This window comes from Carcharodon carcharias, chromosome 2 (assembly GCF_017639515.1).
Source record: "Carcharodon carcharias isolate sCarCar2 chromosome 2, sCarCar2.pri, whole genome shotgun sequence".
Lineage (NCBI taxonomy): Eukaryota > Metazoa > Chordata > Chondrichthyes > Lamniformes > Lamnidae > Carcharodon > Carcharodon carcharias.
In genome coordinates this window covers 100,223,400-100,295,488 of record NC_054468.1, presented here as the reverse complement: position 1 = coordinate 100,295,488, position 72,089 = coordinate 100,223,400, and positions in this window count along the sequence as shown.

Sequence of the window (72,089 nt, the reverse complement as noted above, 5' to 3'; positions counted from 1 at the left end):
GTTTCAGATGCTCTACTCAAGGTCTTGCTGGAGGAGGGTAAAGGAGGAGAGATATTTTGTATCCACAGGGACAAGGAAGGCTTCCAGACATGTGCTCAGAAAACAGTGGGAGCAGATAGTTATGAAGGCCAATGCCAGGCAAGCGGCACCAAAGGAAGTACACTGATATCACGAGTGTCACGGTCAGTTAATGCAGCAATTGCCCATATTCCACTATCCTCACATATTGCTAAATGCACCATGCCATCATCACTCCCTAACCAACCAACTCTATCAGTAATGAGTCTTATCTAACACTGACGTGTTCTACCTCACTCTCATGCATTTACCACACTGCAAGCCTCACACTCACATCTCGCGGCTCACACACATGGCCAGCTATTCAATCATATCAGCCAAAAGGATTACACACCAATCACTGACACACTTCCTCTCTCTTGCACAACAAGGTAGTGCAAAACTGCAGGCAGCAACCGGAAGGACACAGCTGCGTCTACATGTCCTAACCCACATGGAGGAGGTGGTGCAGCTGTGGACAGTGGCAGGGTGGAAACCATTGAAGATGATGGTATCCTCATACCTAATCCTCTTTCTCACATCCCACCTTCCCCTCTTCTGACTTACAAGTTTTATATGGTGTAAACATGTAGCTACTTATACCCACTCCATGCATCTCAACCTCACCTTTATGCATTTTCCTTTCAGATTCCTAAGAAGTCCTGCCTTTCCTGGCAGTGGAAAAACAGCAAGAAGAATAAATGTTTTTAAAAAGTTTCAGCTTGGTGGGGAGGGGCAGCAGGAGTGAATGTGACTGCACCCAGGAGATGGTGAAATTATCCACTGAGGAACCTAGTGGACAACTGTCCCCCGAAAAGGGGGTCTTGGGAAAACCAGGTGAGGTTGAGGAACTGCGACTGTGGTGGTGAAGACACTCACTCAGTTTCACACACAACCGCCACCAGCTCAGATATCAACACTGTTTAAATTAGGAGATAACATTGACTGGTATCCGTGCTTGGTGAAACAACAGATATGAATGGACTGCAAACATTTCTCCACAGCTGCTGCCTGACCTGTTGAGTATTTCCAGCATCTTCCATTTTTATTTTTTGCCCTTTAACAACCCATGCTGGCTTTCCTTTAATAATCTACATTTAGTCAAGTGACTTTTAATTTTACATCAACATCCTCATGAGGCAGCTTTCCATGGGTTTTGTGTTACTTTTGACTCACATCTATGTCTGAGGTGATCTGAACCCTGCTGGGTAGTGCCTTTAACATTAACAACAACATTGAGAGTTAAAGACTAATAGTAAACCCTCTAAGCTAATGATGCTGTGCTAGTCACTGACATGGAAACTGTGCTACAGGGACTCATGGGATTGTCTCTCCCATGGCTCTAGCTTGTTCTTCCTGACTAGAAACATCTAGAAAACCATGGTTATGGGACATGGTTATCTGCCCTTGATCACACTAAATAACACTCCGGTGAAAGTGTTAACAAATTCTACTACCTGAGTCCACGGTGTTCGACAGCCTGTCTCTTGACACACTCATAGGGAAAGCAGTACCACCTTTAGCTAACTCATGAAAAGTACAGGAGGTAATATAAGGCTGGCTTTTAGGACCAAGATCTCTAACCTCATGGGGCCCAGTGTATCTCTCACTCTACCATTACCATCAAACCAGTGGATCAACCATCATTCAGCATGCCAGGAACAGAACCAGGCATCCCAAAAATGAGGTGCTAATGGTGAAGCAAGAGCATAGGAAGACATACACACTAAACAGCGGAAGCAGAATGTTATAAACAGAGGTAAGCAGTCACACAACCAACAGATCGATGCAAAGCTCTGCAGTCCTGCCACATCCAGCCATGAATGGTGGTAGACAATTAAACAGCTAGACAAAAGAGGAAGCACCACAAATGTTCCCATCCTCAATGATCAACGCAAAAGATAAGGCTGAAGGAACCATCTTCAGCCAGAAGTGCTTAGTGGATGATCCATCCTGCAGTCTCCAGCATCACAAATGCCAGTCTTCAGCCAATTTGATTCAAGAAACAGCTGAAGGCACTGGACCATGGCAACATCCCAGTTGTAGCACTAAAGACTTGTGGTCCAGAACTAAATGCACCAAGCTATTCCAGTCTATAAACAACACTGGAATTTACCTAGCATTGAGAAAAATCACTCAGGTGTGTCCTGTCAAAAATCAAAAACCAGGACTAAACAATCTGTCCAATTACCAATTAGTCTACTCTCAATCATCAGTAAAGTGGTGGGCAGTGTCATTGATAGTGCTGTCAGCTCACCTATGTTCAGTTTGGGTTCTGCCAGAGCCACTCAGGCCCACACCTCATTACAACATTGGTTCAAACATGGGCAAAAGAAATACATTTCAGAGTTGAGCTGAGAGTGGCTGCCCTTGACATCAAGGCAGCATTTGACTGAGTGTGGTGTCAAAGAGCCCTAGCAAAACTGGATTCAGTGGGAATCAGGGGGAAAACTCTCCACTGGCTGAGTCATACCTAGCACAAAATAAGATTTGTTGGAGGCCAATCATCTCATCCCAAGGACTTTGCTGGGGTTCCTCAGGGCAGTGTCCCTGGCCCAGTCATCTTCAATGTTCCATTAATGAGTTTCCCTCCATCATAACGTCTCCTTATTCTTCTGACTAAAATTATCACTACACTCCCCTGTATTAAATCTCATCTGCCATGTTTCTGCCCATTTCATCAGCTGATCTATGTCCCTTTGAAAAACAGTGGCCCTAATTCTAACCCTAGGGAAGTCCACTGTATACATTCCTCCAGCCTAAGAAACAACCATTCACTACTTCTTTCTGTTTCCTGTCATTCAGCCAACTCCATGCTGCCACTGTCCCTTTCATTGGATGGGCTTCTTTCAGATAAGACACTGAACTGAGGCCCTGTCTACTAGCTGAGATGGACGTAAGAGATTTCATATCATTATATCGAGCTGAACACAGAACTTCTCCTCAGTACCCTGGCCAATATTTATCCTTCAACCAAAATCACTAATAAAAAACAGATTCTGTTCATTATCATATGGTTTTCTCCACAGAGAACTGCACAGCTTCGAAGGGTTGATAATCTACTTTAAGGGTTACTTCTAACTGTGTAATATGCTAATCAGACACAGTGTACATCATCACAGGAAGTGATGCCACATCCCGTGATCTTGCTTTCTCTTGTACAACCTCGTGATAAGACCTAGTCACCGTAAGATGTGTTCCATTAAAAGGTAATGTTTTACTCAGCAAACTCTGCAAATAATCTGTATTAGCACAACAATGCCAATGACAGCAAGAGGAACGAACAAGTGTAGAAAAGTCTCTGCTGTTATTGGAAATCTTTGACCAGTTTGCAGGCCTAAACCAAGCAGAAGCATACCGAATTGGTGCTGAAGATTTACCGCATATCGCACCACATTGGACCTTGCTGAAAAGCTGAGCCGTGAGCAGGTCAGTACACTGTCATATGTGATATGCGACCGCGCAGGTGATATCTTAGTTAGGCAAGGGATTGATGAGGAAAAAGCTACGAAAATTGAGGTAACAAAAGCATTTGATGCCTACTTCGATCTGCGAAAGAATATCATTGTCGAGCGGGCTAAATTCAACAAATGTATCTAAAGACAAGGGGAAAGCACAGATGTAGTTATAAACAACCTGTATAGACTTGCAAAGAAATTTGGCAGCTTGAAAGATGAACTAATCAGAGGCAGTATTGTCATCGGAGTGTTCGATGAAGCAATGTCTGACCATTTGTAGTCAAGAGATGGTTTAACCTTAACAAAGGCAATTCAACTGAGTAGATAAGCTGAGGTCAGGAAGCAAAATTAATCGGTGATTCGAGGTGACAAGTGAAACGCTAATCACAAAAGCAACTGACTCAGTGGATTATGTTAAATTTAAAAGCAGAGAGGTGGCTGTACAAAAGCAGGGGAGGTAGGAAGAGCATCCGTCAATTGCCCCAACTAACTGTAATTGGAGTGGAGGGAAAAAAGCACAGGAATAAAAATTACCCCCCAAACAGGTTGAATGACATTTCTGCAGAAAGAAGGTTACTTCCTGTAAAATAAAAGCAAAATACTGCGGATGCTGAAGATCTGAAATACAAACAGAAATATGGAAACATAGAAAATAGAAGCAGAAGTAGATCTTTCAGCCCTTCAAACCTTCTCTGCCATTCAATATGATGTGGCTGATTCTCAATCCCAAAACCATACTCCCACTCTCTCCCCATACCTCTTGATGTCTTTAGAGTCTAGAAGCCTATTTATTTCCTTCTTAAATATACTCAGTGACTTGGCCTCTACAGCCTTCTGTGGTAGACAATTCAACAGGGTCATCACCCTCTAAGTGAAGAAATTTCTCCTCATATCGGTCCTAAATGGCCTACCCCCTATCCTGAAACTCTAACATCTTGTTCTAGACCCCGCCAGCCAGAGGAAACATCATCCCTGCATCCAATCTGTCCATCCCGGTCAGGATTTTATACGTTTCAATGAGATCTATTCTCATTCTTCTAAACTCCAGTGAAAACAGGTCTAGTCAGCCCAATCACTCCTCATACAACAATTCTGCCATCTCAGGAATCAGTTTGGTGACCCTTTGCTGCACTCCCTCTATGGCCAGTATATCCTTTCTTAGGTAAGGAGACCAAAACTACACACAATACTCCAGGTGTGATCTTACCAAGGCCCTGTACAGCTGCAGTAAGACACCCTTGCTCCTGTATTCAAGTCCTCTCTCAATGAAGGCCAACATACTATTTGCCTTTTTAACTGCTTGCTGCACCTGCATGCTTACTTTCAGTGACTGGTGCACATGGACACCCAGGTCCCTTTGTACATCAACATTTCCCAATCTATCACTGTTTAAATAATTCTCTGCCATTGTTTTCCTACCAAAGTGTATAACTTCACACTTATCCAGGTTATACTGCATCTGCCATGTATTTGCCCACTCACTCATCTTGTCTAAATCACCTTGAAGCCTCTTAACATCCTCCACTCACACTCCCACCTAGTTTTGTGTTGTCAGCAAGCTTGGAAATATTACATTTCAAAAACTCAGCAGTTCTGGGAGCATCTATGGAGCGAGGAATGGCTAACGTTGATTGGTGGCCCTTCATCAGAGCTGCAAATTATTGTAATTCAACTTGCGGCTTTGTTTAGACACTTAATCTATGAACAAAGAGGATAAAGTTTATGGTGAATTTTAATCTATTTCATCATGTTCCTCATAACCTGGATAATAAGAAACGAGGCAGGATTGATGGGCTGAGGTGACTTCACCACCTAACCAAGCTGGGAAACTAGTTGGCATTAACCTTAAGGAGATGTTCCTTTCCCACTGTTTGGACAGAATTTTATCTGCCAGTAGGATGTGATTTCGGGTGTGGACAGGGGGAAAACTGTGAAAGTAGCATCATGTTAAGAGTCTTACATGGTCTCCCCAATTCTGGGTTGAACCCACATGAGTTTGCAGGTGAGCCACCCAGCCCCACCCTCTAAGAGTTGTTGGATAAATCATTAAAATATTCAAATAAGCAACTAACTGAGGATTTAACCCAGCAGGATTCCCAAACTATCTGCAACCCACCAGGGTCAACAAGCTGAGAACAGAGAGGGAGTCATTGATTAATGGAACTGACAGGCTGGGAAGTATTGAAAGGGTGAAGCTTCCAAGCAGGCAGCTCAGTGAAAGGCTTGTGTTCACAGGACTGTTCTTAGAACCAGATTGCACTGCTTTGATGGTCACTTCAAGCTGCTTAGAAATAATTTCACCTACCTTGGAGCTTACTCATCTTCATCACAATTTCCCTGCTGTCAGCCTTCACTGCAGCATGGGAATAACCGATACAGAAAAAGCATGGGCCTCTGATACAAAACAACCTAAATTTATAGAGCACCTTTAATATATTAAAATCTATCAAGCCGATTTACAGGAAAACTATAATTCAAAATAAGAGACGGAACCACACAAGAAGATATTAGGGCAGGTGACCAAAAGCTTGGTCAAAGGGGTAGATAATAAAGAGTGTTTAAAGGTGGAAATGAGGTAGAGAGGCAGAGAGGCAATGAGAGAGTATTCCAGGACTGAGGTCTGAGGTAACTAAAGGCACAGCCACCAATGGTGAAACAATTAAAATCAGGGATGTTCAAGACGCCAGAATTAGATGAGCACAGAAATATTGGAGGGTTGTGGAGGTGAAGGGATGAAGAGGTAGGGAGGGGAAAAGACCACAGTGGGAATTAAAATCAAAAGTAAGAATGTCATAGGGAAATGGCTAGAATCCATTATTAAGGAAGTTATAGCAGAATATTTAGAAAATCATAATAAGCCAGAGTCAACATGGCTTAGTGAAATCATGTTTAACTGAGTTATTAGAGTTTTTTGAGTAAGTAACAAGCAAGGTGGAGAAAGGGGAACCAGCAGATGTGGTGTACTTGGATTTCCAAACGGTGCCACATCAAAGGTTACTACACAAGATAAAATTACATGGTATAGGCGATAAAGGATTATTTGACTAACAGGAAGCAGACAGTAGGAATATTAGGGATAAATGGGTCTTTTTCAGGCTGGTAAGCTGTAACTAGTGGAGTGCCACAGGCTTCAGTGCTGGGGCTTCAACTATTTACAATCTACATCAATGATTTGGGTGGATATCTTCTAGACTGACTCAACTTTTTGGTCAATTATCACCAGGCATTATAATGACAATGGATCACGAAAGGCTGGAGATATCTGTTTTGTGAATTGCAAATAACTACTGGAACAGTATATCCTCGGTAGCTAGGAGCAATTTGGATGTCAGCTCAACAGCAGTTGTGATTTCTCCGGTCTCCAGTCAACTATGTAATCTCAGGCTCAACAGCCAGCAACAGAATCAGTAGAGAATTGTGTTTATTCTAGAGTCCAGAGATGGACAACTGTGCATTTCAAAAGGCTTAGGAAATGATAGAGAAAGAGAAAGGGCAATTGGAGTCCTCCATCAACATTTTTAACCTTGTTCTGAGTTCTGAAATTACTGAGTGCCATATAGAACATGCAGTGGTGCTGCACTTAGGTCAACTCAGATTTCATGCAGGCAAGTTCATGGATGAGAGTAAACAAGGCTTTTAAATGGAGATTGGTCTGGCCATTGTATTTGGCACAGTAAAGTTACAGAGTAATAGGGAATCCTGGCTGGGATCTTGTTACAAATGAAACCTGGTTCAGTTGTTTTAAAGAAAATGAGGCAGTAATGTCATTGAAACAAGCCTGCTGTTATCAACAATTGGCTGTTTGTTGTCAACTCTGATTGAACATATTGTGAGAGATGTCATCTCACGACCCCCTACCTTCAACTGCCCCTCCCACACTCTCGCCACTGGTCACCAGCACTTCAAAATCATCACAAGGTCCCACCTTGCCAAGGCTTTTTCATGTGTCCCAGATTTGACACTTCAAAATTGGGTCATGCTACAGTTAACAAGTTTGAGATTTAACCCGCTTCATTGACTTCATTTAGCCATCTTCACCAGCCCGCATCCCCACTCCCTGACACAGTCCCTGCAACATACGCCACCTGAACCCCGACCCCTGGGTCAGGTGATCCTGTACATAGCAGAGAATTTATCACATAGTACCTAATATCTAAATACTGTATAGTATCTAATATCCAAAAACCGTATAGTATCTAATATCCAAGTACCACACAGTACCTAATATCCAAATACTGTATAGTATCTAATATCCAAGTACCATATAGTATCTAATATCCAAATACCATATAGTACCTAATATCCACATACTGTACAGTTTCTAATATCTGAGCACCGTGTAGTATCTAATATCTGAGTACCTCATAGTATCTAATATCCAAGTACTGCCCTGCATCTAATATCTGAGTACCCTATAGCATCTAATATCCAAGTATCATACAATATCTAATATCCAAGTGCCAAATGGTATCCAATATCTGAGTACCGTATAGCATCTAATATCCAAATATTGTACATTATCTAATATCCGAGTACCATATAGTACCTAATATCCAAGTAATATATAGTATCTAATATTTGGGTACCATTCAGTATCTAATATCCAAATACCATAGAATATCTAATATCCAAATACTGTATAGTATCTAACATTTGAATACTGTATAGAATCTAATATCTGAGTACCATATAGTATCTAATATGTGAATAATGGATGGTGCCGCACTTTAGGAAAGATATGAAGGCATTAGAGATAGTGCAGCCAAGATTCATGAGAATAGTTCCAGGGATGAGGAACTTTCAATTACTTCAATTACTATGGAGAAGCTGGAACTGTTTTCCTTGGAGAAGCGAAGATTGAGAGGAGATTTGATAAAGGTATTCAAAATCATGAGTAGATAGGGAGAAACTGTTCCCATTGATGGAAGAATCAAGAACCAGAGGGCACAGATTTAAGGCAATTGACAAAAGAAGCAATGGACACATGAGGAGAAACATTTTCACACAGCAAGTGGTTAAGATCTGGAATGCACTGTCTGAGAAAGGGGTGGATGTAGGTACAATCAAGGCATTCAAGAGGGAATTGGATTATCATCTAAAAAGGCAGAATGTACAGGGTTACAGGGGGAAGGTGGGAAATGGCACAAGGTGCATTACCCATTCAGAAAGCCGCACAGACACAGCGGGCTGAATGGCCTCCTTTTGTGCCGTAACAGTTCAGTGATTCTGTGACTCTATATCTGATATTGGAGTACTATACAGTATTTAACATCTGATTACTGTGCAGTATCTAATATCCGATTACCATATAGTAAATAATACCTGAGTACCGTACAGTATCTAATATCCAAATGCCATGCAGTATCTAATATCCAAATACTGTATAGTATCTAATATTGAAATACAGTACAGTATCTAATATCCAAATACCATATGGTATTTAATATCCAAGTACCATATAATATCTAATACCCGAATACCATAGAGTATCTAATATCCGCGTACTGTACAGTCACTAATATCAGAGTGCCGTACAGTTATAACGGCCAGGTACCATATAGTATCTAATATCCCAGTCCTGTTTAATATCTAATATCCAAGCACTGTACAGTATCTAATATGAGTATCATACAGTATCTAATATATAAATACCATATAGTATTCAATATTCGAGTGCCATATAGTATCTAATATCCAAGTACTGTGCAGTATCCAATATCCGATTACTGCATAATACCTAATATCTAAGTACCATAAAGTATCTAATATTAGAATGTCATACAGTATCTAATATCTAAATAACATACAGTATCTAATATCTGAGTACGATAAAGTATCTAATATTAGAATGTCATACAGTATCTAATATCTAAATACCATACAGTATCTAATATCTGAGTATCATAAAGTATCTAATATTAGAATGTCATACTGTATCTAATATCTGGATACCATACAGTAGTGGTGAGGAACCTATGGTCTGTGGGCTGCTTGCAGCCCATCAGAGTTCTGAGTACGGCCTGCGAGACATTTTGTTGACGGTTGCCCATGCATAGTGTTGCCAGACTCAGCTGGTTTCCATCCGTGTAGTTTTGTTCCTACCGGTATTACTAAAGTGATACGCATGTGAAGCAAGGGCACATGAAGTGAGATGCTTGCTGATTGCACACAACATTGACTGTGAGAGCCATGGGCTACCACTGCGTCCAATCAGGCTGCTGCATGCAAGCAGACTTTTTCTGCTATGAGAAACATCAAATGCAAGAAGCACAACACACTAATGGATGGAAACCTCAGTCCTGAATTGCAAAGCATCTGCTCATCCCTGAGTCCTAATCGAAGAAAGCTTGTGGAGGACAGATCCAGCCAGAAGTCACAATGAGTATGATGTAAGTAAGGTAAGCATAAATATTTCTTTTGTTCTTACCATTTGAAGTTGATGGCAGTTCTATGCACATATGAATGATTAATCATTTTCTATAACTCATTATGAAATATTTGGCATGTGTTAAATATATTTAGCCTTATTCAGGGGGTCATGGTTAGTGCACTTGCCCGATTTCAATTTTGTGGCCCACTGAGATGATAGAAGGCTATTCATACAGCCCACTCACCAGCCGAGGTTAACCATCACTGCTGTACTGTATCTAATATCTGAGTAACATAGAGTCTCTAGTAACAGAGTCGCATATAGTATCTAATGTTCCAGCACCATACAGTATCTAATATCCATGTAATGTATAATATTCAATATTCAAGTACCGTACAATACATAATAACCGAGTACCGTATAATATCGAATGTCTGAGTACCATACTGTATAAAATAACTGAGTACCGGACAGTATTTAATATCCGAGTACAGTATCTAATATCAGAGTGCCATACATTATCTAATATCCAAGTAACATTTGGTATTTAATATACAACTACTGTACAGTACATAATAACCGAGTACCATTTAGTATTTAATATCTGAGTGCCATACAGTATCTAATATCCGAGTGCAATATCTAATATCTGAGTAACATATAATATCTAATATCAGAGTATCATACAGTTTTTAATGACTGAGTACCATACAGTATCTAATATCCAACCAGTACAGTTTATAATAACTGAGCACCGTATAGTATCTAATATCCGAGCAACATATGGTATCTAATATCTGAGTACCATACTGGTATCTAATTACCACGCACTATCTAATATCCAAGTACCATATAGTTTCTAGTAGCTGATTACCGTATACTATCAAATATCGAACTACTGTACAGTATTGAATATTTGAGTATTGCATAGTTCCTAATAGCTAAGCTTACATAATAATTGATTATCATCATGTCAACCAGCACCTCCTTCTGTGTCATGTGACAATTTAGCCACCACCTCACGTCCTGCCTCTGGTCACTGAGTGGTCAAAAACCTCTATTCTGGCCATTAATTTGTTGGTCGGTACGAGATTTCTCCGCAAACAGTCAGAGTGGGAAGGCCTTCACAACCAGCTTCCAGTTCCACCTCCATGACGCTGCTAGTGCAGGTAAAATTCCAGCCCAGGAGTTTAAATCCCATAATGGGTTATTGTGATTGTGAACTCTTTTTTTCCCCTCAAACATTAAAAAATAAGCCAAGAATAAACTCCCCCAGGATGGAATTTTCACTCCTGTTTGTTACTGTACAGCCTGCGTGTGTCACAGCTGTAGTCCAAGGTAATCGCCATTTTTATTAAAGATTTATATGATGGGATAGAAAGCCACATAATCAAGTTGGCTAATGACACAAAGATCGACAACATTGTAAGCAGTGTAGTTAGAAACATGAAATTACAAAGATATTAATACCTTAAGTGAATGGGAAAGAATTGTGGCAAATAGATTTCAGTGTCGTCAAAAGCGAGGTTATCTACTTTAGATATAAAAATGGATAGAACAGGTTATGTTGTAAGTGGTGAATGGCTAGAAACATTGGAGAACCAGAGATTTGGGTGTCCATATCTAAGAAATTACTGAATAGATTTACCTGGTTGATACCTGGACTGCAAGGGTTAAGCTTTGTTCATTATCTGGACTCTAAGAGTTAAGCTTCACTCATTGGTGCCATCTTCTTCTCAGGTAGTTGACTGTCATGGGTCTCTACCTCCTGCTGACCTCACACATTCCGCTAGGTTAACTGTATCCAATCCATTATATCTGCCATCCATTTTCTCCCCTGTTCCTATATCCTTTGTTTTCAATTGATCTTCCCCTCCAATAACTGTCTCTGCCATCTGCTCAAATGATGTGATGGAAGTATTGCACCTTTCTCTCTGATGTAATGCACTAATTTCCTCTTTTGTCCAGCCATTTTCAGCAATCCCTCATTCGACTTTGTCTGTGTAGTTCCTACATTTCTCTGAGGTTGTACTAGTGGACGCAGCAGGAGGCAGTCTCCAGTCAGGACATCTTTACCAAAACACATACATTTGACACATTGTTCTTCGCTGAAATTCGAGTAGCAAAATTGTTCCTTGGGCACTCTGGGTGAATGGGACATACATCCTACTGAGAACCCTTCAGCTCATCTTCCTCCTCATCCCTTTTCCAGAGGCTTGCCCTGCTCTCCTTGAACTTTCTTTATTCTCCAAGTTATGCTATATTGCAGGAGGAATGGCTACTTTGTGCACCTATATCTTGGAGCAAAAAGTTTGTGCACAAGCCTTAAAGTTTGTAAAAAGTTCTTTAACACCTGTTGAAACAACTTTACAAAGCACTAAACAGTTGTGGAATCATAGCAACAGCCAGAAGAAATCAACCAGCAGCTAACCTGTAAGTAGTTGCTGTATAGCATTGGTGGCAGGATCCTTTCCACAGTGGAATGTGTGATCATGTGTGAGGATAAGAGAGGGCATTACTGGACCATTGAGTTCCAAAATGTCACTGGTGGCATCAAATCAGAATTGCACTCGGATTGTCTTCATGATCTTCCTACTCTGCATCTTTCTGGCGGACATTCACTGAGCTGTGTTAATCTCCTCAACAATATAACCCAGCCCAAAAGTGTACACGTGTACCACGAACGCCATTTTGAAGGTCTGAGGGCACTCATAGCACCCAAAAAATGCCATAAGAGATTCTAGTTTCACTACCTTGAATATGTATTCTCTGGCTTTTGCCAGTGAAAACAATTTCTCCTTATATACCCTATCAAGAAGCAGGATTTTAATTCAGAATTGTCAAGTTGTACCTGCAACAGTAAGTTATGGAACCTGTTCATCTCAAGAAATGATGGACTGTGCCTAGGGGTATGTCACTTCTGTATCCAACATCATCTGTTGTGGCTGTAGAGGGTGATTCATGAGTGGCAGACCCTTCTGCAGCTGGCACAGGCCAATAGCATTGATCTGAGGTTGACTATAAATTTTTCCTTCCCAAGGGGTCTCTTTTCCACCACCTGGTCATTCCTTTTGTCCTCTGCTTTTTCCATGCCCTTCCTGACTGCTTGTCTCCAGATATTCTGGTCAGCAATGAAGACTTCCCATGCATCAACTTCAATCCCGGTCAAATTGAAGTCTCACTTGCAGACACCTTTATATCCTGTTGGTCTTGTGCTGATAGCAACTCACCATGGAACATGTCTTTGGAGATACAACCATCATCCATTTGGTTCATATGCTCCAGCCAACAGAGTCGCCGCTGACTCAAGAGGGTGAATATGCTGGGGATCCCTGCCCTCTGGTGTGCTTCTATGTTTGTCACGCTGTCCTGTCAGGAGATGCCCAATATCTGAGGTAGCGAAGGCAGAAGCTATTCGGCTGCTTTTCTTGGTTTGCTAAAATTGTCTATTCCTCCTCACTGTAAAAGAAGGCGCTGAGAACACAAGTCTGGTACAAACGGAGCTTTGTATTTTGGTTAGTTTGCTGTTGGTCCACATTCGACTTCTTAACTTTGACATGACAGCTATGTCCTTGGCAACCCTAGTGCTGATTTCGGCATCATGGGACAGATTGCTGGCAATTGTTGACCCAAGGTAGATGAAGCTGTTGACAATCTCCAGAGTGAGGTTGTTGATGTTGATTGAAGGTGGTGTCTCGAAGGCCAGGCCCATAACTTTGGTCTTCCTGCAGACCCAGGAGAACAGATCTACTAGCTGCTGCAAGTGAACTTCAGTATGGGGTGCCAGCAGGGTGTTATCAACAAACAGCAACTAACAGGAGAGATCATCGTGTCTCATTGGAAAGCTGCTGCCTGTCTCAAGCTGGGGCAGCCCCTAGTCAGTTAGGTTCTGTCCCGCCATGGCCATTATGCCCTTTGGTCTTGGTACTCAGTCTTGTCAAGGTGAACAACTTGCTGTCAGCTCTGGAAAGCAGGTGGGACCCTCATTTGAGTCACTGAAAGTGTACAATAGCAGTGTGGAGAAAAATATAGCAAAGAGAGTGGGTGCCTGGATGGAGCCCTGCTTTAACCTACTGCTGATCTTGAAAGCATCTGATGTTGCTCCATATTAACGGACAGAATTGTGCATCTTGGGAAGAAGAAATGACACCCAGGAGTCCAGTAATTTAAAGAGACCATCCCTGTTGACAAGATCAAAGGCCTTGTGAGGTCAATGAAGCCAATGTCTAATGGTCTGCACTGTTCACTACACTCCTCCAGTAACAGCCGAAGTGAGAAAATCATGTCATGTCAATAGTCAATCTGTCAGCTCTGGAGCTGCACTGAGAATCAGGGTAGAGGTGTGATGCCAGGGTCTGCAATTTGGTCAGAGCAATGCAAGCAAAGACCTTCCCCACATTACTTAACAAGGAGATGCCTTGGTTATTGTTGCAGTTACTGTGATCTCCTTTGTGTTTGTACAAGGTGACTATTTTTGCATCACACATGTATTGAGGCACAACTCTTTCCTTCCAGCAGAGACACAAAAGCTCATGAAGATGCTGCAGGAGTGTTTGTTTTCCACTTTTGATGATTTCAGGTGAAATGCCATTGTTTCCTGGGGCTTTACCACTGGCATGAAGGTCAGTGGCCTTAGTAAGCTTTGCAGTGATGGGCTCACCGCCCAGCTCCTCCATGACAGGAATGTTTAGAATAACATTGAGAGTTTCTTTAGTGACAACGTTCTCTGCTGCATAGAGTTCAAGACAATGTGCTACCCACCTTCTATCTGCTTGCTCGGTTCAGTGAGGATCATCCCTGTCTTTGTCTCCCAGGTACTATTTGTTGCTGCTGGGCCTGTTGCTTTGTTGATTCCTTCATACATCCCTCTAGTATTCCCAGGTTCAGCAGCAGATTAGATGCTGCTGCAGAGTTTTAACCATTATTGAATGACGCAGTGCTGAGCCGTCTGCTGAGACCTGATTCTGGCAGCTCTGAGAGCATCTAGATTTTGTTTGCTGTGGACTTGCTTGTAGTTCATGAGGGCTCTCCTGGTGGCTGCAATAACTTGCTCCATTTCAGTCTAAAAGCCTCAAACCAGTCAGCGTTCTCCTGATCTGTTTTCCTGTACACAGTGAGTGCAGAGTTAGAGATGCTGTTGTGCAGATGATCCACTTTGACACTGCACTCTGGCCTTAGGTGTCGGTGTATAAATAATCACACTGTATGAAAATCACCTTGTTAAAGACAGTTACTAGTTAAACAGGAGATGGGCATTGATAATCCCGTTAAATAGAGTAAAAATATACAGCTGGAACACGTTGTGTGGAAGCTACTTGGAAGTCAGTAGCACTGAGGAGCTGTCTTGAAAATAAACCAGCTTGAACCAAAAGACTAGCCTGGATTAATTCTTCCACTAGTACCTCTTATTGTTAATAACATGGTAGCAGGGGATGAACTTTAAACTATGCTGATTGATTGTTGTACATGAAGCTTTTCGTCTCAATCCTCTGAGGGAAAAGAAGTGCACTGTTGTTGACAATTTAAATTAAGGAATGGCGGGGTGCAAAACCGCAAGCTTTGACTATCCACCAATTTTTTTCTGACTCTGAACCTTATCAGCGATGGAAGGCTGAAGTTGAAATGTGGACCCAGGTTACTCCCATGCCCTGAAAGAAGCAAGGTATGGCTTTGGCGTTATCATTACCAACCAAAAGTGAGATAAGGAGTAAGGTATTTTCATGTGGAAAGTGGATGATTTGGATCATGAAGAGGGATTGAACCTTCTGTGACAATTTTTGGATAAGCTTTACAAAAAGGATGAGTTATTGGAAGCGTATGAAGCTTGGAGGATCTTTGATAGGAAATCAGATGATCAGTCCAGGGAAGAATATAGCGTGGATTTTGATAAATGGTACAGGAGACTACAGAGATTTGAACTTGAAATTCCAGAATTGGTATTGGCATTTAAATTACTGGACTGTGCTCGCATTTCTCATGTTGATCATCTTTTGGTATTAACGGGGGTTCAATTCCAGGAGAAAGAACCTCTCCTAGATGAAATGACTGCTGCCCATGCCACTTTCTTAGCAAATGCGAACAACTGTGCTGTGAAGCAAAGGATAGGGGATTCAATGGTGGCTGAATTTCGAGGTCGACCAAACATTAGACAAAGGTTCCAATACAAAGATGGGGTTAATGACAGGAGGTCTGAAAATTGTTATAACCCTAGCCAATTTGAGAGTCAGGACAAAAAGTGTCTGGGACAGTGACCGTAGGCATTTAAACCCAAAAGTTGCACAGAGAATGGTTATTCAGTAGTTTCGATGAGATTCCCAATATCATTATGTGATGAAATGTCCACAGAGAAGGAATCGCATTTTTGAAGTGACCCAGGAGACGGATTCACCTGAAACTGAAAATGATGATGGTGACTGCCATGATGGAATTATATTAATCACTGAGAGTTTGAATCCGTTGATGAGTATCTTGATGGTAGATTCCTTCAACTGTGTAGTTCTGGACAGTGGTTGCACTTCTACGGAGTGTGGCATGGACTGGCTTGACTGCTATCTGGAATCACTGGATGGGGCAGATCAGTGAAAGGTCAAGGAGTATGAGAGCTCCACCTGCTTCCGGTTCGGAGATGACAATACATTAACATCCTCCAAATGGGTGGTCCTCCTTGGTAAGATAGCAGAGGTCAACCTGTTCATCAGTGCTGATGTGGTTTCTAGCAAGATACCATTATTCTTAAGTCGACCTGCGATGAAGGAGGCTCAGGTGATGCTAGATATGAAGAATGATAGAGCAGTTGTGTTTGGGAAAACATGGTGGACCTACATTTTATTCAGTCAGGCCATTACTTCCTGCCACGAAGGAAGCCAGAGATTTCTCATCAAAGAGTTCATGAAGTTTTGTTAACTGAGAATACGCATTTGGTAGACGAAAAGAAGATTATTTGGAAATTACATAGACAGTTTGCACATCTGGTGCCACAGAAAATGAAGCCTTTATTTACAGATGCGGGAGTGGTTGATAAAGGATATGACGACCTTACTGAACAAATCACTGCTCAGTGTGAAATTTGCCTTAAATATCGCAAGACACCACTGCATCCTGTTGTGAGCTGCCACTAGCCAGGGGGTTTAACGATGTAATGGTGATAGACTTGAAAGTTTGGGACAAGGATAGGGGAATTTTTTTACTACACTTCATAGATATGGCACTATCCACTGTGATACATATTAAAGACAAAGGGCCATTATCAATAAAGTCATGGAGAAATGGATAGGAACAGGGTTAGGAACACCAATGAAGTTCCTCACAGATAATAGTGGGGAATTCGCCAATGATTAATTTCGAGATATGTGAGAAAATTTAAACATCATAGCTATACACACGGCAACTGAGAGCCCATTTAATAATGGCCTTTGTGAAAGAAACCATGCAGTATTAGATGACATGTTACATAAAATATTAGCTGATCAACCAGATTGTAAATTGCAAATGGCGCTAGCATGGGCGGTGCACGTGAAGAGATCTCTGCAAGTGGTTGGGGGGATACAGCCTGTATCAGTTGGTGTACAGAAGAAACCCGACGTTGCCATCGGTGTTATTGGATGCTCCCCCTAGTCTAGAAGGGACTAGCATTAGCTCCACCTTTTCTGCTCATCTGAACACTTTGCATTTGAGCAGAAAAGCTTTCATTAAAGCTGAGGTTTCGGAGAAAATTTGGCAGGCCAGAGAGCACCTCATAAGACCATTGGGAATGCAGTATAGACAAGAAGACGTGTATTATAATCGGAAGGCAGGAAAGAGTGGAAAGGACCTGGCAAGGTAATGGGGAGCGATGAGAAAGTAGTAATTGTGCAACACAGCAATCAAACTGTAAGGGTACATTTCTCGCAGTTAATTGGTACTGATGGTACCTTTACAGGTCCTGAACAGGACATAGAACACGAGGAAGTACCATGCACTTCATATACACATACACTGGGTAGTTATGAGGAGCAGACAATGACAGATACAGGGTTGACTGACACTGAGGTACAGAACAACGCTATTCGTCCAAAAGGGCAACTACCCAAAGTAGGAACAAAGGTAACATACGTGTCTGAAGGGACAAGTGTATGGAGGGATGCCACCATCATAGGGAGAGCAGGAAAGCCCACTGGTAAATACAAACATTGGCTAAATATGCAAAATGAAGGACAGGAGACAAAACCTATCGACTGGAAACTGAGGTAAAGATGTGGAAACCCAGAAAGCACAATATGAGTTCTGACAGGGGACCAGAAAGTCGTCTGACCCTAGAAAAAAATGATGAACTTGCAAATAGGGCTCTGCCCATGTGGGAGAAAGATTATATAGTAGCAGTCCAGAAAGGGAGAGGAAGGTGAGTAGAAGTCGTAGCTTAACAAGAAAGAGGACGAGAGAACAAGCGAGGAATCTCAAGAGGAGTAGAAGTCTTTATGAACAAGAGATTCTAGTAGCTGCTAATGAATTGGAAAATAAACCAATAAAGGAAGCCAAACAGAAAGAGTTAGAAAGTTGGAAGAAATTTCGATATATTCTGAAATACCTGACAGAGAACAAGCCAACTTTATCACACAGATGGATCTGTACAGAAAGGGTACTCCCAGATGGCACATATAAGGCCAAAGCGAGGCCTTGAAGAGAGACTAGGGGATCAGGATGTCAGAGTGGACTTGCCTACTGTGGGGAAAGTGAGTTTGAAGATTTTTTAGCTATTTTGGCATCTTATTCCTGGGGATGCAAATCGATTGATATAAAGGCTCCATTTTTACAGGGGGAGAAGTTTCAAAGAGAAGTTTTTTGAAACCGCACAAAGCAGCTGGAAGGAAAGCTATGGAAATTGAACAAGTGCGTTTATGGGTTGAATGGTGCATCAAGAGTTTGGTATTTTTCCATGGGGTCTGTCCTGTTCAAAACAGGTTGCATTCGGTTAAAGACAGACTCTGTGATGTTCTACTGGTACCATAAGGAGAAACTAGCTGGAACATTTATCATGCATGTTGATTGATTTCCTGTGGGGAAGCTCTGTAGAATTTGAACAATGGGTAATCAAGAAGTTAAAGAAGAATTCAAGGTCAGAAGCCAGGCTTCAGGAGCCTTTAAATACATAGGTTTAAACATTAAGCAGAGCAAGTTAGGATTGAAATTGAATCAACAATCTTATCTAGAAAATGTTCATCATATCCCAATAACTTGGGTCAGACCCTCACAAAAAGAGGATCCTGTTAGCAAGGAAGAAACGGAACAGTTGAATAGTTTAATTGGGCAGTTGAACTGGTTTGCGCAGTCAGACTAGGCCTGACGTGAGTTGGAGCCGAGTACCAGGATGAAACATGCTACAGTTGAGGAAGTTTTGAGAGCAAATAAAATACTTTAAAATTAAATTCGGAGAGATGTGTGCTCAAGTTTCCAGCCTTCGGTGATCCAGAAGATATGAGGTTGGTAATTTTTAGTTATGTTTCACATGCCAATCTTCCAGATGGGTACTCTGGCACAGCAGGGTTTATCAAATTCTTGGTGGGAATGGAAAGAATGATAAATGTTGCCTGCTGGCTAGGGAGGCCAAGAAAATAAAAAGGCTTGTGAAACGCACCTTATCTGCTGAAACATTATTAGTAGAAGCATTAGAAATGGGGGTTTATTCATCCAATATACTGACAGAAATATTATATAAGAGGCAATGTGAGAAAGGTTTGCCCATAGAATGTTATGTTGATAACTGGTCTCTTTGGGACAACATTCATTCCATGAAAAGAGTCATTGAAAAAAGGCTAAGACTAGACCGAGGCAACATAAAAGAAATGTTGGAAAGGAGAGAGATCTCTAAGATACGATGGATTGACACAAGTCACCAAACTATCAGACTGTTTTATGAAAAGAAGTGCCTGCTCTAAGAAATTACTAAATATATTGGAAGAGGAGCACCTTATATCTTAATGATGCAATGAAAAAAAATACTTTCTTGTTTTATAATTGTTTACATATATTTGGTAAGGAAATACAGGACCTATAGATGTGGAAATGCATGACATTATTTCCTTCTGTTTGGTTAAAGAAATATTCTTTAAGTTTTTTTCAAAGTTTTAATTTAAAAAGAAGAGGAGGCTCTGTCTGTGTATAAATAATCACACTGCATGGCAATCACCTTATTAAAGACAATTGCTAGTTATGCCCGTGATTATCCCATCTAAACAGAATAAAAAGATACAGCTGGAACACTTTATGTGGAAGCGACTTGGAAGTCAGTATCATTGAAGAGTTGTCTTGAAAATAAACCAGCTTGAACCAAAAGACCAGCCTGGATTAATTCTTCCACCACAACCTCTTATTGTGAATAACATTAGGTGATGTTGTCTGAAGGAGACTTATCATGATGTTGAGGAAACCCAGAGTCCTTTCTGGGTCAGTTTTTTTATTCATTCATGAGATGTGGGCTTTGCTGGCTAGGCCAGCATGTATTGCCCATCCCTAGTTGCCCTTGAGAAGTTGGTGGTGAACTGCCTTCTTGAACCACTGCAGTCCCTGTGGTGTAGGTATACCCATAGTGCTGTTAAGGAGGAAGTTCAAGGATTTTGACCCAGCAACAGTGAAGGAAGGGTGATGTATTTCTGAGGATGGTGAGTGACTTGGAGGGGAACTTCCAGCTGGTGGTGTTTCTATGTACTTGCTGCCCTTGTCCTTCTGGATGATAGCGGTTGTGGGTTTGGAATGTGCTGTCAAAGGAGCCTTGGTGAATTCCTGCAGTGCATCCTGTAGAAGGTACACACTGCTGCTACTATGTGTTGGTGGGGAAGGGACTGAATGTTTGTGGATGGGCTGCTTTATCCTGGATAGTGTCAAGTTTCTGGAGTGGTGTGGGAGTGGCACACAACCAGGCAAATGGAGAGTATTCCAACACACTCCTGACCCATGCCTTGTAGATTGGGGACAGGTTTTGGGGAGTCAGGAGATGAGTTACTCGTCACAGGTTTTTTTTTTATTCGTTCATTGGATTTGGGCATCACTGGCTAGGCCAGCATTTATTGCCCTTGCTCAGAGGGCATTTAAGAGTCAATCATATTGGTGTGAGTTTGGAGTCACATGTCGATGGCAGATTTCCTTCCCCAAAGGGCATTAGTGAAGCAGATGGTTTTTGCAACAATCGGCAATGGTTTCATGGTCATCATTAGACTTTTAATTCCAGATTTTTATTGAATTCAAATTCCACCCTCTGCCGTGGTGGAATTTGAACCCCGGTCCCCAAAGCACTGCCCTGAGTCTCTGGATTACACTGTATTACAATACCACTACGTCACTGCCTGCCTAGTCTCTGACCTGTGCTTGTAGTCACAAGATTTATATGGCTAATCCACTTCAGTTTCCGGAGAATGGTCACCCCCAGAATGCGGATAGGTGGGGATTCAGTGATGGTAATGTCATTGAATGTCAGCGGTTGATGGTTGGATTCTCTCTTGTTGGCAATGATCATTGCCTGGGATTTCTGTGGCATGAATGTTATTTGCCACTTGTCAGCCCAAGCCTTGATGTTGTCCAGGTCTTGCTGCATTTGGGCATGCACTGCTTCAGTAGGGGTTGTGAATGGTGCTGAACATTGTGCAATCATCAGTGAATATCCCCACTTCTGACCTTATGATGGAAGGAAGGTCTTGAAGCAGCTTAAGATGGTTGGACCTAATGGTACAGCAATTGCCGAACTATGGATGACCTTTTTTCTTGGAGTGATAAAGTTTCCTTGTCTGAGGCCTGACCTTGCTACTCACCAGGGAGTGGTCAGTGTCACAGTCAGTGCAATGGTAACTGTGATGACGATTCTGTTGAGAGTGGTACTTCTGGTGATGTTGGGATCTAGCTGTTACTGGTGATGTGACCCTGCTCTCTCTAGAACACCTTGTGGCATGGCTTAGTTTGGAAGTAGCTGCTCATCACACAGACCATGGTAGCAGCACAGATCCAGCAACCTCTATCCACTTTCGTTCACCTTGACAATTCCCTATGCACACTGGCCAAGCTGTGTAGACGGTACTCACACTTGCGTTGAAGTCCCCAAGAAGGTACAGTCCCACAGTGCTGGGAATTCTGCTGATGGCAGTGTCAAGTGTCTATTAGAATTGATCCTTGACATCTGGAGTGAAGGTGGGTGTCAGGGCATAGATGCACATGAGGTTAATTAGGCCCGTGCTTGTTGCCAAATGAAGAATAAGAAGTTTCTCTGAGCCTTCTGAGGGGGGTTCAAGCATTGCGAGGAGAGTATTTTTCACTGCAAAGCCCACTCCTTGCTCATGTGTTGCCTCTTGGGTTTTCTCCTGGCAGGAGAACGTGTCGTGTTTCTCTTTAAGGGATCCACTTTGAGTGAGCCCTGTTTCTTGCTGCAGTGTAGCAATGTCCACATTGAGCCTTGCAAGTCCTTGACTATCCCAGCTGTCTTGTGTGTGTCATCAGCATGTAGAATGTCATCACTAAGGCCAGGACACACAGTCCTTACGTTCCAGCTTGAAATACAAAGGGCTGGTGTCTTCTTTGTTGAGTTGGCCTTGCATGGCAGATAGATTATTGAGCAGCCTATAGGGAGGTGTCTCCCTAAGCTCCAAGTACCCATTGAAGCAAGAAGGCCATGGCAAAATAGCATCTAACTGACTGGAGGCTGTCCAGCTTGAGGTGGGTGTTAGCTACCCAATGAGGTGTGATGATCTCTCTCACCATCGGAAGTAACCCCTGCTGCTTGTGATCTAACCAATCGAGTGAGAGTTTATAAACAGTAACTGGTTCTTCCCATGTTGTGCCAACATAAACCATGAAGCTGGAGTATCCTCTCCCGGGCACAGGCTTGGGCATATATATGGAGACCTTGAGTTGCCCAAGCATCAGGACACCCTTCTTAGCATTGCTAATATTGTCCAAAGAAAAGAATATAACCAGAACTGTTTGGTAGCAGCTCTGCTGCAGGAGTTGGCGGAAAGCTGATGATAGCTAACAGATTACCACCTACGGAACTCCAGTCCAGATTTTGTGTCAGGGTTTATTTCCATAGCCTTCTTCTCTCCCAGCACACTCACAAGGCAGGGGGTCTGGTTCGTGGGCACCAGGATGTAACCACACGCCTGTGTGGGTCTGCATGCCATACATCTGGGGGCCCGGCCTTGTCAGAGTCCCCTGCAGGTTAACCTAGGTCTGCGAGGTAACCAGTTTATATAAATTGACGTGCGGAGGCATTGCATTGGGCTTGCTGATGAAGAGGCTATGTACTAATGCAAGAGTCTTGCACACTTGGCTCTCTTTTCACAATAGTTATACTGTTAGCCAGCGGTAAGAGCTGAAAGCAAGAAGTGACAGGCAGTTTGTCTCCGATTGATGCAGTATGCCAAATGTGTTAGCATGGTGGGTAGTGCATAGTGGTCCGTCTGATTGTCAGCTCTTCTCTCACCGCTGGCTAACAGTATAACTACTGCAACAGTAAATAGCCTTTACTTAATCAGAAGCGTGAGATGAGCGACAATAGGCAATGGACATCCACAGCCTTTTCTGTGATAGGCACATTCAAAAACTATTTTTACTGTAAATCAGATTTCTGCTGTTCTTGAGTGCTGCTACTTTTCCAATCTGTTTTGATTTTCACAATTGTCAGCATTGTTGTGTTTAAATACAAGTCTGAATTGTGATCTGAAACCCAGATTCCCTGTGATAGCTAATTTTTATAAATCTTGTTTTCAATTACAGGCTTGATTCCAACTCATGAGAAATTGTTTCCAAGACTGTGCGTGATCGCAGAAAACATCCTTTGCTCAGCCAAACATGGCTTAAATCTGCATTACAAATAATTAGAATAATCATGTGTGAATCTGTAATTCCCAATTACAGTGTAAACGCTCATCTAGAAAGACTGTTTACAATTATTCAAAGGCTTTGCTTATAATTGAACAATCATTGCCATCATTTTCACTGAGCTGCTTTTTGTTCCCATGTAGAGAAAAAAATAAGGTGGTTTAGATTTTAGATGTGTGGTTCAGATTTTACCTATCATGAGAGGTCATGGAAAATCCTGCAGTCAGATTCCTTAGCAACCAGATTGTTGCTAATGAGTAAGGCACTGAAATCACTAAAGGGCTGAGAAAGCTGCCTCCACCCACCTGACCGGAATGTAAATTCTACGAGTGGGTGGGGTAGGAACGGCAATAGTGCTGGAGGGGCCAATCACCAGGACAGTGGGGCTGGGGGAAGTTCCTTCAGGCTCTATAGGAGCACTTTTCTTCATAGAGAAACTCACTGTTTGTTGCTGGATAGTTAGGTTGCAGAGGGAGTTTGGAGGGGAGCAGGTCAGTCTCCATTCAATCCACACCAATTTCTAGATAGAGAACCTAAAACAGGATTTAGGCTCCACATTTACAAATGTAAGGGGCCTAATGTTCATTTTAGGAGGCCTACCTGGGATGCCAGCAAATCTGCCTTCATCCACACAAGCACAGATTTGGCATGGGATATTAACCCAAAAGATCAATCTTTGTTGCTCCTATTTTCCACCCAGAAAAGTGGAAATGCAATGTTCAATTTCCACCCCATTGAGTTCTGATCCAAGATGAAAGCTCCCAGTTGAATGAATGGCATGCACAGAGTCTTGGTACTACCTAGACTATACCACAGACAGTGTCATTGGCCCAATGTTAGGAACCTGGGCTCCAGATGTTCATCACCACCCAGCAACCACTGTAAGTACATCTGTATGGGCATCAGATAAGAACAAGATTATGCCTGGTTGTGGTCAATTAGCCCTGACAACACACAATGTCAAAGCTCTTGTGAGAGAGAGAAATCGGGGGAGCAAGTTGGTAATGACAATCAACAATAGTACATAGATGAGAATGACTACAGTTTTAAGCTGAAGAAGTTTTTTCTGTGATGCTCTGTTTTGTTCAGCTGGATAATTATTTTGTCTAATGCTCCACTCCCATACATGTGAAGTCCACCAAAGCATACTGATATATAGTCTAGGATAAATACCTGGAAACACTTGCCAACAATCTCTGCCACTGACTGTGCCAGAGATCATGGGGTCCAATGGCAGATATTGGGGTACACCTGGTATGTTGCCCCACTCCCACAACTTAACAGGCCACAAATGCCTGACTTGCCAGTGTTATGATCATAGCTGGTGTTAATTGTTGCACAAACCGAATCCCAGAGGGAAACTTGGCTTATGGGCCATATCCTTTTTTTCGTATTCTGAAAAAGAGAGGTCATACTGATCGCAGCAGCATGAAGTCCAGGAACACTTTTGGGATTTTAAAAATTAAAAGTGGAAGTTTTATTACAAGAATAAAAGAAAACTTAAGCACACAAGATTACAGAAACACAGTTAAACTTAGTCTAATAACACATTCCCCCAAAAAGTCTCTAATTGGTCAGAACCACAAGTAAAGATCTTCCAGGCAACATTCCCTTATAGATGTTTAACTATAAAAATAATCCAGTAATATTACCCAAGGCAAACTGCTATAGCTTAAATAAAGGCATACCACATGACCTGTTCCACTCTGCTGTAGAAAACCAAACATCAGAATAAAACTGCTTTTGCAGCCCAATACTTTCCTGACTTGACTGGATAGCTGATTCAAACCTGCATCCTCTCCCAGCCCAAAGCCACAGCTGAGCAGCTACATCTCACAGTTCCAGCTCAACAGCCATCTAAGCTCTCCACAGTAACTCTAAAATAGCTTTTTCCCCTTTTTCATCTCAGTATGCATTGTTTTCACACCTCTTTGAAACTGAAATCCTTCCAAATATAAAATCTTTCATGTTTCAATTTTGTCTTTGCTTTTGGATCAATTAAGTGTAATATACCATCTTCTATTTATCTATGGAACTCCTGCAAGATGCAAGCATGTTTCTTGTTACCTCTGACTCCCCTTTGATATTCAAATAAACTTTCAATTTATCTAAAAATGTAAATGTCAGATCTGACCTATTCACAGGTACCTCAAACCTAATACCTCTACCATTTTCACGTTTTAAACACCCCAGACAACCTGCCTCCTATTATTCTTTGCCCAGCTCAATTAAGTTACACACACACAAACAAGCACACACACAGCTTCTTCCACAGAATAGCACAATATTCCCCAAAAATATTTCAAAAATCGTCCATTTCTCACACCAGGCTAGGGAATACTGTGAGTCACCCTCCTTCGAAAGGTGAAGAAACATGTCCTGCATCACTAATGTTATGTACACATAAAAAAATGTCAACTTTTTGGAGTTCTCAGTCTCAAATGTGCTTGTACCCCAAAGGCACTACAATCTGCATTTCTTGGCTGGTTTTATGTTGGGTGCCTACTGAGGGCTATGGTGCTAAAACTCCTTGGAGGGAGTGTGTAGAGGGGACATAAAGCTCACCCCATTGCTGGGAGCTAACATACCCAAAATTGCAAAAGGAGGCTGCAAAAACAGCCATGCATTGTTGGCCTCTTACACACAGTGTGCTGTGCTCTGACAAAGTCAGTCATGGCTCAGTGGTAGTATTCCCACCACAAAGTCAGGAGTTTGTGGGTTCAAGTACTCTTGAGCACATACCTAGACTATAACTCCAGTGTAATACTGAGGGAGTCCAGCACTGTTGAAGGCATTGTCTTTCAGATGAGACATTTAACTAAAGCAAGGCCTTGTCTGTCCTCTCAGGCTGATGTAAAAGATCTCATGGTACAATCTGAAGAAGACTGGTGGAGTTCTCCCCATGCCCTGAACAATATTTATCCCTCAAACAGTATCATTAAAAAAACAAATTAACTGATCATTACTTCGTGGGAATTTGCAGTGTGTAAATGTTGTTGTGTTTCTGACATTACAACAGTGGCTACACTTCAAAACAAGAACACCATTAAGCTGACTAGCACTTTGGGATTTGCTGAGAGCACAGTTCTTCAAGCTTTTACCAGTAATGATGACGGGGTGAGTTGTGGGTACAGCGGTGGGGGGGCGGTGGGGGGCTCTCCCTACCGTTTCTCCAGATTTTTCTCATTTTCCCAGTGCCGACCTGTAAACTCTCTGTTCTTGTTAAAAGTTGCCAATACCAGGCATTGGATTTTCAAATGACTATTGGGTCAGGATTTAGTGCGGGCCGGATTTGAAAATCATGGTCCTTAAGTTTGCCTCAGGATCCCGACACCTCTGGGACAGTATGTGATTTCCACAGGGCCGGCAGGGGATGGGCGGGCGGGGAGGAGTTAAGAACAGGAAACCTGCTCACCACCAGCCCATTAAACTCCTTAAGGAGCTGATTATGGGGCTGGCGTTTTCGGGAAAACAATTTTAAAAACAGATTTCAGCGATCCTGAACAGTCTGGGGCAAGTTGGCACCCAACTGTTAGGGTCACTGTGGGGCAAAATAAAGCTTGTTTCCATTTGTGTATCTGAAATTTCGGGTGTCAACCAGCACTAGTTTGAGTGCTGCACCCCGACTTGGTATCCATGGTCACTTTGCCTTGCCTTTATCTTCCATGGCTTTTTCATAAGTTGCCTGCTCTCCTCAGCAAGGCAGTGGCAGCCTCCAATATGGCTGCATCTGCCTTTGGCCCTGGCATGCCAGGCAGGCAGCTCCAGCTTTTTGGAGGTGCTCAGCACCTCTAATTGAACAACAAGCTGTCCTTCTGCCCAACTAGGGCATTCACATTTGAACATAACATCACGGGAGCAACACAGTTCAGGAGGGGGTTGGGACCCCAAATTCATATGGTGTCGGGTTCTTGAAACTGCATTGAAAATCTGGCCCTTTCTTAGGTCAGCAGACTCTTTTGAAAAAAGGGATAAACCAATGATAAAAGGAATTGGAGTTGAGGGAAAGGGTCAGAGAAACAAAACAACAAGACCATCAAAAATGAGAGAGAAAGTGGGTGTAGAAGAACATGGGGAAAGCAACTAAGTCGGAAAAGGGATTTTCATGCATCCTTCAGGCATTCACGATGATGAAGAAGATTGCAAATGTGGATCCAGGAATTCACACTGAGGCTAATTTTGAACACAGGACACAGCTGAGCATTAGGGTCACTGGGTAATGAGCATAGAAAGAGGGTAGACTTTGTGCCTTATGGGAAAAGGGTTAAGGGAGGAGCAGGAACCTGCTTGGGTTTCTGGCTGGGGCAAAGGGTACAGGAAAATCTGCGTGGGAAGCATATGAGGTTTCTATGCTGTGAGGAATTCTAGGTGCCACATCCCAGGAATTATATTGTTGGCCTTGGAGGAAATGGAGCATAGATTCACCAGAATGAGAACCGGACTCCAAGGGTTAAATTAGGAGGAGAGATTACACAAACTAAAATTTATAAAATATTAAAAGAAAAAGTTAGGGTTGAAAGAGAAAAACTATACCCACTGGCTAGGGAGTCCAGGACTAATCTAAAAATTAGAGAAAGGCCTTTCAGGGGTAAAATTAAGAAAGGCATTTATATGTAAAGGGAACTGGAAGTTTGGAATTCTCTTCTACAGATGGTAATTGATGCTAAATCAACTGTTAATTTTAAATCTGAGATTAATTGTTCTTTTTTGTTAACCAAAGTATGAAGGGATATAGGGCAAAAGTGGTTTGATTGCAAATCAGCAATTTTCTCACTGAATAAAGGAATAGACTTGAGGGGTTTAACAGTCATCTCCTGTTCCTAAATCCCTATGTTTTCCACTTGACCCCTTGATCCCATGTCAAGGTAAAGGGGGGAGTTGGGTGTATGAGTTAGCATAAGACTTAAAGCAGCTCCCATTAAGTAGGATAAGAACTTAAGAAATAGGAAGAGATAGGCCATTTAGCCCCTTGAGCTGGCTTTGCCAATCAATAAGATCATGGTTGATCTGATTGTGGCCTTAACTCCACTTTCCTGCCTGCCCCCATAAGCCATAAACTTCCTGGTAGGTGGCATGAGCTCTGTTGGAGCTTCAGGAAAGGTTTAGAGACATGTCAAGTGCAGAATAAAAGGTTAAAATCAGGAGCATTGATACTGATGTAACTATGATGCAATGTCACCATGATTAAGTAACTGAGATCTAGTGGGAAACAGAAGTATAATCTCGCTTGGAACTGTAAAATTTTAAAAATTCATTTATGGGATGTGGGCATTGTTGGCTAGGCCAGCATTTATTGCCCATCCTGAAATGCCCTTGAGAAGCTGGTAGTGAGCTGCCTTCTTGAATTGCTGCAGTCCCTGTGGTGTAGGTACACCCACACTGTTGTTAGGGAGGGAGTTCCAGGATTTTGACACAGTAACAGTGAAGGAACGGTGATATATTTCCAAGTCAGGATGGTGAGTGGCTTGGAGGAGAACTTCCAGGTGGTGGTGTTACAATGTATTTGCTGCCCTTCTCCTTCTAGATGGTAGTAGTGGTGTGTTTTGAAGGTGCTGTGTAAGGAGGCTTGGTGAATTCCTGCAGTGCATCTTGTAGATGATACACACTGCTACCTCTGTGCGTCAGTAGTTGAGAGAGTGAATGTTTGTGGATGTGCTGCCAATCAAGCAGGCTGCTTTGTCCTGGATGGTGTCAAACTTCTTGAGTGTTGTTGGAGCTGCACTCATCTAGGCAAGTGGAGAGCATTCATCACACTCCTGACTTGTGCCTTGTAGATGGTGGACAGACTTTGGGGACTCAGGAGATGAGTTACTCGCCGCAGGATTCCTAGCCTCTGACCTCTCTTGTAGCCTTAGTATTTATATGGCTAGTCCAGTTCCTGGGAATGGAAATTCCCAGGATGTTGATAGTGGGGGATTTAGCAATGGTAATGCCAGTGAATGTCAAGGAGCGAAGGTTAGATTCTCTCTTTTTGGAGATGGTCATTTCCTGACACTTGTGTGGCGTGAATGTTACTTGCCACTTGTCAATCCAAGCCTGGATATTGTCCAGGTCTTGATGCATTTGGACATGGACTGCTTCAGTATCTGAGGAGTTGCAAATGGTGCTGAACGTTATGAAATCATCAGCAAACATTCCCACTTCTGGCCTTATGATGGAAGGAAGATCATTGATGACGCAAGTAAAGATGGTTGAGTCTAGGACACTACCTTGAGGAACTCCTGCAATGATGTCCTGGAACTGAGATAATTGACCTCCAACAACTACAACCATCTTCCTTTGTGCTAGGTATGACTCTAGCCAGCAGAGAGTTTTGCCCTGATTATCATTGACTCCCGTTTTGCTAGGGCTCTTTAATGCCACACTTGGTCAAATGCTGGCCTTGGTGTCAAGGGCAGTCACTCTCACCTCACCTCGGGAGTTCAGCTCTTTTTTCCATGTTTGAACCAAGCCAGTAATGTGGTCAGGAGCTGAGTGATCCTGGCGGAACCCAAACTGAGCACCAATGAGCTGGTTATTGCTAAACAAGGGCCGTTTGCTAGCACTGTTGATGACCCCTTCCATCACTTTACTGATGATGGGTAGTAGACTGATGGGGTGGTAATTGGCTGGGTTGGATTTGTCCTGCTTTCTGTGTACAGGACATACCTGGGCAATTTTCCACCTAGCCAGGTTAATGAACAGTTTGGCTAGGGGTGCAGCAAGTTCTGGAGCACAAATCTTCGATGCTATTACTGGAATATTGTCAGGGCCCATGGCCTTTGCAGTATCCAGCACCTTCAGCCGTTTCTTGATATCATGTGGAGTGAATTGAATTGGCTGAAGACTGGCATCTGTAATACTGGGGATCTACAGAGGAGGCCGAGATGGATCATCCAGTCGGCCCTTCTGGCTGAAGGTTGTTCCGAATGCTTCAGCCTTATCTTTTGCACTAATGTGCTGCGTTCTGCAATAGTTGAGGATGGGGATATTTGTGGAGCCTCCTCCTCCAGTAGTTGTTAAATTGTCCACCACTATTCACGACTGGGTGTGGCAAGACTGCAGATCTGTATGTTGTGAAATCACTTAGCCCTGTCTATCACTTTTTCTTTATGATGTTTGGCACACAAGTAGCCCTGTGTTGTAGCTTCACCATTTTGACACCTCATTTTTAGGTATGCCTGGTGCTGCTCCTGACATGCCCTCCTGCACTTTTCATTGAACCAAGGTTGATTCCCTGGCTTGGTGGTAATGGTACAGTGGAGGATTTGCCGGGCCATGAGGTTACAGATTGTGGTTGAGTTCAATTCTGCTGCTGTTGATGGCCCACAGCACCTCATGATTGCCTAGTCTTCAGTTGCTAGATCTGTTAGAAATTTATACCATTTAGCATTGCAGTTGTGCAACACAACATGATGGAGGGTATCCTCAATGTGAAGGCAGGGCTTTGTCTCCACAAGGACTGTGCGGTGGTCACTCCTACTGATACTGTCATGGACAGGCGCATCTGCAGCAGGCAGGTTGGTGAGGTTGAGGTTAAGTATGTTTTTCCCTCTTGTTGGTTCCTTCACCACCTGCTGCAGACCTAGCTTAGCAGCTATGCCCTTTATGACTCAGCCAGCTTAGTCAGTAGTGGTGCTATTGAGCCACTCTTGGCGTTGGGCATTGAAGTCCGCCACCCAGGGTACATTTTGTGCCCATGCCACCCTCAGTGCTTCTTCCAAGTGGTGCTCAACATGGAGGAGCACTGATTCATCAGCTGAGGGAGGGTGGTACGTGGTAATCAGCAGGAGGTTTCCTTGCCCATGTTTGACCTGATGCCATGAGACTTCATGGGGTCTGGAGTCGATTTTGAGGACTCCCAGGACAACTCCCTCCTGACTGTATATCACTGCACCACCACCTCTGCTGATGGGACAGGTCATAGCCAGGAATGGTGATGCTGGTATCTGGGACATGATCTGTAATGTAAGATGCAGTGAGTATGAATATGTCTATCCTTGAATACTTTGTGAGACATGTCTCCAAATTTTGGCACTAGTCCCCCACATGTTAGTAAGGAGGACTTAGCAGGGCTGACAGTGTTGGGTTTGCCATTGTGCTTTCAAGTGCAGAGGTTGATGCCGGGTGGACTGTCCATTTTTATTCCTTATTATTGACTTTTTAATGGTTTGATACAACTGAGTGACTTGCTAGGCCACTTCAGAGGGCATGTAAGAGTCAACCACATTACTGCGGACATGGAGTCACATGTAGACCAGACCAGGTGAGGACAGCAGATTTCCTTCCCTAAAGGCCATTAGTGAGCCAGATGTTTTTTTTACAATAATCAACAATGGTTATCATTAGACTTTTAATTCCAGATTTTTATTGAATTCAAATTCCACCATTTGCCGTGGTGGGGTTTGAACCTGGGTCCCCAGAGCATTACCCCATGTCTCTGGAATACCAGCCCAGTGACATTACTACTATGCCACCGCAAGAATTTTTTTTATGAATAGTCATCCATGGTAGCATTCTTAGAGTAACAGGCTAAAGGAACCCCCATCTAGACCTTGAACTCAAGATGAAACATGGTGGCAACCTCTGGTGCAATACCGGTTTCTCTCGACTGTTTATGTGCACCATCAGAGCGTAAAGACCCAGAAAAGCTCCAAGAGAATATGGCAGACTTGAAAGACATACAAATCCATGGAAGAAGGAAAAGAATATAAAAGTTTGAAGACTCACTTGAGAATGGAGCATAGTTGGTGCAGCAGATGCAAGCAGATACACAGACCTGGGGTGCAGACAGCAGTGAGTATAGGTCACAACCTTGAAGCCAAACTGCTGAAGCAGTAAAAGATCAGAGCTTTGGACAAGCATGGACTCTATATTTCTACTTCTAGCACCTTTCTGATGAAATGAAGGCTCACAACAGGTTCAACAGTAGGGCAAAGGCAAAATACTGTGGATGTTGGAAATCTGAAACAAAAACAAAAAATGCTGGAAAAACTCAGCAGGTCTGACAGCATCAGACAGAGTTAATGTTTTGAGTCCATGTGAGTCTTCTTCACTCTGAAGAAGAGTCACATAGACTCCAAACATTAACTCTGTCTTTCTCCTCACAGATACTGTCAGACCTGTTGAGTTTCTCCAGCATTTTTTGTTTTTGTTTCAATACTAGGACAGCTGGAAGGAAAGGTTATTAAGATACAGAACAGCTTCAGGTTTGCATAAGAAGGAATAAAGGAACCAGGTCAGTACTTTATTCTCTGCGGTAGGGACTATTGCAGATGATGTAACAGAGAGACAAGAGGTTGATGAAGTTTCAAGCTCATACAATGAAGTCCTCCAGGCATTTGATGTGTATTTCAATGTATGAACAAACGTGATCATTGAGGGCAAAATTTAACAGGAGGGAGTAAAAACTGGGTGAATATGTGGATTCAATTATAAATGACCTGTACAGACTCGTGGAGAACTGCAACCATGGGATCCTCAGAGATGAAGTAATATGCAATCATATAGTAGTTGGGGTCTTAGATGAAACCTATCAAATCTCATACAAACAAGGGGAGAGTTAACTCTCACAAAGGCAGTATCGATAGCTTGACAGACCAAGTTTAGGAAGCTAAACAGAATGGTTGTTTGTGGAGAAAGTGATATTCCTTAGAAAAAAATGAAAGAAGCCATTTAATGTATCAGGCAACAAACAGAGCACAGTGAAGCAAAAGCCTGTAAAATTGTGAAAAAGTGCACCAGTTACCATCTTGAGATGCTTTCGATGTGGTGGGAAAATCATGCTTAAACCAGAAGAATGCCCAGCAGGGCAACACAGTGCTACAACTGTGGAAAATTAGGACACTATAAAAACGCCTGCCAATCTAAAATGCAAGTAGCTCACAGGAAGAAAGAGAAAGTAGCAAAGCCAGATCAAATTCAAGAAGTCGAAGAGACCCACAAAAAAAAAAGACAAATAACCTTTCTAGCTGAAGTTAATGAAACAGAAGATGATTCTTGGAACATTAAATTAGATGGTCACCCCACAGAATTCAAGATAGATACTGAGGTAAAGTGGCTGAAAAATACCACATTACAGCCTTCCACTATCCAGTTGCAAGGTGCAGGAGAGGCAATGCTACTATGTAGCATTGCTCTCAATGTAATAGGACAGCACTTGACAAGATTAAGATACAAGGATAAATAAATTGTTGAACCCCTGTATGTTATACAGAACCAGGAGTCATCATTATTGAGTTGAAAAGCATGATTTCCAAGGTTGATGAAATTGTTGAAGAGCAATCTAGTGAGGAATTCAGGAATGAATTTCCATCCCTATATTCAGACTTAGGAAAGCTGAAGACAGTATATCACATAACCCTAAGGGCAGATGCCAAGTCTATATATCTCTTCACAGCAAGGAAGGTCCCTCAAAGGGGTAATCTTGGCAGTAATCATACTAATAAAGTGGTGTTCTGGAATGGTCACAGTACAAAATCCTAATGATTCAATTACAATCTGTGTGGACTTGACTCAATTAAATAAATCAGTCGACCACAAGATCCACCTGATGGTATCAGTTGATGAAAGTCTAATTAGCAAAATGCTCCCTCTTCACTTTTTGATGCTAACGGCAGCTTTTGGCAATTGCCTCTTGACAAAGAATCCAGATTGTTAATGACTTTTATTACCCCATTTGGTCATTATTGCTTTAACCAGTTATCATTCAGAATTGCTTCTAAACCTGAGATATTCCAAACAGCGATGTATCAGGCACTGGAAAGCATAAAAGGTACAACATGCCATATGGACAACATTCTGGTACACGGTTCATCAAAGGAAGAACATGACTGTCGAATGAGAACAGTCCTCAAAGTCCAACAAGAAGCAGGTTTGACATTAAATGACAAATGCGAATTTGCAAAGCCTATGATAAAATTCTTAGGCCACATTGTGCAACCTTCAGGTATTACTGCCGAACTGCAGAAAACCAGGTGGTTAGAGAATTCCCACAGCCTAAAAAAATCACAGAATTACAAACGTTCTTTGGATGGTCAATCAAGTAGGCAAGTTCCTACTGAGCAAGGCAGAAATCAATGAGCTGTTATGACAGATGATGAGAAAACCCCAACAGTGGTGCTGGAAAGTGGACCAGGAAAACGCTTTTAACAAGATCAGAAATCTCCTAATTTCATCAGAAATTCTAACGCATTACGAACCAGAGTTGCCAACAACTGTAGCAACAGCCGCATCACCTGCAGGCTTGGGTGCAGTGCTGTTTCAAGTTCAAAAAGATGGGCAAAACAGGCCAATTTATTACACCTCAAGATCTCTCACAGGCATAGAGAAGAGGCATGCAACCATTGAGAAAGAAGCATTAGCAGCCACATGAGCCTGTGAGAAGTTCTCTGATTGTGTCATGGGATTGTGGTTTAACATTGAAACTAACCACAAACATTTGGTTATTTTTCTGAACCTAAAGGAAACTACAAAAGTGCCACATTGAGTTCAGCATTTTACACAGAGACTCATGAGGTATGATTCAGTTATTGAGTATGTTCAAGAGAAGTACCTGATGACATTGTCACGAGGACCAGTGGAAGAAGTAAAACTGGAAGGTTTAAATTTTATTGAGGAAGTGAAAGCATATACTTTGCTCATTACTAACAACTATAAGCCACAGAAAAGAGGTGACAAAAGATTAAGCAAACACAACAACAGGATGATAAATGCATCCAAATAAAAGAGTATTGCCAGAACAGATGGCCAGATTTTACCCCTAACAACCCAGTACTTCACCAACACTTCAAACAGAGAAAACAATCATTGATGATTTCTTAGTTTTTAATGACAGGCAAGTCATTCCTGAAACACTTTGACATGACGTTCTCCAGAAAATCCATCAAGGTCACTTGGGGAAAGTCGAGTGCGAAGGAAGAGCCTAACAGGTGGCCAGGTATCAGACATTCCATTGAAGAGTTAATCACGAATTGCCGTTTGTGTGCAGTGCAGAGTCATCAACAGGGTGAACCACTGGCACTCTCCACTTTTCCATTGAGGCCACATTTAAAGGCAAAATTTTCATCATCGTTATTGATCACTACTGCAGATGGTTTGAATTGAGTAGACTGTATAGCATCATGGTGGAGGCAGTCATTACATCACTAAGAAGAATCTTCATGACTTATGGCATCAGGGACATTGTGGTGTCAGGTAATGGTCCTCAGTTTGCTAACGAGTTGTTCTACAATTTTGTGCAGGAATATGGTTTCATGTTTGTGACTAGTTCACCTCGATATCCTGAGTTGAAGCAGAAAGAGGAGTTTGAACAATCAAGGAATTGATGAAAAGGAATGAAGATGCTAACTTAGTCCTCCTTAACTACAGAAACTCACTGTGAAAAAACAGGTTCCCAACATCAGAACTATTGGTGGGAAGACAGCTGTGAACACAATTTCCAGTTCTACAACAAACACTATCATCTAATAGTATCTCAGATAGCTGTGAGAAAGTTAGGAAGTGTGAGGAGCAAAGAGACAGTCAAGCTCGCAAGTTCAAATTCAGACACAGAGCATGGACTAGAGAGATCTACTGCCCAGGGTGAGAGTGTGAATACGAGATCAACAGAAAGAAGGCAGAGTATTAGAAAGAACTCCACAACTGCGATCTTATAGAATGGAGTCAGAGCAAGGAAATATCAGAAAGAACCGAAGAGCCTTGATGTCATTGGGAAGGAAACCAATGTAATCTTGGACACGCTATTCAGATCCGGATGGAGAAAAGGAACCAGATGGAGGACACTCCTATCGAAAGACAAGAGAGTGCAGTTTTTCCTCAACCTCGAAATGAAATCAGGACTAAATCAGGCAGATTGGTCAAAGTACAACAGAGACTAACGCGATGAAGTCCAAGACTTTGGGGGGAGATGTAGGAGAGTGTATATAGTTGGAATAAAGACTTGCGGTGAGTGTTGGAGTAAAGGGTTAACATCAGGAGCACATGATTCTAATGTAACTATCTCGAGGAGACTGAGACCTGGTGGGAAGCTGAAGTACAATATTGTGTAGAGTAATGAGATGGACATGGATCTGTAAATTAGCAAGAATTGTTTTTAGAATAATGGTCCATCATAGCATTCTTAGAGTAAAAGACAATCCCCAAAGAAACCCAAACTGGGCCCAAAACTCAAGGCAAATCAGCAAGTATCAGAATCACTTTGGAAGAGAGTGCAAAGAACTTTAAAAGGATTTTTGCTCAAGTAGGAGCAGAAAATCAAATTTATCTTCATCTTTGGCCCAAGAAGGTCCTTAAGGTTCCACCCACATGGTAAACATCACTAAAGTGTGTGTGGGGTCTCATTGGATATTTGCCAGGCGAGTTTCCAGAAGGGTGCACCATTGCAGGTGTGGACATCCGCTCACAATTACTACAATGACACTGTCTCCTCAATTAGCTATAGCAATGTCATTCTCCAAAGAGAGAGAGAGGGAGATGGGAATCTCACGTCCAGCACAGGAACATAGCGCCGGGAATTCTGGGCACTTAACCAGGCTGGGTATCAAAAAAGCCACTTACAGAGAGAGCGCATGTGAAAAGCAGGAGGCCATTAACAGAGACAGTGAATGTGAAAAGCAACAGGGACATTTACAGAGGGACAGCACTTGTGAAAAGCAGGAGGACATTTAAAGAGAGAGTGTTTGTGAAAAGCAGCAGGGCCATTTACAGATAGAATGTTGGTGAAAAGCAGCGGGGCCATTTACAGAGACAGTGCTTGTGAAAGTGAGCAGAGCCATTTACAGAGAGAGAACTTGTGCAAAGCAGTGGGGCCTTTTACAGAGAGAGTGTTTGTGAAAAGCAATGGGGACATATATAGAGAGAGTGCTTAGGAAAAGAAGGAGGGCCATTTAAAGAGAGAATGTTGAGAAAGGCAGGAGGCTATTTAAAGAGACAGTGTTTGTGAAAAGCAGTGAGGTCATTTACAGTGAGAATGTTTGTGAAAAGAGGTGGGGCCATTTCCAGAGAGTGTGTTTTTGAAAAGCAGTGGGGCTATTTACAGAGGCAGTGCTCGTGAAAATCAGCAGAGCCATTTACAGAGAGAGTGTTTGTGAAAAGTAGCGGGGTCATTTAGAGAGAGAGTGATTGAGAAAAGCAGCAAAGCCACTTACAGATAGAGCGCTTGTGAAGAGCAGCGAGGATATTTACACACAGAGAGTGTTTATGAGAAGTAATGGGGCCATTTACAGAGAGAGCTTGTGAAAAGCAGTGGGGTCTTTTTCAGAGAGACTCTATGTGAAAAGCAACGAGGCCATTTACATAGAGCATCTATGTGAAAAGTAGCGAGAGTATTTACAGAGAGAGTGATTGTGAAAAGCAATGAAGCTATTTACAGATAAAGCGCTTGTGAAGAGCGGCAAGGATATTTACACAGAGAGAGTGTTTGTGAGAAATGCAGCACAGCCATTTACAGAGTGAGTGCTTGTGAAAAGCAGTGAGGCCACTTACAGAGAGAGCGCTTGTGAAGAGCAGCGAGGACATTTACACAGAGAGAGTGTTTGTGAAATACAGCGAGGACATTTAAAGAGAGAAGGCTTGTGAAAAGCAGCGAGGTCATTTACAGAGAGAGAGCTTGTGAAAAGCAGCGAGGCCATTTACAGAGAGGGAACTTGTGAAAAGCAGCGAGGCCATTTACAGAGAGAGAACTTGTGAAAAGCAGTGAGGCCATTTACAGAGAGAGAACTTGTGCAAAGCAGCGAGGCCACTTACACAGAAAGTCTATGTGAAAAGCAGCAAGGGTGTTCACAGTGAGAATGTTTGAGAAAAGCAGCGAGGCCATTTACATAGAGAGTGCTTGTGAAAAGCAGCGGGGTCATTTACAGAGAGAGCGATTGTCAAAAGCAGAGGAGCCATTTACAGAGAGCATGTTTGTGATAAGCACTGAGGACAGTTACGGGGAGAGTGTTTGTGAAAAGCAGCGAAGCTATTTACAGAGAGAGTGTTTGTGAAAAAAAAGGGGGCCATATACAGAGAGAGAGCTTGTGAAAAGCAGTGGGGCCATTTACAGAGAGAGAGATTGAGAAAAGCAGTGAAGACATTTACAGAGAGAGTGTGCAAAGCAGTGGGGACATTTACAGAGAGTGATTGTGAAAAGCAGGAGTACATTTACAGAGAGTGCGCTTATGAAAAGCACTGACAACATTTACAGAGAAAGCACTTGTGGAAAGCAGTGAGGCCTTTTACAGAGAGAGTGATTGTGAAAAGCAACGAGGCTATTTACAGATAGAGCGCTTGTGAAGAGCAGCGAGGCTATTTACACTGAGAGAGTGTTTATGAGAAGTATCAGGGCCATTTACAGAGTGAGCTCTTGTGAAGAGCAGTGAGGACATTTACACAGAGAGATTGTTTGTGAGAAGTAGTGGGGCCATTTACAGAGAGAGTGTTTGTGAAAAGCAACGAGGCCATTTACAGAGAGAGTGATTGTGATAAGCAGCAGGGCTTTTTACAGAGAGAGAACTTATGAAAAGCAGCGAGACCATTTAGAGAGAGTGAGTTTGAGAAATGCAGCGGGGAAATTTACCGAGAGAGTTTGAGAAAAGCAGCAAGACTATTTACATAGAGAGTGCATGTGAAAAGCAGCGGGGTCTTTTACAGAGAGAGCGATTGTCAAAAGCAGCGGAGCCATTTACAGAGAGCCTGTTTGTGATAAGCAGCGAGGACAGTTACAGGGAGAGTGTTTGTGAAAAGCAGCGAAGCTATTTACAGAGAGAGTGTTTGTGAAAAGCAGTGGGGCCATTTACAGATAGAGTGCTTGTGAAGAGCAACGAGGGCATTTACACAGGCAGAGTGTTTATGAAATACAGTGAGGACATTTAAAGGGAGAAGGCTTGTGAAAAGCAGCGAGGTCACTTACAGAGAGAGAACTTGTGAAAAGCAGCGAGGCCATTTACAGGGAGAGAACTTGTGAAAAGCAGCAAGGTCATTTACAGGGAGAGAACTTGTGAAGAGCAGCGAGGCCATTTACACAGAGAGAGTGTTTGTGAAATGCAGCAAGGACATTTAAAGAGAGAAGGCTTGTGAAAAGCAGCGAGGTCATTTACAGAGAGAGAACTTGTGAAAAGCAGCGAGGCCATTTACAGAGAGAGAACTTTTGAACAGTAGCGGTGCCATTTACAGAGAGAGTGTTTGTGAAAAAAGGGAGGACATTTACAGAGAGTGGGCTTATGACAAGCCACGGGGACATTTACAGAGAGAGCGCTTGTGAAGAGCAGCAAGGTTATTTACACAGAGAGAGTGTTTGTGAAATGCTGTGGGGCCTTTTACAGAGAGAGTGTGAAAATGAGCAGAGCCATTTACAGAGAGAGTGTTTGTGAAAAGCAGTGGGGCCATTTACAGATAGAGTGCTTGTGAAGAGCAACAAGGACATTTACACAGGCAGAGTGTTTGTGAAATACGGCGAGGATATTTAAAGGGAGAAGGCTTGTGAAAAGCTGCGAGGTCATTTACAGAGAGAGAACTTGTGAAACGTAGGAGGCCATTTACAGAGAGAGCTTGTGAAAAGCAGTGGGGTCTTTTTCAAAGAGAGTCTATGTGAAAAACAGCGAGGTTATTTACAGAGAGAGTCTATGTGAAAAGCAGCAAGGGTATTTACAGTGAGAATGTTTGTGAAAAGCAGTGGGGCCATTTCCAGAGAATGTGTTTTTGAAAAGCAGTGGGGCTATTTACAGAGAGAGTGCTTGTGATGAGCAGCAGGGTCATTTACAGAGAGAGTGTTTGTGAAAAGTAGCGGGGTCATTTATAGAGAGAGTGATTGAGAAAAAATCGCGGTGCCATTTACAGAGAGAATGCTTGTGAAATACAGCGAGGACATTTACAGAGAGAGTGTTTGTGAAAAGCAGGAGGACATTTACAGAGAGAGAGAGCTTTTGAAAAGCAGAGGGGCCTTTTACAGAGACAGTGCCTGGGAAAAGAAAGGGGGCCATTTAAAGAGGAGTGTTTGAAAAAGGCAGGAGGACATTTACAGAGAGAGAGCTTGTGAAAAGCAGTGAGGCCATTTACAGAGAATGTTTGTGAAAAGCAGTGGGGCTATTTACAGAGAGAGTCTATGTGAAAAGCAGTGAGGCCATTTACAGAGAGAGTCTTTGTGATAAGCAACGGAGCCTTTTACAGAGAAAGTGATTGTGAAAAGCAGGAGTACATTTACAGAGAGTGCGCTTATGAAAAGCACTGAGGACATTTACAGAGAAAGCACTTGTGGAAAGCAGCGAAGCCATTTACAGGGAGAGTGATTGTGAAAAACAACGAGGCTATTTACAGATAGAGTGCTTGTGAAGATCAGTGAGGACATTTACACAGAGAGAGTGTTTGTGAAAAGCAACGAGGCCATTTACAGACAGAGCGATTGTGATAAGCAGCGGGGCTATTTTCAGAGAGAATCTTTATGAAAAGCAGCGAAGCCATTTACAGAGAGTGAGGTTGAAAAATGCAGTGTGGAAATTTAGCGAGAGAGTTTGAGAAAAGCAGCGAGGCCATTTACAGAGAGAGTGCTTGTGAAAAGCAACGGGGCCATTTACAGAGAGAGCGATTGTCAAAAGCAGCGGAGCCACTTACAGAGAGCATGTTTCTGATAAGCAGTGAGGACAGTTCCAGAGAGAGTGTTTGTGAAAAGCAGTGAGGCTATTTACAGAGAAAGTGTTTGTGAAAAAAAGGGGAGCCATTTTCAGAAAGAGAGCTTATGAAAAGCAGCGGGGCCATTTACAGAGAGAGAGGGATTGAGAAAAGCAGTGAAGACATTTACAAAGAGAGTGTTTGAGAAAAGCAGCGAGGCCACTTACAGAGAGAACGTTTGTGAAAAGCAGTGAGGCCATTTCCAGAGAGTGTGTTTGTGAAAAGCAGGGAGGCCATTTACAGACACAGAGCTTGTGAAAAACAGATGGCCAATTACAGAGACAGAACTTGTGAAAATCAGCAGGGTCATTTACAGAGAGAGTGTTTGTGAAAAGCAGCGGGGCTATTTACAGAGAAAATGTTTGTGAAAAGCAGCGGGCCTTTTACAGGGAGAGAGGGATTGAGAAAAGCAGTGAAGACATTTACAGAGAGAGTGTTTGTGAAAAGTAGTGGGGCCATTTACACAGAGAGAACTTGTGAAAAGCAGTGGGGCTATTTACAGAGAGAATGTTTGTGAAAAGCAGCAGGGCCCTTTAGAGAGCCAAACTTGTGAAAAGCACTGGGGCCATTTACAAAGAGACTGTTTGTGAAAAGCAGCAAGGCCAATTACACAGAGAGAGTGTTTGTGAAAAAATGCAGGGCCATTTACAGAGAGAGAGCTTGTGAAAAAAAGGGGGGCCATTTACAGAGAGAGAGCTTGTGAAAAGCAGCGGGGCCTTTTACAGAGAGAGATTGAGAAAAGCAGCGAAGATATTTACAGAGAGAGTGTGAAAGGCAGCGGAGCCATTTACAGAGACCGAGCACTTGTGAAAAGCATTGGAGCCATTTACAGATAGAGCGCTTGTGTAAAGCAGCAGGGAAATTTACGGAGAGAGTGTTTGTGATTAGCAACGAGGACATTTAAAGAGAGGGTGTTTGTGAAAAACAGCGAGATTATTTACAGAGAGAGTGTTTGTGAAAATTAGCGAGGACTTTCACAGAGAGGGTGTTTGTGAAAAGCAACGAGATCATTTACAGAGAGAGTGTTTGTGAAAAGCAGCGAGGACATTTACAGAGAGTGTTTCTGAAAAGCAGTGGGTCATTTACAGGGAAAGCAGCGGCACCATTCACAGAGGGAGTGTTTGTGAGAAGCAGCGGGGCCACTTACACAGAGAGAGCGCTTGTGAATAGCTGTGAGGACATTTACAGAGTGAGCGCTTGTGTAAAGCCGCGAGGCCATTTACAGAGAGTGTTTACGAAAATCAGGAGGCCATTTACAGAGTGAGCGCTTGTGAAAATCAGCGGGGACATTTACAGAGAGACTGTGAGAGAATCTGCAGGGCCTGAGTGAGAGAAGAGTGACCAATAACAGTGTGGGTCTGAGAGGAAGATGGCCTTTAACAGTCAGATTGCAAAATTACAGTGACCTTTAACAGTGTGTGAATGGGAGGAGAGGTACCTTTTACAGTGTGAGAAGTTTGCGAGGCGATTAAATAGTGCAAGAGGGATAAGAGCATGGAGAGCAGCTGATTGGCGAGCATATCTACTCTTTAAGGGAAAGCTAAAGTATTTAATTTGTGTTTAGGCCACTTGCAGTTTTTTATGTTTTTCTTAAAGATAGCTTCTTCAATGTAATATTGATACTGGTGTGTACCAAATATAATTATAATCAAGTGTAAAAAGTTTAGACTATAGTGATGTGTTGCTGCTGCAGCATATGGAAGCTGCAGGACACCAAGGTGATCCAGAGCGAACACAACTGTACCAAGTGTTTGCAACTCAAGGAACTTCAGATCTGAGTTAAGGAGCTGGAGTCCGAGCTACAGACATTGCACCACATCAGGGAGGGGGCAGGCTAACTGGACACTCTTTTCCCAGAGGCAGTCACACCCCTCAGATTAGGTAATTCAAATTTGGTTTGTGATCAGGGACAGGAGGGTGTGACTGCAGGTGAGGCAGGTTTGGGGACCCAGGGGGTAGCGTTCAATGGTCCTCAGCCCCTGCAACTGCCCAACAGTTACGAGGTTCTTGCAAGCTGTGTGGACGAGAGCGAGGACTGCAGGGAGGATGAGCGAACTGACCATGGCACCATGGTACAGGGAGCCATTCATGTGGAAGGAGGAAATAGGAATGTAGTCGTAGAAGGGGAGAGTAAAATTAGGGGGATAGATACTGTTCTCATCAGCTGTGAGTGTGAGTCCCGGAGGCTGTGTTGCCAGGGTTAAAGAGATCTCCTCAAGGCTGGAGAGGAACTTGGAATGGGAGGGGAGGGATCCAGTTGTCGTCGTCCACGTTGGTACCAATGACATTGATAAGACTAGAAAGGAGGTTCTGCTGAAAGAACTTGAACAGCTAGGAGCTAAATTAAAAAGCGGAACCTCCAAGGTAATAATATCAGGATTTCTACCTGAGACATGAGCAAACTGGCATAGGGTAGGTAAAGTCAAGGAGTTAAATGCGTGGCTCAAAGATTGGTGTTGGAGGAGTGGGTTTCAGTTCATGGGGTACTGGCACCAGTATTGGGGTAGAAGGGAGCTGTTCCGGTGGGAGGGGCTTCACTTGAGCCATGCTGGGATCAGCGTCCTGGTGAGTCAAATAACTTGGGCTGTAGAGAGGGTTTTAGACTAAATGGTGGGGGTGGGTCGGGGGTGGGGGGGAGGGGTGGGGGGGAGGAGGGTTCTGGAAAGTGGATACGTAGGCTTATAAAGCAAAAGGACATTGGCAAGCCGCTATTTCACCAACGTTGGGGAATAAGTGGGAAGGAAGGGATGTACCTTCTTTGGGAGTGCCCTGTGCACACCGGGAGCAACCCCCAAAGAGAGGACTCTCCCTTTGTACCTCCCACCCTGGGCTGCAGAGCCCATTCCCCCCAGCCCCCTCCTCCCTATTCTACCTGACCCCTCCCCACCCAAAAAGCCTAGACCCACCATAGTGCAAGGAGATATTTTCTCTTTTTCTTGTGACTGGGTGTAGGCCACTCACAGTACATTATCATTACCGGACATACTTCCTTAAGTTGGCGGGTTCACGACCAACTTTTCTAATGGGGCAACAAGCAATACGCACCTGTAAAACTCACCCCAGTGTTTCTGAAAGGCATGTATAAGTTTGCCTAGAGTAGCAGAACTATTGCATTAATGGGGTAAGCTGTGAGGTAACTGGGTTTTTTTCGATATCTGCCTAATTTTGAAATGTCTGAGGACTAATGTGTTGATGTTAGTGAATCATCAAAGGAGATAAAGGGCCAAGAAATTAAAATCTGTACACACTGAGAGCTAGCCCAGGTATTCAAATCAGATAATTTCTGAATCACTGGTTTGAGTATTTTTTTAAAGCACTCTCTGATGATAAAGCCGCTAGCTCTTTATGAAGACAAATTACACCAGGAGAACTTGCCAAATGTGTAGACTTTGCTATAAGTGGAAGCTTTATAAATGACCTGAAATGGATTGGTTTGAGGACAAGCAGTGCTTCCCTGACAACACCTGGTGGAGTTCTGCTTGCCAGCAAGAAAACAAACTGTATTCCAGCAGCCCAGCTAACTGGCCTATATTTGAAAACAAGCAATCATGAGAGATGAATGATTCTAGGATTTTCAGCATGTCTCAAGGAAATTGTATGCTAAAGCTACATGAAAAATATAGCTCTATGCTGGAATCTCTTCAATGTTGACAGGCCAGGGACAGGACAAGACATCTGCCCAAGGGTTTGGACAAAGACAAGAGTCTTCTATATTCATGAGAATCTGAAGATAATGAACATGTTTCAAACTATGTGTGCAGCTCATGGCGTCCTCCCCTCTTCAAGAAAGCAACACTGTTGGAGTGAATTGAGAGGGGGTGATATTGAGACCTCCCGCCTGATGTTATCAAAGGTCTCTTGTAGGATAATGGCTACCCTGAACAGATCATTTTGCACTGTCTATCATGGAAGCTCATGAACAGGCCTAAGACCATCACTTTCATCCCTGAAAAGTGCCCAGTTTATGTTGGTTACCCTGGAAGAGCACGGTATCTCAAACATTTGAGCAACGGGTGAAGCTAGCTGTTTCAGGTGCTACCATGCAGCAGCAACCTGAATGGTATTTGCCACTAACAGGGTGCTACCAAGCCAAAAAGACATTCTGCCTATCACAAATATGAGTAATGTGGTATATAAATTTCAGTGCTTGTGTGATGTCTAGGTATGTACGCCATACATCCCAATCACATCAAACAGCATTTCCCAGCTGCTGTTTGCAATGGGCAAAGTACAGACCAAACCCAACCAGTGTTTGCAAGACTCAAGTGTTGAACATTAGGTGTGATTCTACGATTGGTCAACATTTGCTAAATAACCCTCAGCGTGCTAAGAATAACATTAACAACCACTTTAAGATTGTCAGTTGGGCTCACAGTATGGTGCATTTGCATGTACTAAAAGTTACATGCATTAATACACAGGGCACTGTTCTTTATAGGCAGAAAGAACATGTACACACATGGGGCAGAATTTTGCTGTCAGTGAGCAGGGGGCGGGGTCCGCTCTCCAACGTGTAAAATGACGCGGGATGACATTGGGCGGAACCCCCGATGTCACCCCGCCCCATTTAAATTTTCAGGAAGGCGGGGGTGCAGCGAAATCAGCTGTCCGCCCACCGACCTGTCAATGGCCAATTGAGGCCATTCACAGGATCATTTAAACAATTAAAGGACCTGTCCAACCTTAAGATTAACGGGCAGGCCAGGAGCCCTGACGGGGAATAAAAAAAACATGAAACCTCATCCACCGGCGGGATGAGGTTTCATGCATTGTTTTAAAAAGTTTAATAAAGTTATAGTGTAAATTATGAACATGTCCCACCTCATGTGACATTGTCACATGAGGGGAAACATGTTAGGGAATTTTTCCTTTTCTATTTTTGATCTTTTTCAAAGTGGAAGTGATCTCCCTGCGACAGAACTTAGCCTTGGGGAGATGTGTGTTCTTTCGTACACTTGCGCGAAAGAGTGCACTCTCGCTTTTGGGGAATTCCCCCCCCCTCCCCCGCCCACACAGGGAGCGAGTAGCCAGACGTCACACTGGGTGGGCCTTAATTGGCCCGCCCACATAAAATGGCAGCAGGGCCTGCTCCGGCGGGGATCGGCCGGAGATTGGGTCGGGCCCGCCTGCCCAGCAGGCAGAAAATTCTGCCCATTGTACCTGTTTCAGCTAAACACAATAAGTTACAGCCATTCACTGACTCATTCCTCAGGGTGATCAGGGTCAAGCTACCCGGTTTAAATTTAAAACAATGCTTGGCAGTTAACTATCAGTCACCATCACTAGTGCATTCTCCATTGGCAACACCTCTGCCAATCAGGGTCCACTTGCCAACCAATCAGCAATTTCTTCACATACAGTATAAAGTTTCCTTTTCCCCTTATATTGATATTCTTGCAAAGTGTCCTGATGAGTGCAAGACGAAAAGCTTTGACGTGTCTCTTTTTTTCAGCAATACTCAAGTTCTGTACTATCAAATGACTACATGGTCCAAAGTTCCCCTTGTATAAAATTCACCTCCAGAGTAAGTATGTGACAGTGGTAGTGATCGTTGGGATGGTTCTGAGCTTCCCCAAAGAGGACATTGATCTATTGCTGGGAAATGACTTGGTGATACCATGTCCAGTAGGTTCCTCAGGGACTGGGGAAACAGGAGGCAACCAGAAAAAGATTGTTCAACTGTGGAATGCCAAAGAAAACCCTACCATCCTAATAGAGCCATCACAGATTATGAAATTGGAGGCAAGTCTGAGAACTCTTTGAAGGCCAGGAATGAACCTTCTGAGATAGAAAGGGTCAGGGTAGAGCCCAGAAAGGTTAGAGGCCAAAACAAGGTCTGTAGAGTTAAAATAGGCCAAGGAAGGGTGAATGGAGATTTTAAAAAATGAAGGGGTTGAACCAGAGGTCTGATTAGCAGATACCTTTTAGATTTAAATACAGACAGAGGAGGTTTCTGTACAGCAGACAGTGAGGGAGGCAGCTCATCTTGCTGAAAAGCCACTGTGCAGCACAACAGATGCTGGCCATCCACCTCTGGGCATGGATATGGGGAAGACTGGGGACCAACCCATCTCCAAAGTAACAGAAATGAGAAAGCCATTACCCCTGAAATTAACCTGCACTTGTGACAGCCACACAGGAAATTCAAATGTAGCTGAACCAGGATTAAGCAGAGAGCCATCAAAGCATCAGGTTCAGAGCTTAAATGTACCTGAACTCAGCAGTTCAAATTTCAAGGCCAACAAATATATGATACAAGGGGAGAACCCAGACATCTTATATGGGCCTAAAAATAATACATTTGCACCAGTTAGCCATACATTAAGTGTAAAATATCACCATTTACCCTCTATTGAATACCAATGGCTCTTAAACATGTGACTGAAACTGGTTCTCCTGATGCTGAAACCCTTTTATCCCAAAATTCAGAGAAACAATGCCAAGCATTGTTTGAAATTTAAACCAGGTAGCTCGATCCTGATTGCCCTGTGGAATGAGTCAGTGAATGTCTGTCACTTATTTTGTTTAGCTGAAAGGTACAATGTCTGTACATGCTCTTTCTCTCTGAAAAGAACAGGGCCCTGTGTTTTATTGTATGTAACTTCCAGTACATGCAAATGCACCACACTGTGAGCCCAATTCATAATCTTAACTTGGTTGTTAGCGTAATACTTAGCACGCTGAGGACGCTTTAGCAAATGTTGTCCAATCGCAAGATCACATCTAATGTTCAGGGCAGCCTGCAGAATAACACTGACAAGACAACAGCTTTCCAGGATGGCTGTTCCACCTTTGACTTTCCAGAACCAAAAGGCTTAAAAGCCCTTTAAAAGCCTTCCAGCTTGTTTCCAAAGTTTCAAGTTCACCTGTAAAGAAATTGGATCTTTAGATACAACAGCCTCAGGTGTGTGCCCATCTATGCAACCTGGTGAACTGTCTTCATTTGGAAGGAATCCTGCAGTTAATCCAGATCTGACCCCAGCCATTAGAATTTACTTGAACTACAGTTCCAGAGTGGGAAAAGGTGCCCTTCCTCACTGGACTGTCAAAGACATGTGAGTTGTTAACTATTCTGTGCACTATCTTCTTTAATTGTGTCTTTCTTGAAAGGGTGGTGTGTGAGTGATGTAACATTAGATCTTTTGGGATGAGTGTCTGAATAAATAATCATCTTTGTTTAACCCATGAAAGCCATGCTTGAGAATTTTAAATTGACCACACATTCTTAAGGGGGCATAGAAACACACACATCTACCTTCTCAAAATAAACCACACTGATTATGAACAGAAGGGAAGGGAATTGAGGCTTTAATTTATCTCTCTTCCCCTATCCATGATATCATCCATTAGTTCGAAGTTAGAGTAATGCTGCAACTAAATTCTACTTGCATCTTTGTTATGATTGGGTGAGGAGGAATGAGCTGGCTCCCTTTTTGTTCAACTCCCTTAGTTGGTCATAACAAAAGTGCAAGTAGAATTTAGTTGCAGCATAGTTGTGACAAGGTTTGTTTAAAATTTTGCCCCCATGCATACCTTTTCCAGACTGAATGTATTTACTTTTTTAACAAGAAACCAAACAAACCAGGTTTTCTTGAGCCAAAGAAAGAGGAAGTTCACTAGTCACTAAAACCTGAGGAAAAATAATAAAAAGTGCAACACACATTCACACAGATCAGAAAAGGAGGTTAAGAGTCCAAACAAAAGTTATAAGGAATATCCGAATAAGTCTTTGGCTTGTCCATGAGGTGGAGGTGGTGGTACATTGTGGCCATTAATTAGGTGATTTCAGTAAAGTTTTGGAGCTGACTTTGGCAGTTTCACAATCTGTTGGAGATACTTGTTGCATACATTTTCCAGACTGAATGTATTCCCTTTTTTAACAAGAAACCAAACAAGGAGACACTTGTTGGCTTGTCCCCAGAGGGAGAGATGACTCGCTTGTCTCTGCAGGGTGGCTATCCTTTTTTCCTGTTGTTTGCTTCTTCCAGTTAAAGCACATGTTTCCAGCAAGGGAGAGAGAGAGGCACACACACACACAGGGGTATCCTTCTTGCTTCTTCTTCATTGTTCTTCTGCTGTGCCCAACACTGCCCATTTTCAGAGTCAGTTTTAATCTCATTTCTCTGTGCACTCCGGGGAGAGAAATAAGCATGTCCTGCATCCAAAATCCAGTTTGCTTCCAACTCAGGAACTTTTTGATACATTCTGAGCTATAAATCAGGAGATGGTTTTTTGGCATCTGATGAGATGTAGCTGGCCAGGGGGCAGTTTCCATTGTCCTCACAGGAACACAGTGATTTAAAAGTCCAGCCTTTTGCATTTTATATGCCTTCCTCTCAAGTGTCTCTGTTTGAAGTGGGCCTTGACACTTCTTCAGGTGCAAATTTCCATGTGCTGTAAGGGCAGGTTTCTCAGTATAATCCAGATAATAATGGGATCCCATTACAGCATCAGCCATCTTTTCATCAGTGTCTTTTCTTATATTTCTCTAAATCACACAGGTCTTCTTTAAACAGTTCAATATGCCTGTAGTTAGTTGTAGGTTGTGAGTCATTCTCACTCCGACATCGTGCCCGCCGTCATGACACCTTGAATCTTGTGTAGTAACACCCTTTGAGGTTATCACTTAGGTTACAATTTTTGTGATTTCATTGAAGAAACGAGGAAGATGATTTATCTGATCAGTCTTCCAGTTTGTGTGTTCTGTTGTTGTTCTGTTGCTCAGCTCCCACTTGTTCATAATCGATCATTGCTTGCACTTGAGGCATTATTGGTAATGGAAGGAGCTTTGAAGTGTGAATGTCCAAGTTACATTTCCCAGATTTTTACTAAGTGCGATAGCAGGCGGAGAAAAGAACGATTTACCCATCTGCTGCAATGATGGGTTTTCACGCCGTATTGTCCAAATCCCGCTACGTTAATTATGCATTCCCAGGAAACACGCCGTTTTGATGGCAGGTGGGGTCTCATTCACGCAGCACACCATCACCTCGCCCCTTCCTCACACCAGAGGCCATATTTAAAGTGCAGCCGCATGCACACCTCTCAGTGCTTCCAGCCCAGGACCGCTGCACAGAATACATGGCCCATAAGGCAAGAAGACTGCAGCCCCTCGGTTTAATGGAGCATTACCCAAGCGCATTTTGGACACCGTGGGCCCCCTGTGATGTCCTCTACACCCCCCTCTGGCTGCAGGATGGGCAGCAACAGCACCAGTCCAATGTGGGAGGCATTGGCAGCGGTGGTCAGCGCCAACACCCTACAAAAGAGGACCGCCACTCAGTGCCACAAGGGGATGATTAATCCGCCAGAGTAAGTCATTCTTCTCACCGCTCTCAACTCACACACTCACAAACCCATCACACATCCACAGGAATCTCACTCACTGCCAGTTCAAGGGACATCATCATTCACTCTCTCACACACACTTTGATTGCCCTCATTCCACCTGTGGGACCACACACCACCCACATTGGCCAGTCATCTGACCTGGCAGGCATCCTGCTTACAGTCTCTCCATCTCTATTTATGCAGGACGATCTGGCACATAACAAGAGGGAGAGGTCACAGACTGGTGGAGGAATGCCTGAAATCAAGTTCCTCACGGACTTTGAAAACAGAGCCATCCAGCTGGCCAGTGAGCATCTGGACCAGGAAGGGATGCCCACTGCACTCAGACTGCAAGGTACAATGGAGGAGTCCATCCACTTCAGGCTCAGGCGATAGCACCGGCATACCAACACAATGAGGTCAACATTGGTAGGATGGTGGCCACCATGGAGAACATGGCCCAGGACATTGCCCCTGCACTGCTGTGTGGGTTGACCTCCATCGTTGATGCCACAGTTGGCCTCCAGCAGTGTATATGCAAGAGGGGTGCCAGGCAGCTCAATCTCGCTCTAGTTTCCCCTTCTCCTCATGGAGTCAGCCACGGGCCCTCGGGCACCCATAGGGAGGAGGGTCAACCCGGGGCCCATCCACCCAGGTGACTCTGGGTGTGTCTGGCCCATCCGAATCCCCTCTTCCTGTGACAACTCCACAGGCTGAGGAGGGTGCCACTGCCACACAGCAGGATCCTGAAAGCAGATCGGGGCCCTCCAGGGGTGTTAATCACTTCTACATAATGTTCACCATTGTAAATAAACTACCAAGACTGTCTCCCTGCCTATGGCTCCTTGTTCTGGTGAACAGTGTTCATGTCACTCAGATGTGAAATCTTGGTTCCTGCACAAGATAAAGGCAGGTGTTTCAGTCCAGGCCCTCTTCCTTGTGCTTTGTGCAGCCTTCAGACCAAAGTGTTGGTCCTGCCTCACACTCCCTAGACACATTCCTGATGCCTGCACCTCGATGGTGCTGGTCATGTAGTGGGCAAGTGTCACAGAGTTCCCTCATTCTCTCTGTGTGCTCTCAGCACCTTTAAGGTGGGGCTGGCTCCCATCTCTTCAGCATCTGTGACGAGTGACGCTGTGCTCCTGAAGGGCTCAGGTGCTGAAGGCAGACAAAGGATCAGGTGCATTTAATGTTTCATGGCTGCATCTCTATGATATGACCCTGATCACAGAGTGAAAGTGAGCTGCCCTCAGCCAGACTGGAGTCAGACATTCACAGATGCAATGTGAGGATCTATGGGGACACTTCGCTGCATGTCGTCATCATCCTCCGCAAATCTAGCAGCTATGAGTTCCTCCTGAACATGCTTGCCTTGTCTGGCCAGTGCAAGGGACTTATCCCCATCATCGTCACCTTCTTGGACCCCCCAACCCTCATCCTCATCAACATCCTCCTCATTGGAGGAGACCTCCAATTCCTCCATCTCTTCCTCAGCCAGCTCCTCTCCCCGTTGCAGTGCCAGGTTGTAAAGGGGGCAGCAGACAATGACAATGTGTGTCACCCTCTGTGGACTGTATTGCAGGGCTCCACAAGACCACCCCAGGCACTGGAACATCATCTTCAGCATCCCAATGGTCTGCTCCACCAAGTTGTGAGCTGCTGCATGAGCCTCATTATAGCATCGCTCTGCTGCAGTCTGAGGCCGCCGCACGGGTGTCATCAGCCACTTCCTCGGTAGGTAGCCCTTGTCACCGAGGATCCAACCCTGCAAGCTCCGTGGATCCTGGAAGTCATCAGGGATCTGTGGATAATGATGCCCCTTGAACTGGCAGTGAGTGAAATCCCTGTGGATGTGTGATAGGTCTATGAGTGTGTGAGTTGAGAGTGATGAGAAGAACAGTGGAACAGTGGAGATCATTCATCCTCTTGCGGCACTGGGTGGCTGTCCTCTTTTGTCAGGCATTGGTGCTGATCACGGCTGCCAATGCCTCCCATGCTGGATTGATAATGTTGCTGCTCCTCCTGTGTCCAGGGTTGGGGTAGAGGACCTCACAGTGGGCCTCCACTGCATCCAAAAGGTGCTTGAGGGATGCGTCATTAAACCCAGGAGCTGCAGTCTTCTTGCCTTTTGGGGCAAGCAGTGCTGGGTTGGAAGCACCGAGAGGTGTGTGCATGGCTGCACTTTAAAAATGGTGCCCAGCGTGACGAAGCAATGGAGCGATGGCATGGTGGGTGAATGAGAGCCTGTCTGCCATCAAAACGGCGTGTTTCCTGGGAATGCATCATTAATGCAACTGGTTTGGGATGATACAGCTTGAGGAGCTGCCATTGAAGCCAACGGGTAAAACGTTGTTTTTCCCACCTGACTGAGAATGTAGGAGTTGTGTACACTCCCTGGAAACAGAGGATGTGTTTCTGGTGGTCGCTCACCACCTGCACAGTCAATGAGTGGAAGCCCTTGTGGTTGATGTAGTTCACGATGTGTTGCGATGGAGATCTGAGCGCCACGTGAGAGCATTCGATCACACCCTGCACCTGTGGGAAACCCGAGAATTGGGCAAATCCCAGTGCTCTTGCTTCCTGGCTTTCCTGATCCCAGGTGAAATGGTCAAAGTTGTGTGCCTTCACAAAGCTGGCATCCGTGACCACATGGATGCACTTGTGGGTGGTGGATTGTGATATCCCACAGAGGTCACCTGTGGAGCCCTGAAAGGAGCCACTGGTGTAATAATTGAACACCACAGTCACTTTCACAGACACTGGCAGTGGATGCCCTCCATGTCCCTGTGGCACCAAATCCTGCAGCAGGTGGCAGATGTGACTGACCAGTTCTTCGACAACACTGGTTCTCGGTCATCTACAAGAATGAAAGGCGGCGTCTATAGACCCTGAGTCTAGCTAGGCACCAACAACAACAGTTCACTGTGGCTCTTCAACAATGTGCACAGGAGCCCCAGCTGCCCCTTCTTCCTGAGGATGCTGATCCTCCCTCTGCGCAGCTAGGCCCCTCTGCCACTCTCTTCTCCATCATCTCTGCAGGATGCAGAGGCATGCCACGAGGCATACAGCTAGTTCAACAGGTTCCATGATCCTGCTGTTGTACTCCTGCAGGATTAAAGAGAGAGACGTGTAGATTAGTTTGGATGTTATAAGAACCTCTCTTGTTTAAGTCTGAAAGCCCCTTAACGTATCCTGGAGAGTGCTGGCCACCACTTGGATGGCCAGAGTTTAGTGCGCTGCATAGCTGCCCAAAACCCCACCCACATCTGCCCCACTCCACCTGATCGATTGGCAGCAGCTTTGCCCATTGGACTGCATGCTGTGCTCTCAGCTCAGGCACAGATATTCTCCTAACCCACACTGCAAGGCTGCTCTGTTAGCTTTAACCATGGGGGACACTGGTCCAAACCCGGATGATAACATTGCAAGAGGCTGTGAGCACCTCCACCAGTGACTGTTCCATAAGAATATAAGAACTAGGAGCAGGAGTAGGCAATTCAGCCCCTCGAGCCTGACCCGCCATTCATTACGATCATGGCTGATCTCATTTCAGCCTCAACTCCAATTTCCCGCCCTCTCCCCATAACCTTTCAACCCGTTACTAATTAAAAATCTGTCTATCTCCTCCTTAAATTTATTCAGCGTCCCAGCACCACTGCACTCTGAGGTAGTGAATTCCACAGATTCACAACCCTTTGAGAAAAGTAATTCCTCCTCATTTCTGATTTAAATCTACCACTCCTTAGCCTAAAACTATGGCCTCTCATTTTAGAATGCCCCACAAGGGAAAACAGCTGCTCCACATCTACTTTGTCTATCCCCTTTAGCATCTTGTTTTCCTCAATTAGATCTCCTCTCATCCTTCTAAATTCTAGCGAGTATAGGCCTAAACTGCTCAATCTCTCCTCATAAGACAAGCCCCGCATCTCTGGAATCAACCTTGTGAACCTCCTCTGAACCGCCTCCAATGCAACTACATCCTTCCTCAAGTAAGGGGGCCAAAACTGTGCACAGTACTCCAGGTGGGGTCTCACCAATGCCTTGTACAGTTGCAACAACACTTCCCTATTTTATACTCTATTCATTTAGCAATAAATGCCAAAATTACATTTGCCTTCCTTATTACCTGCTATACCTGGCTACTAGCTTTCAGCGATTCATGCACAAGGACAACCAGATCCCTCTGCACTGAAGCATTCTGAAGTTTCTCTCCATTTAAATAATAAGTCACCTTTTTATTATTCCGACCAAAAAGGATAACCTCACACTTATCCATGTTAAACTCCATTTGCCAGACTTTGGCCCATTCACCTAACCTGTCCATATATGTTCGCTAATTTCTTATTTCTTCATTGCAACATACTTTCCCACCTATTTTGGTGCCATTTGCAAATTTAGCTATAGTACCTTCTATCCCTGAATCCAGGTCATTAATATAGATTGTAAATACTTGGGGCCCAAGGACCGAACCCTGTGGTACCCCACTAGTTACAGCTTGCCATCCAGAAATTGACCCATTTATCCCAACTCTCTGCTTTCTGTTGGTTAGCTAATCCTCAATCCAAACTAATATATTACCCCTAACTCCATGTGATCTTATCTTGTCTATGGCCAACTTTAGTAAGGAGATTGTACAACATGCCCAATCATCCAACTGTTCTGCCATCCACTAAAACGCTCATTAGTTTGCAGTCTGTGCCTGAGGGGTGAAAAGCCCTGGAGCACTTGGTGGCACTTTCATACCTCGGTGTTGCTTGAGTGAACAGATAAACTGGAGATCCGATTCCAAGCATGTTAATGTGGCTGCATTTAAACTGTCTCATCTGTGGAGGAATGGTCACTTTGTACAAGGTTTCCCTAATGCATGGCTGCTAGCCATCCATCCCCCCACACCCCACACGTGCTTGTGCTCTACTATCAACCGCAAGGCAGCCTTCCGCCTACCCACCCCAACTTGCCTCAACCACAAGGCAGCCCTTGCTCCCCCTCCATTCGGGAGCAGCAGAGCACTTAAAAATAAAGCTCGGGGATTGGAGTGTGGCCTAACCAGTCTGGGAGTCGGAGCAGACCTGCGGGAGTCAGTCATGAGCAGCAAAGCACCGATAAATAAAGCCCAGGGATTGGAATGCAGCCTAACCTGCCTGGGAGTTGGAACAGTCCTGTGAGAGACATTCTGGAAATGTAGAGCACCTATAATTAAAGCTCAGGCGTCAGAGTGAGGTCTAACCTACCTGAGGGTTGGATCGGACCTGCAGGAGACAGATGGGAGCAGTGGAGCATAGCATTTCAGCTACTGTGAGCCAGGGTGCTCCTTGCTTGAAGAAACTGAGTGGAAAAAATAACTGTGACATCACAGGAAACCAGTAAGTTGATTTGTTGGTAAGTACATAGTGTAAGGGACAGCATGTTAATAGCCAGCTTAGGACATCAGAGTTAGGGAAGTTCTGGAAAAATCCTTTAAAATAAATACGTAAAACACCTACCTGTGTACTTAAGAAACAGGAATCTTTGTTATGATGGTACTAGCATTGAATAAGCAAAGTAAATTGTATACATAGGAATTATTCTAAATTAATTGAGAAAGTAACTGAATTAAATTGACTAAATAACATGAGTAACAATGGCAGAACAGGTGTTGTGTTGCAGCTGTGGAAGGTGGAATCTCCTGGATGCCAATGTATTCCAGGGCAAATACATATGTGTAGAAACTATAAGCAACTAGAGGAATTCTGGATCAGGAGTATTGACCTGGAAGCCGAAATGCAGATACTGCACAACATCAGGGCAGGGGGAGATACCCGGACACTTTGTACCAGAAGGCAGTCACACCCCTTAGAATAGGGTCACCTGTTTTGGTCAGCGATGAGCAATAGGAGGTTGTGACCAGGAGTGGGCAGATAAAAGGACAGGTCAGACAGTTGCAGAGGAGCCTCAACCTTTGCAATTAGCAAAGAGGTTTGAGGTGTTTGCAAGCTGCATGGACGAAAGTGAGGTCTGAAAGGTGATAAGCAACCTGGCTGTGGCACCATGGTACATGGTACACCATGTTCAGGCCAGGTAGAGCAAACAGGATTGTAGTGATAGTAGGGGACAGTATAGTGAAGGGGATTGACACTCTTCTCTGCAGCAAAGAGCAAGAGTCCAGAAGGCTGTATTGCCTGCCTGATGCCAGGGTTTGGGATATATGCTCAGGGCTGGAGAGGAAATTACAGTGGAAGGGCAAGGTTCCAGTCATCATGATCCATGTAGACCTACCATAGACAGAACAAGGTAAGAGGTTCTGCATAGTCAGTATGAGGGGCTAGGCAGCAAATTAAGAAGCAGTACTTCAAAGGTAATAATCTCCGGATTATTACCTGAGCCACGCGCAATTTGGTATAGGGCAAATGAGATTAGAGAAATTAATGCATGGCTCAAAGAATGATGTGGTAAAAATGAATTCCGGCTTGTGGGGTACTGGCATCAGTACTGGGGAAATGGGGGCTGTATTGTTGGGACCAGTGTTCTAGTGAGACACGTAACTAGGGAAGTAGAGGCACTTTTCAACAAAATAGTAGGGGCAAGGGATTAAATTTGGGAAGATGTGGTAAATCAAAGAGTAGAGACAAGGCAAGAGAGAAAAGTATTAACATGGGAAATGATAAACAGACCATGACAGGAAAGGGCAAAGAGTCCAAATCTGACATCAAACCTGCAGATAAAGCTAGAGGTTACAAAAGTACTAAAAGGCCAAAACTAAAGGCTCTGTACCTGAATGTACGTAACATTTAAAACAAATCAGATGAACTGATAGCACAAATAGAAATAAATAAGTATGACCTGATAGCCATTACAGAGAAAAGACTGCAAGATGACTTAGAAAGGAACCTGAATATTGAAAGCTGCATGACATTTAGGAAGGACAGGAAGTCAGGAAAAAGTGGAGGGTGGTTCTGTTAGTTAATTACGGTTTTAGCACAATAGAGAATATTGACCTAAGTCCAGCAAACCAGGATATAGTAGTGGTTTGGGTAGAGATGAGAAATGGTAAAGGCGAGTAGTCGCTTGTGGGAATAGTGAACAGGCCCTCTAACAATATCCATATGGTAGGATGGGGTATTAAAGGAAGAAATAATGGGAGCTTGTCAGAAAGGTACAGCGATAATTGCGGGGGCTTTTAATTTAGATATTATCTGGAAAAATCAGATGGGCAAAGGTAACCTAGATAAGTAATTCATAGAATGTTTTCAGGATAGTTTCTTAGAACATCACATTCTGGAGTCAACCAGACAGCAGGCTATGCTAGACCTGGTATTGTGCAACAAGATAGGATTAATTCATAACCTTATAGTGAATGCACCTCTAGATAACAGTGATCATAAGGTGATTGGATTTTACATTCAGTTTGAAGGAGAGAAGAGTGGGTCTAAGACTAGTATTTTAAATTTAAACACGGGAAAATATGAGGGCATGAAAGCAGAGTTAGCTAATGTGAATTTGCAAATTAGGTTAAGGGATAGGTCAATAGAGATGCAATGGCAGACATTTAAGGGGATATTTTAGAATACACAGAATAGATACATTCCAATGAGAAAGATAAATTACAAGGGGAGGGCCCAACATCTGTTGTTAAATAAAAAATAAAGGTAGTATGAAACAGCAAAGAATGACTAAAAGATTATTAAGGAGGAAAAAATTAGAGAATGAGAAAAAGCTAGCTAGAAATATACAGACAGATAGTGAACATTGCTCCTATATCCTATATAGATAGGTATTAAAAAAGAAAAGAGTTAACAAAGTGAGCATTGGTCCTATAGAAAGTGAGTCTGGGCAATTAATAATGGAAGATAAGGAAATGGCAGATGAATTGAACTGGGATTTTGCATGAACCTTCATCATAGAGGATGCAAGTACCATCTCAGAAATAACTGTAAATCAGGAAATGGAAGGGAGGGAGGAACTGAAGAAAATTGCAATCACCAGGGAAGTGAAACTGAGCAAATTGTTGGAACTGTTGGATCTAAAAGACTAAAACTAAAGGTTCTGTATCTGAATGCATGTAACATTTGAAACAAAACAGATGAACTGATAGCACAAATACAAATAAATAATAATGATCCGATAGCCATCATTCATATTCAGGTTCCATTCTAAGTCATCCTGCAGCCATTCTCAATTTAAAATTAAAATAACCCATCAGAAAAACCTTTTTACTTAAAAAGGAAAAAGGTTAGTTTAAGTGACACTACTATTCTGAAAGATACCTAAGCAACGATAAAGCTACGAATACATACACACAAAGGTTAGTTACAAATGAAGATAAAACAATATTTGTAAACGTGATTCAAGTTTAGTCCATATTCGTTGCAAGCCTGATCTATTTTGAAGTTGAGATGCTGCGTTGCCTGAAGTAAAGGTGTGCGGTTGTAGAGTTGTCTCTGCAGCTGCAATAGATTCCACTGTCAGATTGCCAGAGGTTGCTTTAACAGGCAAACTTAATAGGTGGAAGGAATCAGGGTTTATCGGGAGGAGCGTAGATTCCTTACTCCTATTCTGCAGGCATGGCACTTTCTGCTGCCTAGTTACTTTACAGCAGACCTGTAGCTGTTTTTAGATGCCTTTCCCTGTCTCTCCTTGGGTTGAAGCTTCTTCAAGGCAGTTCTCTGTGTATCTGCCGACTTCTTGCCCTTTTCAATGCTTTTTGCAGGTAAGCCAAGATGGCCACCATTATCATGTGACCTGTACAAGAATGCCAAGTCACTTTCCATATAAGGCAAGTGGTAATTCCGTTAGTTATCTGAAATCTCCTTACCCCCTGTGGTGATCAAAAGAGTCAATGTTGTTCACACCTTACAGTGGCTTATCAATTAGTGTCTTTGTATTTGGAGGACCAGCCACCAAATTTATTATTTTGGAACACTCATTGAATTTTAAATGTGTATGTCTGAGGGTGTCTCTGCTTCATCTGACTGAAGGAGCTCCAGCCCAAATCCACAAGGAGAAAGTCAGGTTACCCTCAGAGTCCATCTTAGAAACAGTCTTTAAACTCAATTCAAGGTGTTGTGACCTTCAAAACAGTTTTTCTAAAACTTTACAATATCATAACTACTTGCCATGACAATAAACACACACAAACATATACCAACATCACTTGGCTTTATACCATTAAATGACACTTTATCCTTCTCTCTCTGTTATTATTTTTACAGAGACAGCACCTGTGCAATTCTAGAATTCACTAAGTTTGGCAAAACTCAGATCCTCACTTATTAACTCTTGGATCTCTTACATCTCTTCACCTTTCAGGTTTAGTTTGTCACTGGCTTCTGCAGAGCCATGTACAAAATACAGAAATGATTTAAACATGATTCAATGCAAATATTTATGGAAAGATGGGCAGGCACTTATCTAGTTTAGTCTGTTGACTAGGGAAGTCATCATGCTATGGGAGTGCACTGATTATAATGAAGAGTGTTTGAATCTTTCTTTCAAGAAAAGTGTAAAGGTAAAAATCAATCAATTGTTATTTAACAGGCAAAGAAATCAAAGATGCTGAAATGAAAAAGAATTACGCAGCCTGCCTGAAAGTGGTGTCAAGCTCATTGCTTCGGCAAATCAGGGATCAACACCCACTTCAGGCCTCTTGGTGAAATTGGTTGGTCTGAACACTGTGCCCTTCTGTGCTCAGTTTTCTGGGTCATGTGGCAGCCAAAGAGTTCTTAATGGGACCACTCAAGGCTGCCATCAGAGGATATTTCAAGTTTTCTGTTTACCTTAATGTGGGGACAACAAAGTTGCTCTTGGCTCCAAATTAAAACTGGGCTTTAGTGCTGGTCATTATTTGCACACATATCCCTCCATCTCCCTCTCACCTCCTCTCCCCCTCACAAGAACAAGAAGCAGGAGTAGGCCATTTAGCCCCTTGAGTCTGCTCCACCGTTCAATAAGTTCCCAGCTGATCTAATTGTGGCCTTCACTTTCATGCCTGTTCCCCATTACCCTTGACTCCCTTGTTGATCAACAGTCTGCCTAACTTTACATTGATGGCCCAGCCTCCACTGCTTCCTGGGGAAGAGAACTCCACAGACTGACAAGCCTCTGGGGGAAGAAATTACTCCTCATCTCAGTCTTAGAATGAAGACCCCTTATTTTTAAACTGTATCTTCTGGTTCTAGTCTCTCCCATAAGGGGAAACAGTTTGCAGATGACACAAAACTAGGTGGAATGTGAGTTGTGAAGAGGATGCAAAAATGCTTCAAGGGGATTTGGAGAGGCTAAGCGAGTGGACAAAGTTTGACAGATGGAATGCAATCTGGAGAAATGTGAGGTTTTCCATTTTGGTAGAAAAACAGAGCATTTTTTCAATGGTGAGAGGCTGGGAGGTGTTGAACTTCAAAGGGCCTTGGGTGCCTTTGTTCTTGACTCACTGAAAGCTAACATGCAGCTACAGGAAGAAAGAAGGCAATATATGTTAGTCTTTATTACAAGACGATTTGAGTAGAAGAGTAAAGATGTCTTACTGCAATTATACAGGGCCTTGGTGAGACATCACCTGGAGAATTGTGTACAGTTTTGGTCTCCTTACCTAAAGAAAGTTATACTTACCATAGAAGGAGTGCAGCAAAGGTTCACTGGACTGATTCTTGGGATGGCGGGATTGTCCAATGAGGAAAAATTAAATAGATTGGGTCTTTTTTCTCTGGAGTTTAGAAAAATAAGAGATGATCGCATTGGAACATGAAAAATTTTTACAGGGCTGGACATGGTAGATGCAGGAAGGATGCTTCCCCTGGCTCGGGGTGGGGTCTAGAACCAAGATGCAGTTTAAAAGTCTCAGAATAAGGGTGAAATTGGTTGATCTGAACCAGAAAAGTAATACGGACTCAAAACATTATTTTTCTCTCCACAGATGCTATCAGACCTGCTGAGTTTTTACAGCATTTTCTTTCTGTAGTTTCAGATTTCCAGCAACCGCAATATATAGCTTTTCCTTATGTTCTTGTGTTCTTGTGAGTGTCCTCAGGATCTCGTATATTTCAATCAGATCACCTTTCATTCTTCAAAACTCCAATGGGCATAGACCCAATCTGTTCAACCTTTCCTCAGAAGATAACCCTTTTGTTTCAGGAATCAGCCGACTGACTCTTCTATGAACTACTTCCCTCTCCTTCCTCCCCATAAAAGTGATGTGGTGCTGCCTGTGAAGCCTGGCCCTGATGACTGCAAGAGCTGACCGAAGCAAGATAGACAAACAAACCTTGAAGTCCCTGGTGAAGTGCAGCCCACCAAGTGCATGCCTTATACATGCTGTTGTGAAACACATTGGTGTGTTATCCCGCTGATGTGGGCAGACAGTCCAGTGGGGTGGAATGAGTCTGGCTGGCTGGCACTATAATGATATGTTGATGTATTACAATAAGGTTCCTGATGCCATCAGCGGGCAGAGCAGACTGTCACAAACTGGTTTTACGATGTCAGGAAACCAATTTTTGGCCTTCTCGCCATATATTATCCGCTCACACCACCGAACATGCTAGAAGGCATGGACAATCCTGGCAAAATGTCTTGTCCTGCCATGCTTGAAAAATTAATAGTCAGCCACCTAAAGAACCTCTATCACCATCCCAACTTCCCAAATAGACCAAACGGATTTGATCTCTTTGATTTTCGAGGGAAAGCTTACCTTGTTACTGTTGATTATTATTCAAGGTGGTGAGAAGCTGCCAGACTCCATTCCCTGTAATGGAGACAGTGATCAAGGCATGGCAGAACATATTCTGTACACATGAGCTTCCAGACAAGATTACCTCGGATAACAGGCCACAATTCATCAATGACCAAATCAAAAAATTCACAGACTATGAGATTACCCACATAACCTGTTCTCCTCTCCAACCACTGAATAATAGAGAGGCTGAAAGAGCTGTCAAAACCATTGAAACGTTAGTGGCCAAGAATTCAGATTGGAATTCAGCCCTGCTGCACTACAGAACTACATCTTTAACTAATGGCCTTACACCAGCTGAATTGGTCATGAGCTGACTGCTGAAGGCACGAGTCTCTTTGCTGCCACAGAACCTGCAACTCAACACTATGGCAGCTGTCCACAAGAGGGTGAGGAACATGGAACCTGGCCTGCATGGAAAGCAGGAGGACTGGTACAACTCCAGACACAGAGGCAAGACTCTATCCCCTTAACACCAGGCCAGAATGTCTGGATTCGGAATTATAGATCTGAGGGCAATATCCTTCAACAAACAGAGCACCCACATTCCTACCTTGTCCAGACACCATCAGATGCTTTCAGATGAAATAGGAAAGACCTGATCTCATTGACACCTAAGTGAACACATGTCCTATTACACCCATGAGCCTGTTCCACCAATGACCAATTGTGCCTGTTCCATCATTCAATATGATCATGGCTGGCCCTGGACTTCAACTCCATTTTCCTGCCCACTCCCCATATCCCTTATTTCCTTGAGAGATCAAAAATCTGTCTATCCTAGCCTTAAATGTATTCAGTGATGGTGTATCCACAACCTCTAAGGTGGAGAATTCCAAAGGGTCACAATCCTTTGAGTGAAGAAATTTCTCCTCATCTCAGTCCTAAATGCTCAGCCCCTTATCCTGAGATTGTGCCCCCATGATTTGGATTCCCCAACCAGTGGAAACAATCTCTCAACCTATCAAGCACCTTCAGGATGTTGTAGGTTTCAATGAGATCGCCTCTCATTTTTCTAAACTCCAGACAATATAAGCCCAATGTACTCAGCCTCTCATCATAAGAAAACCCTTATCCCAGGGACCAATCTAGTGAACCTTATCTGCTCCACCTCCAGTGCAAGCTTTTCCTTCCTTAAATATGGAGACCAGGACTGCTCACAATACACCAGATATGCTCTCACCAAAGCCCTGTACAATTGTAAGGAAAATTAATTATTCTTATAATCCCCTTGCAATAAAGGACAACATGCCATTTGCCTTCCTAATTGCTTGTTGCACCTGCATGCTAACTTTCTAAATTCCTTCTACAAGCACACCCAAATGTCTTTAAACATCAACACTTGCAAGATTCTCATCTTTTGAAAAATATTCTGCTTTTTTATTCTTACAACCAAAGTGAATAACTTCATACTTCCCGATATTGTAATCTGTCTGCCATCTTGTTGCCCACTCACCGAACCTGTCTATGGGCAGAATTTTCTCAGCGGCATGAGTGGACAATATGGCGAGAAGGCCAAAAATTGGTTTCACAACATAGGCCACTCAGCCCATCGAAGCAGGCTGTGTTTCCCACAATTGGACATTGGGAACCGCATTGTAATACATCTGCGCATCATTTTAAGTCCAGCCCGCCGGACTCATTCCCCACCTGCAGCTGGCTGTCCACCCATGTCAGCGTCATTCCAAGCCAACCTGTTTCACAGCTGCACATAAGTGACGTACACCTGGCGAATTGCGCTTCACTTGGGGCTTCAGGGTTTGTTTGCCTACTTTGCTTCAGGCAGCACTTCGCAGACAGTGCCTCATCACTTTTAGATGGTCTTATGGGCAGGTTTCTACCTACCAGGCCAGCCATGAGGCAGGGGTAGTTTTGTATGGCTGCAGGGCTAGAGCTTGCTTGTGGAAGGGGGAGAAGTGGCCTCAGGCAAGTAAAGAGGTTGTAGGGTGAGGGGGTAACCCAGGGTGTGTGTGTTGATCTGTGCAAGTGGCTTCACAGTGGTGAGGGCTGAGGAGGCAATCTCCAGAGGAGATGAGTCCAGATGGAGATGTGCGGGTGTGTGTGAGAGATTTAGTGGTGATGTCCCTTGAGCTGGCAGTGAGTGAGGTGCCAGTGAATATGTGATGGGTTTGTGAGTGTGTGAATTTAGAATGATGAGGTGGTTGCTTTACCCTGGTGGCATGGGTTAGATCATTCATTCGCTATCTGCTTTGGAAGGCCAACTCTTCTTTGCAGCATTGGCACTGATCACCACTGCCACAACCTACCAAGCCAGAGTGCCAATGTTGCTCCCCCTCCTGTGGCCAGAGCGGGAGTAGAGGGCATCATGGCGGGCCTCCACCGCGTCCAAAAGGCGACCGAGGGATGTGTCACTAAACCTGGGGGTTGCAGTCTTCTTGCCTTTCAGGGCCATGTCTTATTTGCAGCAGTCCTGGACTGGAAGCATTGACAGATGTGCACGTGGCTGTATTTTAAATGTGGAGCCCGGTGTGATGTAGCAGCGAGGTGACAGCATGGTGGGCAAATCGGGGAACACCTGCCTTCAAAATGGTGTGTTTCCCAGGAATGCATAATTAATACTGTAGGTTTGGGACAATACAGTGTGAGAAGCCGCCATTGTGGCTGGTGAGTAAAATGTTGTTTTACCTGCTCGCTACCACACTTAGTGCAAATCTGGGACGATTCCACCCTATATCTCTTCTCAGCCTCTCTGTGTCTTCCCCACAGCTTACCTTTCTATCTAGTTTGGTATCATCTGCAAACTTAGATATATTACCCTCGATATCTTTATCTAAGTCACTAATCCTTGTGGTGCTCCACTATTTATTGCCTGCCAACTTGAAAAAGGCCTATTTATGTCCACTCTGCTTTCTATCCGTTGACCAATCCTCTACCCATGCTATTATATCACCCCCAACTCCATGAGCCCTTATTTTGCCTATTAATCCTTCGTGTGGCACCTTATCGAATACTTTCTGGAAATCTGGGTGTATTACATCTACTGATTCCTCTTTATCTACCCTACTAGTTACATCCTCAAAAAATTCTAATAACTTTGTCAAACAGGATTTCCCTTTAGTAAAACCATGTTGACTTGTTCAAATCATACTATGCTTTTCTAAGTACATTGCTAAGACTTCCTTATTAATAAATTCCAGCATTTTCCCAACAACTGATGTTAGGCTAACTGGCCTGTAGTTCACTGTTTTCTCTCTCCCTTCTTTCCTGAAGAGTGGTGTAATATTTTCCAACTTCCAACCTAATTGGACCATTCCTGAACCTAAGGAATTTTGGAAAATCATAGCCAGCACATCCACTATCTCTGCAGCTATCTCTTTTAAAGCTCTAGAGTGTAGGCCATCAGGTCCTGGGGACTTGTCAGATTTGAGTCCCTTAAGTTCTTCAATGCTTTATCACTGCTGATATTATTTTTCTTAATTTCCCTAATCTTTTTTGCCCCTAGATTATCGTCTTTTTCTGGTATGAAACTTGTGTCTTCAACTCTGAATACTGACAAAATATTTGTTCAATGCCTCTGCCATTTCCTCATTCCCCATGATAATTTCTCCTGCCTCTGCTCCTAAGGAACCAATGTTTACTTTAGCTACCCCCTTCCTCTTTGTTTGTTATGATCCCAACCGAGGTTACCACTAGACAAGCTTGATCCCAGGGTGGAACCCGGCTTGGTAGATCCTCACTTTTATTTGTTTGTTTAGATACATGGAGAGTGGCTACTGAATAGAGTCACCAGAATCAGCTGATGAACTTTTAACAAAAGAATAAAACGTTTATTTAATAAGAAAGGATGAACTATATTAGAATACTCCTTTGCACACAACTATACCTTTACAGATATATACAGATTTGTAAGGATAACACAAGTTAAAAAAGCTATCTTATACTCCAACGTTCACAGCAAATACATAGTCCATGTACCAATAGATACCCTGTGGTCAGACACACCACACTCTGAAACCAAGTGATAGATGCCACCTCAACTCAAGATGTCTCTCTCATCAACTCCACCCAGACGCTTGTCACACTGTGAGCCAACCAGTCTCACTGAACTTTGTCTTCCACATGAGGGTTTCCAATCTCCACTCTCCAAGAACTCATTCTGGAATCTTCTCCCAAATTGATGATTTTTCTCAGATGCCTTCCGCCAGGGTCCTCCTTCAGGGTTTCAAATTCTCTTTCAGGTGCTCCTCTCCTCAGGTCACCACGTGCATTCAAGCTTTTATCCACGCACTGTCTCTCACCAGCTCAGCTGTCAACAATACCACTGCTTCATATGCCCATAGTAAAGAGTTACAGACCTTCAGCCATCTCTTTGAGCTTTCTGACTTCTCACAAGCCATTCTTGCTTTAAATCTGCTTCCTGCAGTGTTCATCTCTTTAAGCTTAAAGCTTGGAGCCTTCCTCTGCTTCTCACTCTTGCCTGCACTTAACAGGGTCTTTTCCAGGTTCCTGTCCTTCCTTTGACTAAAGTGTCTTCTTGGGATTGTCTCCTCTTCCACTCCCCTGGATTTGGGAACTTTCTTCTTTAGCGTGGGACTGGCTACCTGTCCTTCTAGGCTGCTTCTGCCTGGCAGCTGATCCCAACTGAGCTCAAACTGGTTACTCTTTAGCTTTTCTGCGTGCTTCTGTGTGTGGGTGGGGCCTGCCTCACTGGACCCCTGTTGCTAGGCAACAGCACAGTTTTTTTTCTACCCTTAGATTCATGAAACTCTCATTAGAAATGCAAGTCTACAAATAGTTTTAGACCTCCTGTTTCTGCCAAAAATGAAACATGATCCCAGGTTTCACCCTTTAAAGTAAAATTAAAGCTCAATTTGATTTTTGCATTACATACAAGTACAAAAATACAAAACAAACTTAAACTTTAAAGCTAAAGCTCATTCCTAACACACACAAGTACAAATATAACCTGATTAAACTATCTATTTCCCGACAATAAACCTATAAAAGTTCTTAAAATCTGTTTTTTATATTCCTGGCTAGTTTACTCTCATTCTATTTTTTTCCCTTTTTATCAACTTTTTGGTGGCCCTCTGCTGGTTTCTAAAACACTCCCAATCTTCAGACTTGTGACTGTTGGATTTCCAACATTGTAAGCCTTTTCTTCTAACATAATACCACCTATAACTTGCTGAGTGAGCCATGGATGGGTCTTTCTTGCGGAGCTTTTGGTTTTCAGTGGAATGTAATTTTGTTGAAGATTTTGAATCCGTTATTCATATGTTTCCCACTGTTCATTTCCTTCCATATCTTTTTGTCTATTTATCCAGTTAACCTTAGCCAGTTCTCCCCTCATACCTATGTAATTGGCTTTGTTTAAGTTTAGTATTTTTGTTTTTGATTGGAATAGAGTCACCTTCAAACTTAACATGAAATTCAATGGTATTAATGTCACTATTTCCCAGTGGATGTTTTGCTGTGAAATTACTAATCAATCCTTCGTCATTACATAATACTCGATCTAATATAGCTTTATCCCTGGTCAGTTCCATATGATTTGGGATGAAACTCCCAAGGATACATCAATCAATTTATGAATACTGACCCGTCTAATGACTTTGTTCAAGGTCACCGCCCCTGCTTATTGGTCACAACCATGATCAGGGAGAGCTGTCAAGGCACCATAAAGACATAACCTCTAAATAGTGGACTTTGGGAGGAGGTGGTGCTTGGGCAAATGCACTGTAAATAATTTAAGAAATAGCTTAACATCATTAATAAAGAAGTAGATATTGTACTTGGGGGAGGTGTAGCATAATGGTTTTTTAGAATAGTTATGGTGATGAGTGATGGATATCATGATGTAACAGTGACATCAGTAATCATATGCTAGAGACCCTGTGAGACAGATGGAATTGTTTGTACACAAGGGAGATGTGCTTACCTTGTAGTTTATCATGTATATAGCGTATGTAATATAAATAAATTAGCCTGAAGTAACCCTCCAGAGTCAGACCAGAATTATTAGATTCCCTCTTGTCATTACCTGGCACTTGTGTGGCACGAGTGTTACTTGTCACTTCTCAGCCCAAGCCTGGATATTGTCCTTGTCTTGCTGCATTTGAAGCAGCCCATTTCCAAATTAGCAAGACCTGGACAATATCCAGGTTTCGGCTGACATGTGACAAGTAACATTCGCACCACACAAGTGCCAGGCAATGACCCCATCTACAACAAGAGGGAATCTAACCATCGCCCCTTGACATGCAATGGTATTACCATTGCTGAACTCCCCACTATTAACATCCTGGGGGTTACCATTAACCAGAAATTGAACTGGACTAACAATACAAATACTATGGCTATAGGAGCAGGTCAGAGGCTAGGAATCCAGCAGTGAGTAACTCACCTCCTGACTCCCCAAAGCCTGTCCACCATCTACAAGGCACAAGTCAGGACTGTGATGGATGAGTTCCCTGGATGAGTGTAGCTCCAACAGCATACAGGAAGCTCAACATCATCCAAGACAAAGCAGCCCACTTGATTGGCACCACATCCACAAACATTCACTCCCTCCACTACTGATGTACAGTGGCAGCAGTGTGTATCATCTACAAGATGCGCTGAAGGAACTTACCAAGCCGCCTTAGACAGCACCTTCCAAATCAACAACCACTACCATCGAGAAAGACAGGGGTAGCAGATGCATGGGAACACAACTACCACATCTCCTCCAAGCCATTCATCATCCTAACTTGGAAATATATTGCCACTCCAGCACTGGGTCAAAATCCTGGAACTCCCTTCCTAACAGCACTGTGGGTGTACCTACACCACATGAACTGCAGCAGTTCAAGGAGGCAGTTCACCACCACCTTCTCAAGGGCAATTAGGGATGGTCAATAAATACTAGCCTTGCCAGTAACACCCACATCCCAGAAATGTATAAAAACACTAGAGATAAGATAGACCACACAGCCAACATACAAAACTGGAAATCTGAAATAAAAACAGAGAATGCTGGAAATACTCAGCTGGTCTGGCAGCACCAGTGGACAGAGAAACAGAGTTAGTGTTTTGAGTCCATATGACTCTTCTTCAGAGCCCAGGCTCCTCTTCTTCTGAAGGAGGGTCATACGGACTCGAAATGTTAACTCTGTTTCCCTCTTCAAAGATGCTACCGGACCTTTTCAGCATTTCCTGTTTTGATTCCATGGAGACTTATGATATTAACCCTGAAATCACTCCTGCTTTTTCACACAGATTTATTTGGAGCTTTTCCTAGAAGGTGTTAAACCAGCTCAGGAGCACAGGCCACATTAAATCAGCTGCAGTGTCAAAGACCCCAGCACCACAGCAACCCTGACACAGCTCAGCATCTTTCCCCCACACCGACACAGCTCATCCCCCTTACAACACTGCTCAGACCCCTCTTGAGACTACTCACCCTCTGACAATGTTCACCCCCTCCCGAAAATGGACAATGCTCACCCCTCTCTTGACAATGTTCACCCCCTTCCCGAATATGTTCACCCCCCGTCCTGATAATGCTCACCCTCTCCCAACAATGTCACCCTCCCCTCACTCGATAATGCTACCTATTCCTAACACTGCTCATCCCCCACAATGTTCATCCTGCAGCTCAAAACTGCTCATTCCTCTCAACAATCTCATCCACCCACAACCCCTCCCTGCCAACACCGTCTCTCCCAACCGCCCATCCGGAATCCACTAGTCCTGTCCTGCCAGTGCCGACAAATGCATCATTGTTGGGGTTGGAGGTGGTAAGCATTTTCAGGAGAGTGAGGAGAGGGTGAGCAGGTTAAACAGTGCTGGAGGTGCAAGGAGAAGGTAAAAAGGCTGAATGTTGTCAGGGGCAAGGGGAAAGGTTAAGGAGAGGGGGTTCACCATTGTTAGGGGGAGGCTGAACTGTGTCAGAGGGTGAGGGGAGAAGATGAGCTGTGTTGGGGGTTGGGCAGTGAGAAGGTGTCGGGGAGGGGATGCGTGGGTGTCTGGGAGAGAATGTGAGGGGGTGAGGAGCAGTTGTGGGGTGAGCAGGTAAGAAGGGTGTTGAGGGGGGCTGGGATGAGGGGGAGAAGAGGGCTGGGCTATGTTGTAGGTGAGGGAGGGAGAAGGGGATGGGCTGTGTCTGGAAATGAGGGGGTCGGGTGAAGGCAGAGTTGTGTCAGGGTGAGGGAGGGTAAGGGGGTGAGGGATGGTGAGGGATTGGTGAGGTTGAGGGAGGGTGAAGGGGATTGTGCAAAGTCATGGTGAGGGGGTGAGGTGGCGAGGCAAGAGAGGCGAGCTGTATCAGAGTGAGGGTGTGAGGGGACTGGGCTGTGTCAGTGATGGGCTGAGAGGGAGAAGGTGAGGGACGGGGTCTGAGTTGTGTTGGGATGAGAGGAGTGAGGGGCTGAAGGGGTGAGGGCATGATGGGTGAGCTGTGTTAGGTCAAGGGAGTGAGGAAGAGAAGGGATGGGGGTTGAGGGGGTGAGGGAGTAAACTGTGTCAGGGTGAGGGGGTGAGGGAAGGAGGTGATCTGGGTCAGGGTGCGATGGGTTTAGTTGTGTCACACTGAGGAGGGTGAGGGAGGAAGTTTGAGCTGTGTTGGGGTGAGGGAGGTGAAGGGGTGAGGGAGGGGTGGTATGGAGAATTGAGCTGTGTTATGATGAGGGGTGTGAGCGGGGAGAGGGAAGTGGAGGGGGTGTGAAGGGGGAGGGGGAGGGGGAGTGAGCTGTGTCAGGGGAAAGCTGTGCTGTGTTGTGGCCAGCAGGAACATTCACAAACTCAACAGTTTAGACTTTAAGGTAGGAACTTCAGTTCATGTGAAAAAGGGGTTGTGACTTCGCTGGAGTTATCCTTTGCCATGTGGCCTCCTGACTCTGCTCTTCGCTGGTTCAAACTGGATCTGGGACTGGAAGGTCCAAACACTCCGATGTAAGTGAACAGTTTCAATCACAGTCAATGGCGTGTGCTTCCACTCCACCACTGAAAAATAGATCTGGGCCACTGTCTTTATTATTCCCCATGATTTCAATTTTATTTATCATTGTAATTTTTTTTCCCTCTTTTCAGGTGAATCATAGAATGATACAGTACAGGGGAAAGCCATTCGGTCCATCATATCTGTGCTGGGCCTTTGAAAGAGCTATCCAATTAGTCCCAATCCCTTGCTCTTTCCCCATAGCCTTGAAAATTATTATTTTTCACATATTTATCCAATTTCCTTTTGAAAGTTTCAATTGAATCTGCTACCACCACCCTTCCAGGCACTGCAGTCCAGATCATCAGAACGTGAGGTCTTCACTCTCTTGTAATAAGTTCTGTTTTGCTCAGTTCTCCATATATATAATAAATCATATTAAAAGTTAATTTTATGACTATGCAAAGGGGGATCAGTTTGTGACACGTATTCACTGGGCTTTGAGGTGGACTGTTGCTGTAATTAATGGTTGAACGAACATGCTATAATGCCAGTGATGGATGAATACTGGTGTGCTCCTTGAAGCCTGTGCTATAAATAAACCTGTCCTGTGAAGATAGATCAGTGACAGCTCTTTGAATTGTCCCAGTAGCCAAATTAACTATGTTGAATTATCTTCATATAGTTCCCCACCTGATTCATTGCAATGAGAAGTGCACTGCCTGTATTTAAATTACTGGCATTACCTGTTTGAATCGCAGTACCAGATGATTGCTTGATAGACTCTTTGCACAGCTGAGATCAGTAGCCTGAAACAACTGGGTGTCCTAT